The following is a 72,089-nucleotide window of genomic DNA, read 5'->3' as shown; positions in this document are numbered from 1 at the left end:
CTGAGTTATAAGCCAAATATTAGAAAAAACAACATTATTTCCATATTTTTCTAATTTTTGTCAATGTTGCGTCAATAATTTTTGTTGGCAAACCTCAGATTCGGATTCAGCACCCCAAAATACTTAAGAAATGAAAAAAATCAAAACTACCCCAAAACTTTCTCACTATGAGTAAATTTAAATACAAATTTACTGGATTAAACATCTTATACAAACATTTACTGACTTTAGTTTAAATGAAATATTTACTATTTTAATTTGGGTTGGCGTAAATATTAAAATGGAAAAAACCGAGAAAGCCTGGACAACTTGATATACTAAAAATAAAACTGAATAAACATTGTGCTGCATTTCTTGAGCAATCATTGAAAGAGCCGATTTGCAAACTATGGAAACATGTGAAAGTCATAGAACACCACCAAGTAGAAGAAATAGAAATAATGTTTTTTTTTTTTTATTTATAATCGTTGCTTTGGACAACCTAATGCGGCTATGAGTGGGAAACATTTGTAGTAAACACTAAAAAACAAGATCAGCTTTTGAAAAATGATAGATATTTACAAGAAATTATGATTATATCGAACTGTTATGTACATCGTGAGTATTTCCATAATCTTTGAGTTGAGTCTTTAAAGTAATCGGAAATGTTGACTTTTATTCGTTTATCACAATTGCTCGAATTCGAGCAACAGGTACACTAGTTTTTCATTATAACAACAAGTAAAATGGATAAAATTTATGCTTTAGTGTTGCGGAATAAAACTCCGCATGCGCCCGCTCCTGTTTTCCAACCCAAAGGTAAGTAAGCGTAGCAAACAAACTTCAACCAGGACGTCATTGAGCCATGCAAACGAGCTCATCTTGAAAATGAACGAGCATTATGACATAAAACCACATTAGGACAGGACGACGTCTGTCGGGCCAGCTAGTTAAGATTAAATGCAAAAATTGAGTAAGCTTAGGCATACACAAAAAAAACTAGAGGGCAAAATTGCAGAAGGATAAAAGTACATTTTTATAAAGTTTAGTAGACACGCTATTTATTCACAGAAATGGATTTTAATTTATACAGTAAAAATGTATAGTACTGCCCACAAGATTAATATTTACAAAAGACTACACAATAGGATAACAAAATGTAATTGGTATAGACATTAGGCAAGTTACATCAAATTGGAGGTTATTGAGGAGGTATCAACAAGGTTGGTGTGCGTGTTTCTCGATCATACTGGTACCTGAAAAATTAATGAAGATTATAAATCAAAGTCAGTCAATTATAACCACTTCTCATTTGATACCACCCTATGTCATTCTACCTAGGTACCTAATACAGTAGAACCTCGATAAGAAGACCCTCCATAACAAGTCACCCTTGATAACAAAGGTTGTTTTCAAATCCAAACTATTTTACCCCTAATCACATATTATTGCAAACCTCGATAAGAAGTCAACCTTGATAAGAAGTCTTACTTTGTGATCCCAATGAACTTGTTATGAAGGTTCTACTGTATTTTGAATTATTTTAAGGGAAGTTTGAAATATACGGTATAGAGAGTTTGATTTATTGATGTCAGATAGACCTGCACAATTACCGTGATGTCAATTTTGGTTAAAATACAACATAAGTGGTTTCACAACATTTCATTGAATCCTATACTCTAATACGAGCAATGTTTGCTTGTATGTATGTATGTATGCTTGCTTGCTTGCTTGCTTGCTTGCACCAAGATCTCAAAAACGGCTCCGACGATTTTCTTCAAATGTTGTAAATAGATTATTTTTGGCCTAAAAACGAGTTTACTACAGTTAGAACTGCCAACAAAAATCTAAATACGTAGAAAAATGAAACTGAAAATCACATTTTTTTAACATTAGTCTTATGGGTTGCTAGGTAACCATGTTGGCTGAATTAAATAACAAGGAAAAAGTAAACAAAAGACTTGTAATTTGTCTATCCACAGTACACTAGCAAAACAAAATACAGTACAAAAGGAAAAACATCAGTTGTTCCTATTGAGCAAAGATTATACTGAAGATTACTAGATTCTATAGTCAAGGGTCATGGTGGAAGGAAAAAACATAGGTGTGCTATTCCCACATATTCTGACGTCACTTGGATTGCAAACAAAAGATCACCTGATTGTAACTGTCAAATTAGTATATGTATTTGTTTTGATTTGGTTGTTATTGTTTTTATTATTATCAAATCAAATCAAAACAAATACATACTAATTTTACAGTTATAATCAGGTGATCTTTTGTTTGCAATCCGAGTGACGTCAGAATATGTGGGAATAGCACACCTATGTTTTTTCCTTCCACCATGGTCAAGGGTAGTAGTGTGGAGTGTGGGATCTGTTTATGACGATTAGATTACGGTATCTGCAATCCTTAAATGCTATGGAAAGGGAGGAAAACAGGTCCACGACATAGGAAGTGGTGAAGGAAGTAGTAAAGGCGAGCAGTCTGGAGTGTGGGAACTGTTTATGACGATTAAATTAAGGTATCTGCAATCCTAAAATGTAATGGTAGGGAGGAAAACAGGTCCATGACGTAGGAAATGGGGAAGGAAGTTGTAAGGCTAGCAGTGCAGAGTGTAGGGACCGTCTGTGGCATTTATGTATCTGCAATTCTAAAATAAAATAGTATAAAGAAGGAGGGCAAACAGGTCTACGACATAGGGAGTGGTGAAGGAAGTAGTAAGGGTGAGCAGTCCGGAGTGTGGGAATTGTTAATAACGATTAGATCAAGTTATCTACAATCCTAAAATGCTATGGGAAGGGAGGGAATCAGGTCCGCGACGTAGGAAGTGGTAAAGGAAGTAGTAAAGGTGAGCAGTCTGGAGTGTGAAAACTGTTTATGACGATAAGATTAAGGAATCTAGAATCCTAAAATGCTATGGGAATGGAGGGAAACAGGTCCGCGACGTAGGAAGTGGTAAAGGAAGTAGTAAAGGCGAGCAGTCTGGAGTGTGAAAACTGTTTATGACGATTAGATTAAGGAATCTGCAATCCTAAAGTGCTATGGGAATGGAGGGAAACAGGTCCGCGACGTAGGAAGTGATGAAGGAAGTAGTAAAGGCGAGAAGTCTGGAGTGTGAAAACTGTTTATGACGATTAGATTAAGGAATCTGCAATCCTAAAATGCTATGGGAATGGAGGGAAACAGGTCCGCGACGTAGGAAGTGGTAAAGGAAGTAGTAAAGGCGAGCAGTCTGGAGTGTGAAAACTATTTATGACGATTAGATTAAGGAATCTGGAATCCTAAAATGCTATGGGAATGGAGGGAAACAGGTCCGCGACGTAGGAAGTGGTGAAGGAAGTAGTAAAGGTGAGCAGTCTGGAGTCTGGGAACTGTTTATGGGAATTACATTAAGGTATCTACAATCCTAAAATGCTACGAGAAGGGTGGAAAACAGGTCCATGACGTTGGAAATTGTGTAGGAAGTAGTAATGCTAGCAGTGCAGAGTGTGGGAACTGTCTGTGGCATTTATGTATCTGCAATTCTAAAATGGTATAGTGAAGGAGGGCAAACAGGTCCACGACGTAGGAAGTGATGAAGGAAGTAGTAAAGGCGAGCAGTCTGGAGTGTGAAAACTGTTTATGACGATTAGATTAAGGAATCTGCAATCCTAAAATGCTATGGGAAGGGAGGGAAACAGGTTCACGACGTAGGAAGTGGTGAAGGAAGTAGTAAAGGTGAGCAGTCCGGAGTGTGGGAACTGTCAATAACGATTTGATCAAGTTATCTACAATCCTAAAATGCTATGGGAAGGGAGGGAATCAGGTCCGCGACGTAAGAAGTGGTGAAGGAAATAGTCAAGTTGAGCAGTCCGGAGTGTGGGAAATGTTTATGACGATTAGATTAAGGTATCTACAATCCTAAAATGCTATGGGAATGGAGGGAAACAGGTCTGCGACGTAGGAAGAGGTGAAGGAAGTAGTAAAGGCAAGCAGCCCGGAGTGTTGGAACTTTTAATGACGATTAGATTAGGGTATCTGCAATCCTAAAATGCCATTGGAAGGGAGAGTAACAGGTCCGCGACGTAGGAAGTGGTGAAGGAAGTAGTAAAGGTGATCAGTCTGGAGTCTCGGAACTGTTTATGGGAATTACATTAAGGTATCTACAATCCTAAAATGCTACGAGAAGGGAGGAAAACATGTCCATGACGTAGGAAATGGTGTAGGAAGTAGTAATGCTAGCAGTGCAGAGTGTGGGAACTGTCTGTGGCATTTATGTATCTGCAATTTTAAAATGGTATAGGGAAGGAGGGCAAACAGGTCCACGACGTAGGGAGTGGTGAAGTAAGTAGTAAAGGTTAGCAGTTTGGAGATTGGGAGTGGATTAATGTATCTGCAATACTTTTCAGAGTAAACTAATAATTTCCCCCGAGCAAAGCTCGGTCCCCAGGTACTTGTCAATAAAACGAGTAAACATGGCTTTCCACTATTTCTTTATGATTCATATTTTAATATTCTGTTTCGATACTACGGTATCTAATTTTAAGTTGAGGAGTAAAAACGACTTGGCTGGGTCAATTAAACATAACATGGCTGATAGGCCCTAACAGATCACATAAGGAAAATAACGCATTAACTGAAAAAGTCATCCAAAATGGATTGTCACTTTGAGAGGTACCCTGAATTGTTGTTGGTAGTAGAAATATGGCCTCAGAGAAATTAGGGCGAAAGTTTGGTTTACAGCGGTTAGGTTAGGTTGGGTCATCATAAATTCTTTATGAATCATCTGGTATCGTTTGATTCATAACGAAACGAGGAAAGTCCTGTAAAGATATTTTTTTTAACCCAACATAACCACCACAGCGCGTTGTAAAATAAGTGGCCTCCGTCCTAATATAGAAGTATTGAAAAACTAAATATACACCTATATATAGATTAATCGATATATCGATTGTTCGATATCGATTAATCTATATTGAATAATCTTAATTACGATTATTTTTTATTGATTTTTAATAGGCGTTTTAAATTATACATCAGCTGTAATTATGATCAGTTAGTTTATCTTAAATTTGTAAATAAACAAATTTAAAAATAAAACAATTTAATAGGATAAAAAATCCAAACAAAAACCAAACTACAAATTATATCCTCATTCTAGATAGCCTACTAAACGTAGGTAGTTAAAATCTTCCAGGATATAATTGTTTCACAGCTTTTGTTTCACAGCTTTAACGAAGAAAAAGAAAGGGTCTTCCTTAGAAATCTACTAGAAATTTACTACTTGTAGTGATCAATCTAGTGCTAGTTTCACAAATGAGAAACTCGTAGTTAGTGATGTTTATGGTGAAAAGTACATTAATGTCAAAATATATACAAATCCAAAGCGAGAATTTTCAAAAAAGGTGTTTTTTAATGCATTTATAGATAGTGAGTGTGGTTTAGATCATTTCTGACATCTAAAATCTACCTGACTTTCACCTCGTATTTTAACATTCATATCTTCGTTACAGACGTCACATAAATTAGTATCAGGTAAGCTACTAATCCTTGATCATGCATCCATTTAAAAAAAATTTCTGGATTACATAAATACTCTGACCAAATTCTCGATAATTCATGGTGAAGTTCTTTAAAAATGACTTATAGGCCTACCAACAAAAACAATGAATTAAACAAAAATGTAAATATTAAAACAAAAACAATGCAATAATCGATGTATAATATTGCAATCGAAATAGTTTAGTAATCGTAATATCAATCGATATTTTCATTCGAATGAGTGTAGGACGTAAAGTAAAGTGCAGCCTTTATATTTGATAATAGAAAAGGCATGTGGGGAATAAGTTCAAGGCCTATCAAACAGAATTTTGAAATGTAGTGAAATGAAAGTGTAGTTGTGTTAGCTTCCGTTTCGGGTACAGTTTCTTAACTGGGCTATGCTAATATTGATTGAAACTAAGTATCGATTCGATTAGTAAACCTTCATGCGATTTTTTCACCATCAGCAAGTTTGGTTGGTTAGGTTAGGTTATGATAGTATTTTATAATAGCCTAGATATATTTAAAAATATTGATTATTAATCAATATTTTCAATTCGATAGCTTCAATCAATATTAGCATAGCCCAGTTAAGAAACTGTACCCTCAGTTTCATTTCAATAAGTTAATCCGTATATATTTTTGTAAATTGTTTGTTGATACTTACTGAACAATATTTATTTAAGTCAGTTGCCAGCCAGCTATCAGAAATAGCCTGTTTCAATTTGTTAATTTTGATATATCAGATCGAAAAATTAAGTTATCGATATGGCCTATATTGAGAAAAAAATCATTGATAATAATTTAGGCTACCTTTAACAGGAAAACACCAAACTACCTTCATTATCATAACCTAACCTAACTGCAGAGTGATGCACAGTGGCAGGTCTCTTTAAAAAAATATGCCTGTATACCAAACTACACCCGTTGTTGGATCTAAGTAGTACTTGTAAAAACTTAGGCCTAACTTTAAATTGCCTTACCAGTTGGCAAAGTAGAGACTTTTGAGAGCTCTTCAATCATTTCTATTTCTTCTTTTTGAATAGGGTTGTTAAATATTCTGTTTGTCAACTTGGGTTTCCTCTTATCCTTAGCCTTAAAATATGGCCTTTGATGACTCAGTTTTTTGTTTGCAGGTTCTTTACTACATTTTCTTTTCATTAATTCTTGGTGGTTTGCTTCCTTCTTGATTTTCCTCATTGTATTTATATGGATCATTGATTTTTTAAAGATTTTCCACAGAGATGACATTTCTTCTGTGGAGTTTACTTGAGCCACTAGTTTTTCAATGTGAGTAAGGAAGTTCTTTTTGTTGAGATCCAAACTATGGTTTTCATTCAAATTATGGTTTTCCCAAAACTCAACACTTATAGCGTCATTTTCATGACTTATGCCACTGCTGCTAAGGTTGAATTCATTTTGAATGTTAAAAAGGTCTTGCCGAGACAATAAATGTAATCTGTCACACTTTCCCTTTACAGAATTTCTAACCCCGTCCAGGATCTCGTCAAAAAGAATTTTACAAGCAATTTTTTCAGCAAGATTCGTTCTCTCTGTTTTGCTTAAAGTCAAGTGGACCAATAAGTCGTCATGTCCAATATGGGTATTTAAGTAGTTTAAGTGGCAGATGCCATCTGACTTCTCAATTAGACACATTTTCGCAGGGCAATAACCATTAATTTTACTTGAGCCTTGAGTTTTTAAGCACCTTTTATGATTTCCTTTTGGGACATAACATCCACTTCGATGACAAACAAATGTGTGGCATTTGCCACCAGTACTTTCAACAGAGCCTTTTTCTTTAACAAATTTTGCCCTCACTCGGGCTTCCTCCTCCTCTTTCCATTTAAAAAAAGCTTCAAAAGAGGTAAAATCAAGTGAATTGGTGCCTAGGACAATGCCATGATTATTTTTATAATGTTTTCTTAAATCCATTTTACTTCCAAGCACATTGCATTGAACAATAGGGCACCTTAAATTACCAGGCCTAGTGGTTGGTCGGTCGTGTTTTAGCCTTTGATGCGCTAACAAGTGGCACTTTTGTTTGTACCGAGAAGGACAAAAGTCGCAGATAAATAGTTTACTTGGTATTTCCAAATTACTATCAGGGCCATGCTTCTTCTTTAAATGGGCAGTTAAGTTGTATTTGTAGCTAAATACTTTACCGCACTGTTCACAGCAGAAACTTAAGTCCAATCGATTCTTTTCATGTCCAGCCATAATAAATAAAGAACTTCTTTTAACCATTACATAGAAACAAAATGAATAATTGCAATGAAATATGAAATAGACAAAATCAAAATAAAATACTAGTTGATGTAATGTAAAATATAAACATTTAGCCTAGGTCTTCGTCTTCAAATCTAATCACAATCAAGCAGAAGGCAGAAGCAGACAAAAATTGGTTCTTCTTCTTAAGTGGCTACTGGCACAGCCACCTCTAATACATATACTAATACTATAATATACTAATACCACTGAGCTAATACTGCCTACATAAGTGTATTGCATCACCTCAATTATTTATAATCGTGAAAAATAGTTATTTGTGCAACTAGTGAGAAAAGTGAGCAATTGACTCACTCGAGAGAAATCCCTACTCACGAGCCGTAGGCGAGTGAGGAATGGTTTCTCGAGTGAGGCAATTGTACTTTGAACTTGAGTTGCACATTATACTTTTCCTACAGTTACCATAAAACAAATAAATTGGTGAAGAAACATAACCTATTTTTACACAGAAGTGAACTTTTAATATAAAATTTAATGTTAAGTGACAAATACAACAGTACAACAGCTGACCAGCTGATTTACAGCCAGTGCTGCCAACGTATATCGCGCGCATACGACGTTGCCTGCATGTTACGCGCTCACTATTTCGTGCCTTCACGTTGAAAATCTGGAGTGAGACAAAGACAAAGTAATTAGAGTGAGACAGTGTTAACATTGTCTCACTCTAATTACTTTGTCTCACTCCAGAGACAGTGTTAACATTGTCTCAATGATGAGCGAATTGGCCACTTTGCTTTCTCAAATCTGTGAGAGAACATGTACATTGTTAGGTAACTTTAGGAAAAATATGTAGGCCTACTAGGCCTATACGCGCAAGCAAATTTATTAAATTTTTGACTGAATACTTTAAAAAATGGAGGGAGCGTGATTTTTATGTTAAATTTAATGAAACGTTATGGAATAAAACACATTTTGAGTAATATCAGGTCGTATAATACACACTTAGAGTATTTTTAGTCACTTTAAAATTATGACTGTTATAAGTCTTAAAATAGCTCCTGTAATACTGGTACTTGGCAATTGCTTGCGAGTAACGAGTACACTTGATAAAAATTCAATTCAATTCATTAATATAATAAGCTCTCTTTAATGCTGCACGACTAGTAAACGGCAGAAGTAAAGCAGAACGGCGGTATTGGTTTACCTTAAACGCCTGCAACGATGCGCTGCAAACCGCGTGACGTGTAGCTAAATGGACTGTAGTGCAAGTGAGCCGTCTTTATTCTGAATTAAAAAATATTCATACGCTTGGCTCATAAGCACTATGATCTGTAGAGTATGTGAACCTTCCTACTGTATTTTTAAATATAAGACACGAGGCTCATGGGCACTATCATTGACTATACACCTTGTATAGGCAATGGCATTATGATCTGTAGAGTAAGTGAACCTTCAATATTATTTACGAGGCTCGTAGACTATGGTCTGTAGAGTAAGTGAGCCATGTATTTCAAGAATTACATATTTGGAGGCTCATAGCATGCATGGTGGAAGGAAAGTGGCTCATATTGTCTATGATTCCTAGTTTAAGTGAACCCTAACCATTATTTTGACGGGAATCGCCATTTTACAAAATAATACATGAGATGATTTACATGCAACAAGATACAAAATACAAAAAAAAACATGATATGGATGCGTAAAAAAGTATGGTGTTGGTGGTGAACAATGTGGGCGAAATTACAACAGTTACAGCATTGTGAAAAATTAACAACAATAACAACTACCTGTGTAAATAATTAACAATAATAACAATCAGTAAATTATCAAAATGACAACATTGTGAATAAGTTAGTAACAATAACATCAAACAGTCTAAAAAATTAACAACAAAACAATCAGAGTGAATAATTAACAACAATCACAATCAGTGTAAATAAGTATATAAATTACAACATTGTAAATAATTAACAGCAATAAGTTTACTAAACATTACAATAATTAAACAAAACCCAGAGAGAGCCAAAAAACAATCCGGTTGAGGGTACTGGCTGACTTCCACCGCCCATCATAGTTACCACCCAAAATTACTGTTATTATATTTGTTTCAAACCAATAAACGTTTCTCTCTTTTTACAAATCTTGTCTTCTATGTTATTATTGAAATTATATTTACTGTTATTGTTGAAATTCATATATTTATTGTTATTGTTAAAACTCATATATTTATTGTTATTGTTGTAACTCATATTGTTTGTCGTTCATTTATATTTTCACTTACTATTCTTGTTTGTTGTTCTTGTTCATTGGTTGTTATTTAAAGTTTTGCTTTGTGTACGTCTATTTTGAGACTGCTCGAATTGTATTTACTTACTGCATGTCATTGTCAAAAATTACTTTTGTATGTATATGTTTAAGTTAGATTAAGTCATCTTATACAACATATTGTAAATTGGTTCTTGACCGTTGGAAGGTAAAATAAATAAATAAGTAATAAAATATGGCAATAGGTAACAACATAATAAACTGAGGCAAGAAGCTATAACACCTATAACGTAAACGTAATACCATACCGTAGTATCATAGATAAAGCATGGTCCTTTAGTAGATTTCCCATCCTGTTATCTATTATTTTAGGGTTAGTTTCTCATTACAGTATTTGTGTCTCACTGTTTGGTTTCATAGCTAGTGGACGTGTTATTGTTTATGATTGAGCGGAGCGAGCGAAGCTCTTATACGTCAACTCTTATGAATTTCGTAATTACGCAAACTCCTCCTAGACGGCTGAATCAATCGTTTTAAAATTTTGCATGGTTATAAAGACCATATTGGTGAGTGTCAACATATATGGCGTTAAAAAAGTCTCTCCAGAAATCCGCCCCACTCTGGTTATCAAAGTTTCAATGTAATCCTTATGGAAGCAGTATTTGACACATAAACAAAGACATATGATCAGCTGTTAACTTTTGAATCTATATAAATAAAATTCGTTAGAGTTTTGTCTGTACATTGCTCAGAATTATATATTTTTAGGTTATTTTTACGTCTTATACATTAAATAAGCAGAAACGAGTCTTATCTCAATTTCTGTCTGTCTGTCTGTCTGTCTTTCCCTCTGTCTGTAACACTCAAGATGGCATTTTACGCTATCTTCTCCTGGAAAACGAGAGTACCTATCAAGATCCAAGTCATTTTAATGTATTCACTGGATTGGAGAGATTGTCTTTAGCCATTAAAAGATGGCCTCACTACTTTGTAAATAATATTACGAACGTTCAAAAATGTAGTTTTGTGCGATTTATGTCAAGTTTTCGTCCAATTTTTATTGCATAACTGTTCGGATCAAGATTATTTTTCCTAGCTGTCACTGATATGTTTACAAATGTTGTTTACAAATACCGCAACCTTTTTCAATCACGTTTGAATGCAAATCCCAACCAAGTGAGATTAAAACGTTTTTCTTACATAAAGGATTTAATTAATTGAAAGTGCAATAATATAGTGTAATAGTGTAACCGTGTAAATGAAATTAAATTTAATTAAATAACTAGGCATCATCCAGTTCAGGAACCAGAGATTCTTTGTGTATAAATTGTTCTTGAGTTTTGATAACCAGAAAGAAGACCTTGAATCAGTGTTGTATACGGCTGGGAAACTTAAATTTTATAATTATCGTCGCCAATAGCTTAGAAACATGGTTTCCACTCATTGACACGACGCTTCCATGGCGGTTGTGTAAAGTGTAAAGTAAAAAATCACAACTACAGTGGGTGATTAACAGAGGTTTACGGATGATGCTAAACCCACTTTTCTAATGTGTTATTTTCGGTTCCTACCATTGACTATATATATAGTCAATAGTACCTACTCACCGTGTGATGCAATCGCTGGACCATACAGCCAATAGGCCCATAGCCCATCTCTTGGGTACGTACGCCTACCCAATTATTCATAACAACCTTTTCGACGACGATCCTTGATACCGGTACTTTTCCCTAGGATACACGGCCAACCTACTTATGAAATAAAATTACAAACGTCCAAAAACCCAACGTTGTGTGATTTTTGTCACATTTCCTTCTTATGTTAATAGATAGCCTTTACCAATCATTGTTTAGAGAATAGGTACGTAATCTATTAAATAACAAAAAGTTGTTTGTATGAGGTTGTTTTTTTTTTCAAACTGACACCGATAAGCTTACATTAAAAGTGGTTTACAAATAAAGCAATTAATGGGAAATAACTTTGATTGCCGTTTTAAAACGTTTTACGAGAAAATCCAAAACCAAGAGATCAATAACCTCGGGACTTGATTAACTCATATAATTGGTCGGCTGTACTATAGTTCTCAACTGTGAACGTTGGTTTTTGGTACCGGTTCTATTCCTTAGAACCGTTGGTACTGTTGGTAGCAGCAAGAATCATTTTTAAGTAGGTACCAAAAACACATCACTGTACTTTACAAATTAGTTATCGTTGGCGTTGCACCTTATTTATTATTACAGGCATATTCAATTTAATTGATTTCTTAACTGTACAATTTTTGCTTTTTCTTTCTTGATTCCAAAATGTTAGTTTATGCTAAGAAAACGATAACGCATTTTAGTAAAACATTTATTCAGCAAACCATCATGAATTGTTTAAACGCATTACGTTGTTTATGTATCAATAGTTCGTGGCCTATTTTGGTAATATTTACTATAAATTACCAATCGTCTATAGTACTTCATTTCATATAGTAAGCCGTCATTACGGGTCATCATCGGTCCAAGCAAATATACATTGTTATGATGAAATTTGATGACATTAACAAATATTTCAGATACTAATTTTACAAGTACTTTGTTATGCTTAAAGCGTAGCAAATTCCCTAACTAAGTTCTGTATTTTTGTGTGTATGTCTGTTTGGTAACGCATTAATGTCCTTATTTCTCAGTGTTTCACGGAAAGGACAAAAGTACCGTTATAATGAAAATGTCAACCCGAATAAAGTGTTAAATTGGGAGGTTGAGGTAGTACCTTAAATACTTTTAACCATTAATTGTGGAAGGTAACTTTCAATTATAGGCCTACATTAGGGCTATGCCTCATAGATCTATAAAAAAGCATTTTTTAGTTTAATCATTGGATTTAACATATGGACCAACACGACCCAGGTTACATTTATTTTCGAAGCATTTGTTTTGGCTTGAAACTGTCAGATACTGTATTTGCGAAGGTTTATATATAATAGTTTTGCCATCATATCTGAAAATATGCAAACCAAATTCTGTTCTTAATAAGAAGGTTTCAATAACCTACAATTAAGGTAAGTGTCCTACAATTTATTTTTTTCATTTCTTCATTGTTTTGTTTGTCAATATCATCCATGTTTGTAACGTCAATAACTTACACTTACTTGATCTAGTCAAAACTGTTGAAACTTTTACTGTTAGTGTTAAGTGGGCTTTATACCTCCGTGGCTACTCATCTGTACAACTTCTGTGTTTAGCCAACAGTCCCCGTAGTTCCATATTTCACCAGTGGTGCGCTGAACGAGCCGCCCCCAAAACCGGTTTTGGACATTGCTACCAACCCTAAGGGGAATGTATGGATTCGTGTGGGAGTTGAACATCACAAACTGCTGCCCTTCCGCCACCTCGCTGCTCTGGTCTTCTATAGCTCACAGACTTTCACTTTACTAAATACTAATGTAAGGTCGGATGTCGTTCCGAACTCACACTTGCCCTTGTTAGGCTGGGCCACAGACAAGGGAAACAAACTTTTATTTTAGTGAATGGCTGGGCGCACACTGATCCAGCATTTCACCTGAACCAAAATGTTGCACAACGATTTGCTTGAAGCGTTTTTTTATTTGCTTCTCCAGTCTGCGGGAGGTACAAGCATGATTCAGCATTTGGTTTCAAGCAAAAATAAGAAAAAATAAAACATAATTTTACTAACTATAGTTCTATAGTTTTAACATGTGTGAACATGTGTAACAATGAAGTCAACGTAGCTATTAATCCAGTAACCTAACGCATTTTACCTTGCATGAAATGGGGTAGTAGGTTTATTTTTGTATGTTGTTTGTAATAGTACCGAGATGCTAAATCCAAATTTTCGACCTCGGTGACCTTCCGGATCACCTCCAAAAAGCTTAAAAATCGGCGGAATTTCTCACTATTTTTACGTTCGCCCGACCGATTTTTAGCGAATTTCCCTATAGAGAAGTAAGCTATTACCGTAGGTGGCATGGTAAGACCTGGAGCCGGGACCGATTTACTTTTTCATTTTGATGTCCCCAGAGTCCAAAAACACCATTCGTTAAAATTTATATATATATATATATATAGGCTATATATATATGTGTGTGTCCGTGAACGCGATAACTTGAGTAATTTTTGTCCGATTTTGATGAAATTTGGTTTAAAGGTGTAAAGCAGGATAAACTGTGTGCAAATCTCTTTATGCTTTTGTTATTGTTACATTATTTGTTATTTGTTGTATATTTATTATTAGAGTAGTTACTGTTGATCAATATTTTGCGGCCAATTAGATACAACATGTAACATACCATATATTCGCTGTAAAATGGTGTAACCGTTGAGAGGAAATAAATAAATAAATAAATAACTGACTACAATTAATAAGATCCCCGTGCGTAGAACGGGCACACAGCTAGTGCAGTAGATAAAGAAATAGCTTAAAAATAATAGGTAGTAAGTATTAAAGGCTAGCAGTGCGGAGTGTGGGGAATGGTTGTGGCAATTAGATTAACGTATCTAAAATACTAAAATGCTATGGAAAGTGATGAAAACAGGCCCATGATGTAGGAAGTGGCTTAGGAAGTAGTAAAGTATGAGCATAGTGTGAGAACCGTCTGTGGCAGTTAGATTAATGTATCTTCAATCCTAAAATGCTATGAGAAGGGAAGGAAACAGGCTCCACGACGTAGGAAGTGGTGAAGGAAGTAGTAAAGGCTGGCAGTGCAGAGTGGGGGAACCGTTTGGGCAGTTAGATAAATGTATCTAACATGTAAATGCTATGAGAAGGGAAGGAAGCAGGTCTATGACGTATGAAATGGTGAAGGAAGTAGCTAAGGGAGTATGTTTTATCTATGGAAGTAGTAAGGCTTGCAGTGCAGAGTGTGGGAACTGTCTTTGACAATTACATTAATGTATCTCCAATCCTAAAATGCTATAGGAAGAGAGGGAAACAGGTCCACGACGTAGGGGGTGGTGAAGGAAGTAGTAAAGGTGAGCAGTGTTGAGTGTGGGAATGGATTAATGTATCTGCAATGCTAAAATGCTATGGGAAGAGACTGTAGACTGCAGGTTAAAATTATTACGAAGCACGAATCGATACATGCAATCGTTTTCAATAGAAATTTACAACTGAGTTGACTACAGCTGATTTTTAATCCAAAGAGGCTAAAAACGATTTTTACTCCCTAAAGAGTAAAAATTCCACTTTAGACCCACAACGCATGCATTAAAACTACTGTTTTTACTGCAGTATGACAAAAACAATATAATATGAACCCTTGATGACTCCGCTCAATTTTATGGATGCCTCTACGAACGCCACCTAGTTAGATAGTTTTATTTGGTTAAACGAGGTTTTAAGTTACTGAAATAACAAGCAACAAATTGTAAGCAAAACAGGACATCTACAGAGACCTACGCAGAACTAACAATAAAATTGGCTCCAGCCACGGCCACCTTCAACTCCAGGCCGCGGCCTGGTAGAATTGACAACGTTGCAAGTGGTGTTGTCTAGCGCTCGAGCACGGCCGCCTTTAACTCCAGGCCGCAGCCTGGTAGAATTGGCAACGTCACAAGCGGTGTTGTTTAGTGACAGACGTCCCATATGATAACATGGCAGACAGGTGACATCAGCTCATTAATTCGCACTTTATTGATTTCAATTTCAATTTATAAATATAAATTTACTAGCTGTACCCGCGGGCTTTGCCCCGCTTAACTTCATAAGTATTCGCATGGCTCAATCACGTCTTGGTTGAAGTTCGTTCGCTACGCTCACTCACCTTCAGGTTGGAAATCGTTCGCTGCGCTCACTTGTTTTCAGGTTAGCTCGTTCGCTACGCTTACTCGCCTCCAGGTTGATGTTCGTTCGCTACGCTCACTCACCATTTGGTTGCAAATTAACTGTTGTCATAAATTTAAAAAAAGTCATCTCTTTTATTGTTCATAATACTTTGATAAAGATTTTTATGTTTTAATATTTAACATTGGAGAATTTAAACGTTGTTGAGTGCACAGGTGTGCTGCGATTGGGGTTTAATACATTTGGACTTATTAAAAAGTAAAATAGTTTTCTGTGCTGCACTCTGTAGAAACACTGTGGCACTATTTCAAATCATGACTAATGCTAATACAGAATGTTGTGATTATTCAAACCTACAAAACAGTTGGTGAAAGTAAACATCTGCTTATAAATTATATTCATTTGTAAACATTGTGGATCAAAAAGTCTGACATTGGCCCACTTAAAACCCTCTAGGGCAGAGCCATTTTGACGGATCTGCACCAAACTTCACTCGAACCATCCTTGAAAGATGCTTAACAATGCCTGAAAGTTTTATTACAATCTGTCTAGCGGTTTCGGAGTCCATAACGTATATACACACATACACACACACATACATACATACATAGTTCCTCTTTTATAGATATAGATTAAAATATTGAAAATAAAACATACAGAATTGAAAACAGGAAGAATATGAATCAAAAATATATATCTGTAAATTTTTAAGCGGAGTCAATATTGTCATAGTCCAGTAACCAAGATTTCGTAAATATACAATTTTTTTTTTTTTTAACAAGTATTTATTTACAATCTATTCAATACTAGAATAATAAGTAAATTTTATAACCATCTTAACATGGGTTAGTTACACTCCATCAAGTGCACTAACATAAAAAAACTTTTAAAAAGTTTATCTAAAAACGATTTGGAAGGTCTATTGGATTAACTCTTTTGAGCCTATATGTAGCTTCACTATTGTCGAGGAGGTTGACTGCCAGGAAATTTGGATGGGTTTCTAATTTTCTTTGGTATTTTCACTTCGTTTCTTTATTTCTTCTTTAACATAGGGTAATTTTGTATCTTGATGAATTACTTTATTTGTGACAAACCAAGGTGCTTGTAAAATTTTTCTCAATGTTTTCGATTGAAACCTTTGAACTATTTCTATGTTTGAGTTGGAAGTGGTTCCCCAGAGTTGGATACCGTAGGTCCAAATAGGTTTCAATATAATTTTGTATAAAAGTAATTTATTTTCAACAGATAATTTTGAATTTCGACCAATGAGCCAATTTAGTTTGTTTGTTTTTAAATTTAAATGAAGTCGTTTGTTCCAAATGTGTGAATGCCATGTAAGCCGTCTGTCGAGATGCATACCAAGGTACTTAACTTCGTTGGATTGTGGAAGCATGACATTATTCAATGTTACTGGGGGACAAGTTCTTGTAGACATAGTAAATGTAACTTGAACGGATTTTGTTTCATTTACTTTAATTTTCCAATTCTGTAGCCACTGAGACAAATCGTCTAATGCAGCCTGAAGGTTTGATGATGCCAGAATAGGATCCTGATTTGATGATAAAAAAGCAGTGTCGTCTGCAAATGTTGCAACCGTAATACCCTGAGTACTTGGAAGGTCATAAGTGAACAAAATATACAAAATAGGTCCAAGAACACTGCCTTGTGGTACACCTGATTCAATTTCATGCACATCTGTAACTATATCTTGATATTTAATTTGAAAAAAGCGTTTGGACAAATACGATTTCAACACTCCATAGTATGTATGGGGCAGCAAAGTTTTAATTTTGAACAATAATCCTGTGTGCCAGACTTTATCAAACGCCTGGGCTACGTCCAAAAAAGCAGATGAACAAAAACGTTTATTTTCAAGATCTTCCTTGATTACATTCACTATTCTATGCACTTGCTCAATGGTGGAATGCCTTCGGCGGAACCCAAACTGATGGGAAGGCAACAATTCTTTTTCATCAATTATAATTTGGAGTCTTTTTAAGAAAAGTTTTTCAAAAACTTTAGAAACCACAGGAAGAAGAGATATAGGCCGATACGAGGATGCTTGATTTAAAAGTTTACCAGGTTTCGGAATAACAACAATTTGTGAAACCTTCCACTGTATTGGGAAGTATTCAAGGCGTAAAACTGCATTGAAAAGTACTGTAAGGAAAACTATTCCTTTTCTAGGAAGCTCTTTCAACACTTTACCTGTTATCAGATCATAACCGGGGGCTTTTTTACCGTTTAAATAGTCTTTTATCACTTTAGCTACTTCAGATGGTGTGAACAATTTTATTGGTAAATCAAGTTGATTTGGAGAATCGAGGAATTCCAAAATTTCTTGCTCAACATTTGAATTAATATTATATGGCTTGAACACTTCCTTGAAGTATGAAGCAAATACATCTGCTTTCTCGATGTTGTTTTTGGCCCAAGAACCGTCTTCTTTTAGAATAGGTGGAATGCAAATTTGAGGACGTTTTAAGTTTTTTGTAACTTTCCAAAGGGAGTAGTCACTAGCTTCAGATGGAGAAAGGTTTGATGTGAAATCTTGAAATCTGTCATTGTTTAATTTGAACAGTAACCTTTTCAGTTGTTGAGTGGCCCTGTTTAGATTTCTTTTATCCGTCTGGTCTCTAGAGTTTTGCCATATTCTACGGAGTCGGCGTTTTTCGGCAATTTTCCTATTAATTTCAATTGGATAGCGTATTCCTGATTTTAAATTATGTTTATTCTGGTCTGGAGTTGCTCTCCAAGCGGAGTCTTGAACTGTTTTGTTGAAATGTTCAACAGCAAGATTCAAATCTTCTTCGCTCTTCAAACACACAGAAATCTTTAAATTTTGATCCATTAATTCACGAAAATAATTCCAATCTGTATTTTTGTTGCATAAATGTGGTGGAATAGGTTTGAATATAACATTTGAAGCGATCGTTAAAATTACAGGTGAGTGGTCTGAGGAAAGGTCCAGAGATTGCTCGATTGTCACAAAATCTCGGGATACACCTTTTGTAACAAAAAAATCAAGAAGATCTGGTATTTTTTGACGATCAGAGGGCCAATATCGGCCAAGATCGGTTCGCCTGTCGATAGAGTATCAAGGTTCCGTTCTTGGATTGACTGCAATAGTTGTCGACCCCTAGGAGTTGCCAGACGGGAGCCCCATGTAGGATGTTTGGCATTGTAGTCTCCTCCTGACAAAAATTTACAGCCTAAAGTGCAGAAGAAATCATTAAACTGTTGGCGTGTAATGTTGTGTCTAGGTGGGCAGTAAATAGAACTTATAGTAAATATACAAATACCATTAGCTGCTTCCAAACAAAACAGCTGTTACAACACCACTTGCAACGTTGCCACTTCGAAGGCCGCGGCCTGGAGTTAAAGGCATCCGTGGCTAGAGCCAGACATCCCATAAGATAACATGGCAGACAGGTGACACCAGCTCATTAATTCACGTATTATTAATTTAAATTTAAATTTATGAACATAAAGTTATTTAAATAAAGAAAGTAAAACATATATAATTTAAAACCAAAACAATATTTAAATTGAAAATCTATTTTGTACATTTAAAGTGAATTCAATATTTTTATAGCCCAGTAACCAAGCTTTCGTATTTAAAAATATATACACAAATGCCATTAGCTGCACAAAAAAACATCAGTTACAACCCTACTTGCGATGTTGCCACTTCGAAGGCCGCGACCTGGAGTTCAAGGGCCTTTTTTTCTTCAATTGATCCATAAGGATGGAAAATCTAATAAGGGACTATGTTCTATCTATGGTAGTACTCCTGGTAGGACCTGGACCCAGGACCGATTTCCTATTTCGTCTTAAGGCCCCTAGAGGCCAAAAACACCATCCATTCAAATTCATATTTACGTGTACCTAAACAAACTTGTAACCTAACGTTTAGCCTAAACATAAACGTGTAAACCTACATTTATTTTTAACGAGTTCGTGAACCAGCATGATTGGACTACGAGAGGGTTTAGGGGGGTTTTATGGGGTAAAAATTGGGTTTTCCCTTTTTTGACCCAAAAACTCAAAACTCAAAAGCGCTCCCGGTTATTGTCTTTTCACATGGTCGCATTCATAACTTTTGAACTTACTATTGAAAATAATGAAAACAATTTTTTTTTTAACAAGTATTTATTTACAATATATTCTACGACGGCGCTGAAGGGCCACCAACTGATTAAAAAAATATTTTCTTCATATCTGAGAAAAAACTTAGAATTCTAAGATTAAAGTCAGAGCCCGGGAAGTAGGCTTCCTCTCTGAGAAAAAAGTCAGAATTCTGAGTTTAAAGTCAGAAATTACAACTAGATCTAGTGGGCGTTCCCCTCTGAGATTTAAGTCAGATTTTAACTCTTTGCTCTCTGTCTACCCGTCCCTTTAGCGATAGGCTAGACTTGAGTTTGAGTTGAGTATTGACTGAGTGAATGAGTAGAATAAGTTATAGTCTATTCAAACTCAGTCTTTGCAACCATGGACACATATGCCATAATGGCTTTAACTTAACATATGCATCTAAATGCCAAAGATACTTTGGACCTTTGTTCTTGTATTTTCGTCGACGTAAACGTTTGCGGGTCCTGAGGTCAAATCCTACAGGGTCAAGTGCTTTATGAATCGAACTAACTGTGTTTTGTTTTACTACAAAGCCATTTTGGATACATTTCAAATGCATCCATCTGTATCCATGTAGGCCTAACTGGTCTGAGTAGTTAAGCTCATTCCTAATGAAATGTTTCACCTCTTCAATTGAAGACTAATTAATCCTCCTAAACAAACCTAAACCTTTTTAAAATACAGTACGTTTCAACTGTCTAATACTCAACACAGATGTGTTATATTTACAAGCAAAGTAAAGCTATATTTCTGCCTGAGCCAAGCCTAATCTAAAATAATCACCAAAATGGCTTCTCTTTCATTAGTGTCCATTTCGGTGCTCAATTCGCCGTTTTGTTAGGCAGTAGAAGATCGTCCAATTCAAGGAACGCCCACAAGTTAAATTCTGACTTTAATCTCAGAATTCTAACTTTTTTCACAGAGAGGAACGCCCACAAGTTAAATTCTGACTTAAATCTCAGAATTCTAACTTTTTACTTTCTCCCCCTATACCATAGTATATGGAGAAAGTATTGTTTTCGTCAAAATTTTCGAGTTTGAGTTTTGAGTGGATATATTCGTTTTGGGTCCCCCTGGACCCAAAAAAGTGGTTTTCGAAGTGATGTCTGTGTGTGTGTGTGTGTGGGTGTGTGTGCGTGTGTCTGTGTGTGTGTCTGTGTGTCTGTGTGTCTGGATGTGCACAGAGCTAGAGACTACATCTGTGGTCCGATTTCGATGAAATTTGGTATGTAGGTTCTAATCCATGGTATCTCCAGGCGTTTTTTTCATTTTTTTGAAATTTTTATTTTTAATGGGAATTTTCCCATAAAAACCCATAAAAAACCGGAAAAATCGGATTTTCTCAAAAATGGCCCTAACGATTTTTATAAAAATTTAGTATGTTGTAGCCCTTTAAATTCTAAATAAAATGGTCCAAACCCCATATCTGTAAAAATTACGGTTCAAAAGTTATGGTCAAATATGTTATTTTCCCATAAAAACCCCATAAAAACGAAAAATAGGATTTTAGAAAAAATCCTGTTTTGATTTAACATAGTATGTTATAGTCCTTACAGTTTTGATGGTTTTTTTTATTTTTTTAGAAATTTTTTAATGGGGATTTTCCTATAAAACCCCATAAAATAACGGAAAAATAGGATTTTCCTAAAAATGGCCCGAACGATTTTGATAAAAATTTAGTATGTTATAGTCCTTTATATTCTGAACAAAATGGTACAAATCCCATTTCTTTAAAAATACGGTTCAAAAGTTAATGTAAATTATGTCATTTTCCCATAAAACCTCCATAAAATAACAAAAAAATCGGATTTTCCCAAAAATGGCCCAAACGATTTTGATAAAAACTTAGCATGTTATATTCCTTTAAATTCTGAACAAAATTGTACAAATCCCATTTCTGTATATTTACTCTCACAACTTACACATGATAAAGGTTGTTGACAAACTTACGGGAGAAAGTATGTGTCAGATTGCTGATACCGTTTATTTCATAGGGAACGCCCACTTGTTAAATTCTGACTTTAATCTCAGAATTCTGACTTTTTTCTCAGAGAGGAAGCCGACTTCCCGCGCTCTGACTTTAATCTCAGAATTCTAAGTTTTTTCTCAGAGATGAAGTCAAATATTTTTTTATAGTTGGTGGCCCTTCAGCGCCGTCGTAATATTCTATACTAGAACAATAAGTAAATTTATTAACCATTTTAACATGGGTTAGTTTCACTCCATCAAGTGCACTAACATACAAAAACTTTTTAAAAGTTTAACTAAAAACGATTTGGAAGGTCTATTGGATTAACTCTTTTGTTTTTGAGCCTATATGTAGCTTCACTATTGTCGAGGAGGTTAACTGCCAGGAAATTTGGATGGATTTCTAATTGAAAACAATTTGGACAAAGATATAGTCATTAGTCATTAATTTATAACTCAACACAAGAACTATGCTTAATTTAGGAGGAATATCCCTTCACAATTAATCAATTTAAAACATTTACTCTTAAAAATGTAAAAGACATTTAATATAGTACCATTACTATTGACGTTAAAGTTGATCTAGTTTTTTGGTACATGAGTCGAGTCTCGAGTGATGTAATCAACGTCGTCAGCTAGTAATTTATTTGAGGTTAGGTCCACAGAGTGCCTGAGTGTGTGACGATTCTCGCCTCGTTTTATTGGAAATCTCTCCAAAAATTGTCTTTACTGTTAGTGACATTGTTATGAATCTCTGAGATATTTGAACGAACCTATTCCAGTACACAAAAATGGTAACCGTTGATAATTATAATCAAAATTTGTTTTAAGGTTTAGGCATAGGCCTACTGCGTTTAAGAAATTATCGTCCGGTAGAGCATTTTATAGCCTACCGATGAATCCATGTTGTTTGGAACTTTATACATCAAGTTTATCTTTTTTTGTTTTGGATTCGTCCGTTTTTTTTAAGAAACATTAGTAAACGTTGATGACTAATATATTGTTTACTGTATATTGTGTAAAGTAAAATAATCTTGTTTTAAGGTTAGGAAAAAGGTTAGGCCTACCCACACTTTGTTAGGTCTATGTAAAAAGTGCACAGTTATAACAGTTAGGTATGGAACGATTGGGGTAAAGTTTCTTAACTGGGCTATGCTAATATTGATTAAAACTATCGATTCGATTAGTAAACCTTCATGCGATTTTTTCACCATCAGCAAGTTTGGTTGGTTAGGTTAGGTTATGATAGTTTTATTTTATAATAAAACTATTTAAAAATATTGATTATTAATCAATATTTTCAATTCGATAGTTTCAATCAATATTAGCATAGCCCAGTTAAGAAACTGTACCCAAAGATTGTTATAAGCTATTGACTCATAGATTCGAGGATTTCCTTCCTTAAGTTAGTATAAAAACTAGGAACTCAGTTTAGTTAACAATGATCGCAAAACAGTTGAAGTTACTTAGGCCTACCTGATTCAGTATTGTTACCGGTAAGTTATCCTTTTGCTTTCTGAACGGACTACACATTCCTATGCTGAAACATCATCTTCATGTCACACAAAACTTAAGGGTTAAACCACTATTGGACGTTTAAAAACTTATCTTGAAAGATGATGTGTCAGCCTTAAAATATGTCACTTGTTTCCAGGACAAATGGACCACAAAGCAAAACCAAGTAGGCGATCTCAACCTTTTTACAATTTTGTGCCAATGTGGTTTGTAAAAAACAACACAAAATTGAGTAAAAATGTTAGTACAGTAAAAGCTTTTTCCGCTTGTGAATGATCGTGGGAGTGATTATAAGTGTAAACGATTGTAGGGCTCTTTTGAGCTAGGGTTGCCATATCCCCGGAGATTGTCGGATTTTGACGTTTTAAAATTTAGCTCCAGGGGATTTCTCAGGGGAATAAGCTATTACCCCATGTAAAGACCTAGACCCGGGGACCAATTTACTTTTTCGTTTTAGGTCTCCAGAGGCCAAAAACACTATCCGTTCAAGTTCATATATATTTATATATATGGGATATATATAGGGTGTCTCAGACCACCCGGTTGGCTTCTATAGATCATTATGAAAGCAAATGGAAACTTAATTGCAACTGGAACCCCCTATTTTGACCCCAAGGAATTCAGGTAAATTATTTTCAAATCCAAATAAGCACCCCAAAGGGCAGATTTTGGGGGGTTAGGGTGGTTTTAGGGAAATTTTCAAATGTAAAGGGGGGTCGTGTTATAGGTACCTACCTCATTTTAAAGGTCCTTGAGTCCTGAGTACCTTTAGTGGTAAAAGTTTTAAATTTTTTCATCCCTATTTTCAGGGTGTTCAAGAATGTACAAAAAATAGACCTTTCGACCTTTGAACTACTTTTCACTGCAAAGAGGTGGAATTTCGTAGGGGTTCAAATTTTGATAAAACTATAATTGCTAAATGAGCTTTCAAAAAACTCTGGTTTCAACCCTTTTCCTATATTTTTACTTATGTTACACATTTTCAAACTTGTTGAATTTTCAAAAGCTGTTATCTCAAAAATTTCAAATGGCAATTTGGGTTTAGTTAGGTTGGGTTATCATAAATATGTTTGTAGGACTTTCCTCGTTTCGTTATAATCAAATGATAGGCCTACCGGGTGAGTAATATTTTCGCCCGCCCCAGATACAGGTGATGCGCGCGCTCCGGTCAACGACCTGACCTTGGCCTACTTGAAGGCGATTTGGCGTGCGAAAGTATGACTCATATCTGGTATCGTTTGATTCATAACGAAATGAGAAAAGTCCTGCAAACATATTTATGATATAACCTAACCTAACATAACCGCCGCAGCACGCTGTATAAGGGTGGCCTCCGAATAATAACGACCAAATCCAGTTGTTATGGGTACAGTTCGGCCAAAGTTTCTGTGCGCGCGACCAAATCCGGTCGGGTCTAGGCGAGGGGGTTGGTGGGGGTACTTTTGTGAAAACATTTTGTGTCTTGCTACTCACTCGAACCCTACCCCCAGCACTGCCAATAACCGGTACCCGTATGTTTTAGTTCGGCTTGTACCAGGCACGGCCCTAGGGACTTTGCCGCCTTGGCGAGATCGGCGACTGCCGCCCCGGGGGGAAAATTTTAGAAAAAAACTTCTCTAAACACTATTTTTAAGCGTTTAGGAAGTGAAATCTGGTGTTAATACTTAATACAATTTTATGCAATTTTGTAACACTTTAACACTGAATATTTTGATTAATATGTTAACGGGACTTGGCCTATTAAAAAAAAATTATTTCAAAGGCGAGTAATAAAATCACTTAACTTCGTTGTTCCATTGCCACACCAGCTAAACCCATCAAATCTTTCTTTTCGGGGCGAAAAACCCGATCAGTTTACTTTGTTTCGACATAAAATAACACTCATGAGACACCACGTAATACGAAAATCATAAAAACACACTGGCACAATAATTAACACCAGACAGCAGATCAAGCGTTGTGTGGGTGACGGGGTAGAGGAGGAGGGTGTCGATGGGCGGTTGAACGCGGAACGTCCTGTGACTCACGTCTGTTTGGCGCGCAAATATCCAACCCCACCACTGCTACCGGCATGTAGTTTATCTGTTACCATTTATTCATCGACAATGAAAGTATACGTACAAACAAACACGCTTAGTACAGTACTATAGGCATGACATTTGATTAACTATTTTATTGCTCACGTTAAAACGATTAATTTCAGGTAGGTGTAAAAGGTGAAGTGGTGGTGGTAGGGGGAGGCTAAGGCTTTTGACCTTCCGTGACTTGTGTCTGTACTCTGTTTTGCGCGAAAAAACCATACTACTTTCACTGGCATTGCAGTTTATTTACGATTTATTGATATTGAAAGTATACTTTTGAAAAACAAGCTTAATACAATAATAGATATAAAATTAAAAAGGTTCACTATTTCATTGCATACGTCAAAACATTATTTTTTAAATGTTATTACAATTTTTTTACCCATTATAGGTTGAAGGGGGATATATCCCCCTGATCCCCCCCCCCCCCCCCACCGTATCTATGTCACTGTCCCGCCTAATTGTTTACTCCTGGGCTCCACCCTTTTCTTGAGCGATCACCGAATTATGGTGTCTCCCTTAACTCTGACTTAATTATGTACTAAGGGTTCTAAGTGTAAATTGAACATTTTAAAATTATTTTCATTTCAAGGTGGTTTATGTTTACAGTTGCAGATATCAATTATTTTTTGGTTTTTGTTTAAAATCTGACCTAAGAGTCGGCAGGACTTTCGGCCATCTTGGATTTCCCCCAAAATGGCAATGTTAAAAAATTAATTGTTGAAGCAAATTACGACATTGTTTATTAAGATAAAAAGTTGCAAAATATCTCATTTTTGCAACTCCTCTCTCTCGGAGGGAAGGGAAGCCCATGCTACCAAAATAATCAATAATAAAGTAAACACAACATCGTGGGAGGGGGCAGAGAGAGAGAGAGAGGAATACGTCGAGGTCAATCCCAACCGCTGCAATGTTACTTTGACGCTGTCACTCGTCCTGGGTAACGTCGTAACGTGGTGGCGACGGTTGTTCGATACTCAAGCCGAGTGGTTGGTTTTTATATTTGGGCTTAAATTATAATTTTAAATTGATGTTTGAATTGCCGTTTATCTTCAGGCTTGTTCTTTGCGTCAAATGTAATATAGATAATTGTACTCTTCACATTCACTTAATGAATTTATTATTTTATTTGTATTAAAAATTTACTGTTCCCTAAAATTTGTTTGTTGCCCTGGCTTTGCCGCCCCAGTTCCACCACCCGGGCTTCCCCGCCACGGCCACCCCGGCTCCGCCGCCCTGGGCGACCGCCCGGTCCGCCCACCCGTCCGCGAGCACAGAACTGTATTAGTAGGCCTATTGAAATTCGGGCCAGGGACGTATTTGTTTATGTTTATTTATCCAGACAGTTTCTGTTCAATATTCTTGCTACAATGTAAATATTCAAATATGGTACGTGAAAGCATAAAATTTGCATCATGCTTGTCACATCTCACTACAAATAACAAAACACGTAAACAAAACGCTCACTGTTTGTATATATATGTACAGCTCTAAACGATGGCTGTAAGTAAAATTGGGCATTTTCATGTTTTAACCCATTGGGGGAAGGAATTTATGCACTGCATGCAGCACCCTCTGTCGGTAATTAATTTTACCGAATTTGTAGACTTTTACCATTGACTATTGGATACAGAAGCTTTTACTCTAATTGCTATTGAAAGAAATCCTTTGGTAATAAATGAATAATTTTTTCACCATTTTGTTCACAGTAAAATTGTCTACAGAAAAGTGACGGTAATTGGATAGTCAAAGTGTAAAACTAAAAAAATCAAAAATTACAAAGATTTTAGGCTAAAAATAAAAATTTTAAAAACAAATTTTTGAAAGTAAACTTGATTTTAAAAATTCCAAGAATAATCCAGACACCAAATGACACTACTATTATAATGTTCAATTGTTTCCCTACGTATAAAAATCAAAAGTTGTGTACTTTTATAAGTAAGTACCTGGGGACTGAGCTTTTGCGATGCCAGCTTTTACTACTTCCTTCACCATTTCCTACGTCATGGACCTGTTTCCTTCCTTTCTCATAGCATTTAAGTATTACAGATACATTAATCTAACTGCCACAAACGGTTCCCACACTCTGCGATGCTAAACTTTACTACTTCCTACGCCACTTCCTACGTTGTGGACCTGTTTTCATCTCTTCCATAGCATTTTAGTATTTTAAATACATTAATCTAATTGCCACAAACATTTCCCACCCTCCGCACTGCTAGCATTTACTACTTCTTTCACCATTTCCTATGTCGTGGACATGTTTCCATCCTTTCTCATAGCATTTCAGTATTTCAATTCGATACATAAATCAGACTGTTACAAACTGTTGGAAAAACAATTGTTTGTTTACCTTACCGCAGCAGATTTTTGGTGATATGGTTTCCATGGCAACACAACATTGTTTGCTATTCGCAAAAATAAATGAGTAAATACGCAAATCAAGAAGAAAGATATAATAAACATTATAAAAGTAAGAAGGAACAAAAAGGGGGAAAATAATAATAATTAAATTGAACTCTGTGTTTGAATGGTGAGTTAATGTTGTTCTAAGGTTTATTGCGGACATTTTCCATCACGATGGTAAAAAACAACACACAACGACAACAACAAACAAGCAACAACAACAATTTTTTGACTGCTACCCTCTGTAGTCCTACCCTCTGTAGTATTCCAACTTAAGTTAAGTTTTTTCACCTGAGGACGGGATCAGATTCCAGATCCCGAAACGTTGTGTATTGTTAAATAAAAAGTAAATAATACAATACGTTTATTTTCAGACGACCAACTTAGATAGAAAGGGAACCTTCAAGGTTGAATATTTACAAAAAATTGAAAAAGATGTTCAAGAACGCTGGCAAAGAGAAAAGATATACGAAGAAGAGGCTCCCTCTGAACCAAGAAAATCGCCTGATGAAAAGTTCTTTACGACTTTTCCATTTCCCTACATGAATGGTAGACTTCATTTAGGACACACATTCTCTTTATCAAAATGTGAGGTTAGTAAAACTTAAATAAATTATGGACCAATTAATTTTGTAAATGTAAGAAATATTTCAGTTTGTTTGGTAAAAAATAAGTTATTTGTAGTTCTTATAAATAAATTAAAAAATGTTTATTGTGTATTCTCAGTTTTTGTCTTCAGTTGTTTAGCTCTTTTTTTACTCAGTTTGCAGTTCGCTATAATCGGCTCAAGGGCAAGAGAGTTCTGTTCCCCTTTGGTTTCCATTGCACTGGAATGCCTATAAAAGCCTGTGCTGACAAACTGAAGCGGGAAATGGAGACATTTGGGTTTCCACCTAACTTTCCTTCTGATGAGCCTCAAACCCCTACAGAAACTACCAATGATCTGGTAATCAAGGACAAGAGCAAAGGAAAGAAGGTAGGTTTAACACTAACATTCATTATTATTTGACGTTCCTTTAGTATGAAACGAATTCTAATAATTTTAATAATTATTTATTCAGGGTATTTCTTAAATTCCAGGTGCATAGATTTAACCATATTACTTAAAATTGTCTTAGTGTTTCTAATACTGGTACAGTCCAAATGAATTTCAATCTTTATAGATTAGTGATCTATTCATTATTTTTTTGCATTACCAGCTAATTGTGCAGTAAGTTTTCTTAAAAAAATTATAAATTACATTAACTTCGTTATGCAAAAAATTAAGGCAGATGCCTGTGTTCCCCATCATACAATTTCTTTTTTAGCTTACTCACTTCTTCTTATATTGAAAAAAAGTTTAAATATTGATGGAATTCTAGACAATATAAGTATTTAGCCACTTTGTATTCAATTTTATTGTTATAATTAGTTGTTTTTTTTAAGTACGGTATATGAAAGATTGACATCATTTGCATTTATAAGTTACTTTTGAAATGGATACAATAAACAGCACATTTAACTTATATTTTAGTATAGTTTTCCATCCGCCATTTTAAATTTTACAATTGGGCCTGGTAAAGAAACTTATCAAAAATTATGAAAAATTGTCTAGTTTTAGACATTTTGTAGCTTTTTTAGCGAATTTCCCTATAGGGAAGTATTTAGCGAATTTCCCTATAGGGAAGTAGCTATTACCGTAGGTGGCACGGTAAGACCTAGACCCGGGACCGATTTACTTTTTCATTTTGATGTCCCCAGAGGCCAAAAACACCATTCGTTCAAATTTTTATATATGTATGAATGTTGTCATATATACGTCCGTAAACGCGATAACTTGAGTAATTTTTGTCCGATTTTGATGAAATTTGGTTTAAAGGTGTAAAGCGGGATAAACTTGAATGAGTTCGCGAACCAGCACGATCGGCCCATGGGAACGGGGCTTTACGGGGGGTTTTATGGGGTAAAAATTGGTTTTTCTCACTTTTGACCCTCAAAACACAAAATTTCCCGATTTCTCTGTAGACCTTTTTAAAGAGCTCAAAAAAACAAATAATTTTGTATATAAAAGTATTTTTGTTCGATTATTAGTAACGGAGAAAATCAAAAAAAATTTAAATTTAAAATTCCCATGTTATTTTTATGGAGAATATGGTCAAATGTTGTAGTTTGTTTGTTTATGGATATATTTTGATCAAACTTCAAAAATTTATTTATTTTGTACTAAGCTATCAATATTTTACTCAAAAACACACTTTATTAGTTTCCTTGTAGCAGCAAACCTAGGTACTCGTTAAACCTAATGTTATTAAAATATATTTAACTGAAAATCAATTCAGACAAATGGAAATTTGCTTAGTCGGCAGGTTTGCTGCGGCGGGGGTATTGTACACATTGTTAAAGGTTGACGTTGAAATTTTGGTTCCTGTTGCTGGGGCAAGGGGCTTGGAATATGAAACTGTTTTATCCAAAGGATTCAAAGATTTGGGTTATTATAACAGGCTTATCTGAATGGGAAAGGGTTCACTTTGGAACAAGAAATACAAAGACTTTACTCTATACAAACACACAAATTAGAATATCTCAATGTCACTTACAATGTTTTACCAAAAATAGATTTGAGTTTGGGAATAAAGATGTTTTCCAGGAAAATGCTATCAGTGGCTGTGAAATAACAATGTAGTGATGAAGCTAGTCCGTTGTTGATGTGTTTTTTTTTTATTACAGAGCAAGGCAGTAGCGAAGGCAGGCACAGCCAAGTATCAGTGGCAGATCATGCAGAGCCTTGGACTGAAGGATGATGAGATTAAACAGTTTGCCAATGCCTCTCACTGGCTGGATCACTTCCCTCCCCTGGCTGTCAACGATCTACTCAGCATTGGCCTACATGTCAGTGTGTATAGCAACATACTTTATTTGTTATTCCATTGCTAATCATATTTGGAAAGGTCTTGACATTTCAGGAAGTTTTTGGGAAAAATATATTGCTTATCATTGGACGAGATTACATTTAATACCGGATTTTCTTGGAACGGTATTTGATCTAACTGTCAACGATTTCACCGCAAGTGCCAGTGAGACTGATGAACGATTGCCGGACATAATCAAGGTGCTCAAGAGTCAAGATTAAGATAATCAAAATTGTGACTATTGCTAGAGACGATAACAGGAGATATCGTCACTACTGCAGTGGAATATTATTTCCCTGCAATTGCATGAGATGTTCAACAATTTTACGATTATGATAATGCACCTGCAATCGCAGGAGAAAATAATGGTAGAGATTACAGACATGTTGACATGGAACATCAACATGTGCGTTCCCTTTCTATAAACTACAATTTTTATATAAATTCAGAAAATTGATTTTCTTTGCTATTAATGCTAATTGCAACAATTTTAAAAACAAATCCTTGTTGCACTGGAGGAAAAATCCTATTCCGTTCCCATCCTAAAAATCAGGAAATAAATAAAAATCTCATCTCTTCCCGAGCTACAAGTAAAGGACAATATGAGCTGTACTATCTAATGAATAGTAAAAACATCACATTTTTTGTATAAAATGTGTCAAGAATCTCCTCTTAAATGTGATAGAAACTGTGCAATATGAAGTATTATTGACTGTTATTTCTAGTGCATAAAATGGTATCTGATAAGAAACATTGTTGTAGGCCATTAACACTGATAACATCTACTATCTGTGATTTATGTTTTCTTTTATTTATTGTTTGCTGCATTCTGACATTATTCAGAAAAAATACATAGGCCTAGATTTAATAACGAGAACATCCAAGAATTAACCTGTATTTAACAAATATTCCTTTGTCATAATTTAGCCAATCTACAACGTAAAAACACTTGAAAGCACTATATAGCTCCTACAATTCAATCTGAAAATCCTTTGCTAACACTGAACTTGTAAACCAATTTTTGTTTATGTCCAATAACAAAATCTGTTATTTTAAGCGAGTTTGTACCAATTTTAAAGATCTTCATATTAAAGAAAATGTTACATTATTTACTTCTTTTACACTAAATATGTTGTACCTTTGAATTGAAGTTTAGTTGGGTTGAAGTCATTTATAAAATGAAACAAACTATGGAGACAAAACTTTGGGGAAATCCTAGTTTACATAGAGAGTTGTCTCATTTCAAATTATGTTTAAAGTATATTTGTTTTCATTCATCAGTTTTCAGTTGTTTATTGTTTGTGTATACTGTAGTGGTATTTTAACATTTCTCTAGAGGATTGTTGCAAACCAGATCCTATTAACGTCAATATTGTATTAGATTACATTATCAATTCATTTATAGCACAATTTAAAAACTGACAATTTTGCTGGTGACCAAGAATTAATTTTTTTTTTACGAAAATAGAATTATTAACATTTTTTTCCAAATAACAGATCAAGGTAGTTTTGTTATTCTAATATTGTAATCTTGAAACAGGGAAATGCAGTCAGTTTTAATTAAGTTTTTGATAGAAAATTGTTGCTCAAATTACAATTACAGTAGGCCTACACTTTTATAGTTTCTTAGTCTACAAATATATATTTTTCAATTACAAAAATAACAATATATGCAAATTAGTGTTTAAAATACTTCTGAGGTAAGTTGAATTTAGTTCCATCTTTGTCCAGGTGGATTGGAGACGTACGTTCATCACTACAGATGCCAACCCTTTCTTTGACAGCTTCGTCCGATGGCAGTTTCTGAGACTGAGGGAAAAAGCCAAGGTAGGGCTTATTTCAAATGTGATTGTAGTTAAACAGTTTTGTCCCTCTTAAATTGTTTTCAAGTTAGATTGTTTAATTTCTTTAAACAATTGAAAGTTTCTAAACTGTCAGGATCATTCTTTGGCCACAGGGTCCGACCATTGTCTGAACCAAAATAAGTTTAATCCTTCAGAAGTTAATGCGATTTAATTTGTGTGAAAAATAAGCACACTACAGTATCAAACTACAAAATAAGTAAATCAATTAATAACTTCTATTCTAGCTTTACCAAAAAGTGCTAGACAAACAGGTTGTGACTTTGTTTCTAAGTGTCCACGGACAAAGCAGTGTGTAATGGTGTTAGCCATAGGCATGTGGCGGTCCAAACTATCTGAAGTCTAAATCAGACATACTCTTTTGTCCAACTTATTGTTGTAGATAAAGTATGGCAAGCGGTATACAGTGTTCTCACCCAGAGATAATCAACCTTGCATGGACCACGACCGAGCCACTGGAGAAGGGGTTGGACCTCAGGAGTACACTCTCATCAAAATGAGAATGCTCAAACCCTACCCAGAAAAACTGAGGTAAGCAGTTATTACAACAACTAAATTACAATAAAACAAGTCAAACTAAAAATAATTTCAAATTTTTCATCTTTATGTAATTTTGATTCACATCTTGAAAATAAGAGGTTAATTTACCTTATTTCCGTCTTATTATGACTTTGGGCCATGTCAACCGAGCACTGCCATAATGCCATAATGAAAATAGTAATTGGTGACAGTAGTAGTCAAATACTTAATTTTAATGTTTTATGTAAGTTTGTGTGTGAGTATTTAATGTTTTGACGATCCAATATGAGTAAAGATTGATGTGCCAATGAATCTGAAGAACAAATCGTCATCCACCCTTAGAGGAGGTATGAGTCACTCTCACAAGACTCAATTAGGGTGCATTTATGTTGTTTATTTTTATTATTGAATAGTTGTAATCTAAAATAAATAACAATTCAAAATAAGGTTTAAAATTAATGCATTTTTCAAGATTTTATTTATTTGGCCTTTACCACCTCAATAGGCTTTTGGTCTCATCAACAATGATTCTCCTCTTATACAGAGTAGTCTTCACTGTAGTCTCAAGTCTATCTTTGTCCTTTTAAATTAGGCTTTTCAGGTTAGTGTTTCTTAGGTAGACACTTGTGATAAGGCCTATTAGAAGATCTTTCCTCCACACATGTTCTGTTAAGCCCAATCCTCAATCTGAGGCTCTAAAACATTGCCACAATGTCTGGGTTTGAATATACTTACCAAAACTTATTTCTTCCTAAATCTCCATTTATCATCATAGAATGTGCCAAATATTTTTCTCATCACACTATATTCTCAAACACAACCAACACTTCCTCAGAGTCTTTGGAATAATAAATATTTATATTGATTTTGTAGAAAACCAAGAACAGTTTTCCTTGATATTGTGGCTAACGTTGTCTACTAACCTAAGAAAATTAATTGACAACTTGGCAGTTTGGTTTTCATTTGCAATAACATTGTTATTTGCACAGCGCCGTGGACAATCAGCCAGTGTTTCTTGTGGCTGCCACACTAAGGCCGGAGACCATGTACGGACAGACCAACTGCTGGGTACACCCGGACATCCGCTATGCAGTGTTCCAGACCACAGACAAGGAGGTGTTTGTGTGTACTGAGCGTTCAGCACGCAACATGGCCTATCAGGGGTTCACACCCGATGACGGAGTGCTGGAGGTTATGTTCTACGTCACTGGACAGGTAATATCCTTTACTGTATTAAATAAACAAGGTTTGATTAATGCTTCTGAACAAAGCAAAAAAGTGAAGTGTAGGGAACATGTGGTGATAAATATATGTTTGCAATGGGGTTTGTCAAACACGTTTTATGTTACCTCAAAGCTTAATGATAAAGATTATTCCACATTTACAGGAGATTTTTAAGTCTGTATCCAATCCAAAGTCAGGAAGTATTGAACATCCTCAATTCCTCGACACCACCGGTTTCCAAGAATTGTAATTAGCCATACTCTCCTCAGTAAACAGTTTGTTTTGTGTTACGTAGGACATCATGGGCTGTGGTCTGAAGGCTCCGTACACCCCCCACCCCATCATCTACACTCTCCCCATGTTGAGCATCAAGGAGGACAAAGGCACGGGAGTAGTGACCAGTGTGCCTTCAGACAGTCCAGACGATTACGCAGCCCTGATGGACCTCAAGAAGAAGGCACCTCTCCGTCAAAAGTTTGGCATCACTGATGAAATGGTCCTCCCTTACGATCCTGTGAGTAGAAAACCTTGAGTTTGTTGGTAAGAAAGATAGATTTTTTATCTAAAGCAATTGAAACACTTTAATCCTCTGGATCACATTTATACCCAAAAAGGTTTCAAATACATTATGTACATAAAGTTTCATAGCTAAGCAGCTCAAGAGTCATAAACACACATGAACTCAAATATATGGCAGTACGTAAATACATAAACAAAACTGTATAAAAAACTGGAATTTTGTGTCAATTTGTGTGGCAACTCTTCATACCACCACAAATAAAGAGAATTGTTATAAATAACTTGATATTCAACTTGATAATAAACCTTCAGGTTCAACACCAATGGTCGCCTCTGAAGATAAAAACAGAATCACTCGACAGTTCAACAGGTATTTTTAACTTCTTTAAAAATATAATTTATGAAAAATGTTGCTATAGGTAACACACAATTCATACAGTGATGATATAAATTAAGCTTACTCTCTCAGTTGCACATTAGATTGCAGTTTATTTTGTTACACTAATAAAATATGTTTGGGAATGAAAATGTTGAAGTAGTTTAGGCCTTCTTTTCCTAACAAAACTGACAAGACAGTAGTCTAATGACAATACTCTTGATTTGTCTTTTCTTCATGGAATACAACTACTTTGTTTGTACTTTGACAACAAATAAATCTAGAGACTCAAAAAATATAGCCTACCTAGAGTTTACCAATAGAAAAGTCCATAGTTTAACTTTGCATGATTCATTGTAATCTTGTGTCTTGTTATAAAGACGTTTTTTAAATAAAGAAATTAAAGTGACTATAACAAAATAAATATGTTACACAGATACTACAGGCCTTAATTAAATATAATTATAGAACAATGTGCTATAATTTGCAATTTTTCAGATCCCAATAATCGACGTCCCAGATTTTGGAACTCTGAGTGCTGTTACTGTCTACGACAAACTGAAGATTCAAAGTCAAAACGACAAAGAAAAGCTGCAAGAAGCCAAGGAACTTGTCTACCTCAAGAGTTTCTATGATGGGGTAAATAATAAAAAAAGGCCTTGTTGCTCAAGTAGATGATGCTCAATTATAGTTTCAGTTTAGTTAACTTGTCTGAGTTATTTTAGATGTGTGGCTTTTTGCGTTTCTACAAGCACAACCGTTGATTTGAGGGGATATTATGGTCACTTTTCATTTGAATTTAAAGGATATTGTTTTAATTAAAAATTATATGATTATTCAGTGGCGAAATACTATAAATTCAATTATTCAAAGTTTCAATCAATGGTAATTCTTAATCTATGAAGCTGTAAAAAAGGCATTAAATCATCACTTATACTTTTATGTGCAATTTTAAATTGTAAACAGGCTGTTTTGTTTAGGTGTTGACTGTTGGAAAATACAGTGGAAAGAAAGTACAAGATGTAAAGAAAGATATACAAAAAGAGCTGGTAGATGCTAGTGAAGCATTGATCTACTATGAACCAGAGAAACAGATTATGTCAAGGTTAGTAGTTTGGATCACCTACTCTCGCATTAGCACTGAATTGAAGATGTGAACAGACGCACACTGTCTCGTTGACCGGGTGTGTTAAAAAAGCCAAATTTCACTTAAAACCCTATCCCTATTGGAACTACATGAAATCGGTAGATAGTATAAATTAGTGATGGGTTGATTCCATAAATATTTAATTCATTGAATATCTCTTGCAATTACGGCAAAACTCTGAATACCCCCCGCGGTAACGGAACACCATCGTCTTCTGCGATCGTCGCAAAATTCTGATTTCCTGCTGTCGTGTGTGTAGACATTGTCATTGTCTCTCGCGGTCACGGCAAAACCCTGAATGACCGCCGCTGTAAGAGAACATCAGTATCAACTTCCACGACACCCAATAAATACAATTAAGTTAAAAAGTAATGGTGATTTTGACAGCTGTGCTCTCTTAGTTTGATGTTTTTCCCTGCAATCAAGCTCATTCAGTTATGAGCCACTTTTAATACTAGTACTCCTTTTTACCTGTAAAAACATATAATCTCAAAAAATATTTCAGTGACGTTTTGTTATTCATTATTGAATTTTAGCCTCCTGATGGCATTTAAATGCTATAAATTGGTGTAAATAACTGCATTTATGCGATCCTGTTTGTTTTCCTGTTTGTTTCGGGCTCCCTAGACATAACTATCACCCGATCACGTTGTGTCCCGTAGGCCTACCGTTTCAGTATTTTTTAGCCCTAAATGTTCCTATTTATGTCATTGCACGTGTTCGTGTTTTGTTTATTTATTTATTATAAATTGACAACCTTAGAATGAAGCGAGAAGACATCTTAACAGCCTGAAGATGACTCCTATGTGAGTTGAAACTGGTAGCAACTCAGTTACAAACAGGATCGCATAAATGCATGTATTTACACCAATTTATAGTTTTGATATTATTCATTCTTGATGTAGGTCGGGGGACGAGTGTGTAGTAGCCCTATGTAACCAGTGGTACCTGGACTACGGTGAACCCTCGTGGAAGGCCAAGGCGGAGAAGTGTCTGGAGAACATGAACACTTACCATGAAGAAGTGCGTAAGAACTTCCGAGCCTGTCTCAACTGGCTGCATGAGTACGCCTGCTCTAGGACCTATGGGCTTGGTGGGTGAAATATTTCTTACATGAAAGGAGATTAGAATGATAATTTTGTGCATATCACTACTGTGAAACCTGGAATTACTCTAATCAATATATTTTGTGTATATATATATATATATATATATATATATATATATATAAGATTTTAATTTATCTGATAAACCCCCTACAGAGGAAGCCTACACAGGAACGTCAAACAAAATCTATACAGAAATGTAGGTAACTGCTTTGAATGGTCTTAAATTTCTCAGGTTCTAGGAAAAAATAGGCCTAATCTAAATGGGAAGTACAGTTCAGGTTGTTCAAGCGAGACCAATTTTAGGCCAGCATTCCCAGTTCTGTCACTGGACTATCAAATCATGATTCATTATCAATAGGTGAGGTTATGAGTTAAGGATGAGTGTAGAATGGAGTGAGTTGCCTTTTGTTGTGTTGATCCTGACTAAGACCAGCTGTTTCATTAGTCAGGTAAATTTACTAAAATCCCAACGATCAAGGACAGTTAGGTCCAGTTTCAAACCATCAACAAAGCAACTACTCATTGGACTTTTTGGATCAAATACAGTAAAACATAATATTTTAACAAGAAACAAGACCAGGGTTTGTAATGTTCCCTTACAAACATCTATATATAAAGCCAAAAGTACCCAAGAACTTTTGAGAAAACTACAAGTCACACCCCCATAAACCATATACTTAAAATGTTCGTCATGACGAGAAACCTTGCGCAAAATTATGAATTTTTCCATAAATTGCCCTTTAAGGTCATAATTGCTTTCCAAAGGGAACTTTCCATATACTTAATGTTAAAAATACCTCAGCTGTTCTTATTTGTATGTTATTCTTTCAATTTATTACCTTATTAAAATCTGGTGTGATTATTTGTTTGTATAGTGGGGTCGTATAGCTGCATATAGTGGCAGAATATTTCAGTTCTGGCAGAGAGGCTGCAATTTTAGGTGGTTATAGTATACAAGTTTCTGAACCTAAAACCGCCCAGACCCCAATTTTTAAGGACCTCGGTCGTCCGTAATGACGTCATCAAAATGGCGGCCGTAAGAGGATGCTGGGTCCCCATGAATTGGCTATAACGACCGAATGTCTGAACCGATTTTCATGAAATTTGGCACACAAGTGCTTGAATACATTATGTCGGCCTGGGTTGAAAATGGTCAAGTTTCATCAAGTCATTTCAAAATGGCAGCCATTCAAAACTAAAAAATTATGAGGAAAATAATTGTGAATTGTTTTATACAGGGTGAGTTTTAAATGAGTTCCCCCCTACTTTTGTATACATTTCTTAAGATATCAACTTTGAACCATGTCAGATCATTGTAGAGTAGCAAGTACTTCATTTTGACTGGGTTTACATTTTTGGCCGCCATCTTGGATCCGCCATTTTGGATACAAAGTTATTTTTTTAAATGTAAAGATAGGGTTGTGACCCACCGTTTCAAACAAAACCTTTACGCTGAATACGATGCTGCAATTCGTAAAAAAAAATGTTGATCCATTCTAAAGTTATGAGAACTTTTTATAACTTTATTTTTAGTCCATTATAACATTGTGCATTTACAAACTAAGGCCATAATCTCAAAATAGTGCTAGATAAAGATAAGTGGACACCACCATTCATTGTTGACCTATTTTCACTCGGTTATGACAGATGTATTTATTTCAGCCGCCATCTTGGATCCGCCATTTTGAAATGTGATAAATTATTTTAAATATGAAGGTGGTGTTGTGACCCATCATTTTGAACTACTTTTTTATGTTGAATTCAATGCCGCAATCCGTTTTTCATTGTCATGTTTGGTTTTTGAAATATTGACATTTTAAATCAAAATAATTGTTATAAATTTTATCAAGAAAGCTTGATAACAAAAAACGGATAAAATAAAAACTAGTCGAAATGAAGTAATCGCTACTCTACAATTATCTGACGTGGTTCGGAGTTGATATCTTAAGAAATGTATAAAAAAGTAGGGGGGGAACTCATTTAAAACTCACCCTGTATAAAACAATTCACAATTATTTTCCTCATAATTTTTTTAGTTTTGAATGGCTGCCATTTTGAAATGACTTGATGAAACTTGACCATTTTCAACCCAGGCCACATAATGTATTCAAGCACTTGTGTGCCAAATTTCATGAAAATCGGTTCAGGCATTCGGTCATTATAGCCAATTCATGGGGACCCAGCATCCTCTTACGGCCGCCATTTTGATGACGTCATTACGGATGACCGAGGTCCTTAAAAATTGGGGTCTGGGTGGTATTTAGGTTCAGAAACTTGTATACTATAACCACCTGTGTCTAAGGAACATGTCGGCCTTAGTCACTAACAAGACTACAAGATCGCGCCACTCATCCTACACTCATCCTTCACTCATATTTGGGTTAAAATACGCACATAGTGGCGTCCCCATCTTAAATAATTGATAATTGATTGAATAATTGATAAAATTGCAGCCTCTCTGCCAGAACTGAAATATTTTCCTGCTACCCAACCTGACTAGTAATGCTGTATTCTGTTTTGTTTATTTCAGCTTAACTTTTATCAATAGTTTTTTCATAATACTTATGAAGTCAAACGGGTTGAAGCCCGTGGGTAAAAGCTAGTTTTCATAATGCCTAGTCCTAGCATCCTCCTGATTGTAGAGGATTGTACAAAAAATACACTAATTTATTACTTTACCCTATTAATAAAATAAAATAAAATAACCCCTATTAATAAAATACTAGTGTACATGTTGCTCGAATTCGAGCAATTGCAGTTATTTAAAAACGAATAACAGTCATATTTACAATGAATTTAAGAGTCAACTCAAAGATTACTGATGTGTAACTCAGACCATGTTTATCTTCGTTATTGATAAACCTAAAGCATTCCGGCCGGTTTTCTCCTTCTCAAAATCCCTCGCTGTACGTGCAACACAGGTCATTGATAGAGAGCCAATTGAGAACGAAAAGTCGTTTTGGGTTAGTGCTAAGGGCGCATTTGTAACCTAATAGTTGAGATTGCCCAGGGTCAGGTGCTGACTGTGATGAGTTAAGCCTATTACGCGCCAGCGTTCTGTAGCTGCGGTCGTTATCACGATTACGCCTCATGTCTATGTTTCGTTGTCGTCACGTCGGAGGCATTTAAAAGAAAAAACAACAAATAAACAAATCATAGCAACACAAAACAACGATAAATGCACAAATTTAAGTTACAATCATACTAACACGACCCATCATAGCGACACAAAACAATGACAAATACACAAATCTAAGATACAACCATACTAACACGATCCGTCTTAAGGGGTTATGTTTACACAAACTCAAATAGTAAATAAATGTACTCAATGCGTTTCATATGGTTTCATTGAATTGAAAAATAAATAACATTTAAATTATACAGCTGATCAAAATTTAAACAATTATGTTCTTCATAAGGATAACATGGGAACTTTCAAAGCCACTGGGGCAGAGCCCAAGGGACTTTTTCAAAAATGTAAGGCCAGTTTGCAAATCTACGTGACACGCTCTTTCCAATAAGACGTCAATAGATAAAATCGGTTAAGAAATAGCGGAGGAGTTCAACCGACAAAGTTTCGTGTAGCGTATTAATTATATAGATGTATATAACATGAATAAAGATAGCTCTTACTCATTATGACACAATCTTAAATCTGCAATTCTTCTCTTTTGGCGCAGAGTGCAAAGTATACTGCATGCACAAACTTGTCTTTCGCCGCTTCTTTTTCATGTTCTATTTTTAGCGAGTACTCAAATCTTTTCTCCTACTAACACTCGTAGACTTGTGTTACATATGTTATTGTTAATCTCATGTTTTGTAGGCACCAAGCTGCCCTGGGACGAGCAGTGGCTGATAGAGTCCTTATCAGACTCCACCATCTACAATGCCTACTACACTGTGGCTCATCTCCTACAGGGAGGGACCTTCAAGGGAGAGAAAGGAAACCAGCTCAAAATCAAGTATGTTGTCATTTCATTGATCAAACTTTGGTAACAATAGTGTACAGTCAGTTTGGAGCCAACATGGTTTTAGTCATTAGAACACGAAGCATTCTATGCTGTTGTGGGTTTCTACTAGAAGTTGGTATCAAAACAACAAAAATTAAACATATTTATCATTAAGTATTAAAAAGATATACTAAAATTGCTAAAACTAGAACACATAAAGTTGGTAGTTGTTTCCCAATAGGACATGTAGAACTCCCAACTTCTTAAATTACAGGTCAAGGATAGTTGTATAGAGTCTTTTCCAGCAATTTAATAGGTACATCATACCTTTGACTTCTTTATTGAAGTGTAACAACAATCTTAATACATTTTTCTTAGTAGTTCTTCTTTGTAACACCATTAATTTGGTTAGAATTTCAGGTTCTTTGTCCAAAGAGTTACTCTTAGGCTCTGAACATAATGTTGATACTCCTTAATGTTTTACAGTAACTAGGCCTTTACAGAATTCTGAAAGGGAAATTAGGACTTCAAAAGTTGGGGAACAGATTTTAGACTTTGTTAGTTTCACTGCATTTGACTCTGGTATTTAAAGCATGGTTTCTGAGTGGTTATATTGCTCGCCTTATATTTTGAAGGTGGCTGGTTCAATAAGAAGAAAAGTCAGTAGCCTTTTGAACCTTTTGAGCTTTCCTTAAACATTGGACTTATAGGAAAAACTTCAGACTAAAGACACAGCCGATCTTAGTCTGTAACAAGCCTCACCCCGTTCTGCTCCCTGCATTCATACTTTGCGCTAACGTATGTACTCAAAGTACTTCCCTGCCTTAATAATGAGTTTCAGAAATATACCATCAGTAAGATTATCAGAGATTTTTCTCAGAGGAGTGGTGCATTTGACTCAACATTCAGGTTCTTGTGAGTCTTCTAGATGATCACCCTCAATCAAACCAAGTGTTTGGCAATACTAATGAAGTGTAATGTTGCCCAGGGCGGAGCAGTTGACTCCTGCAGTGTGGGACTATGTGTTCCTTCCAGAGGCTCCCTTCCCATCAGACACCACTATCAAGCGGCCGAGTCTGGAGTTGATGAAGCGGGAGTTCCAATACTGGTACCCGGTGGACCTTCGTTGCTCCGGCAAGGATCTCATACAGGCAAGTGAAGACATAAAATAATCTCTAGAGTGAAATTACGAGTACTCTATTCTTTCCAATCGTGGTTTTTAATAAGGATTAACATTTCATTTAACTGGAGAAAATATTGGTCAACGATTTGGATGGATTGCTGTAACTCATTTGAAACGTCGCCAGTATTTTATCTGTGCGACAGACTCATCTCCCACAATACTAAGATTTGTCAGCCTTTTTTGACCTGGAATCCTACTTTCTAATTCAACTCACCAAATCCACCTAGATACTATAAAATCATCACCTTAAACAAGAAACAGTTTTCCAAATTCACGTTTGAAATATTTTTTAAACTATCTTGATTGCTGATTATTTCTTTGAATTTGCAATATCTAATTATTATTATTTTAGAACCACCTGACATTCTTCATCTACATCCACTGCGCCATCTGGGAGAACCACGAGGAGTTCTGGCCCAGAGGAATCAGAGCCAACGGACATCTTCTGCTCAACTCAGCAAAGGTCCTCCTCTACCTTCCCACTTGCAATCCTCAAATTCAATATCAATTTGGATTCAGACACTATTTTGGAGTATATTTGAGTAGCTTAGTACCTTGGAGTACAGGGGTTTATTACATCATGAAAAACTGTCACACATAATAATTATTTTGTCTTATTTTAGGACTTAATCTCAGAGGGTATACTGAAGAGAAATGTTAGGTAAAATACGAGGGTCGTCTCAAAAGTAAGTTACACATCTATACTTATTTAATACGCAAGCAGATATTTTGTGACAATTACTCCTCCGAAACTACTGAACCGATTGTCATGTTTTTGGTGTCATTGGAAAGAGCGTAACGTGAAGTTGTGCAGGAAACTTTCTTTTTAAGGAAATAATTAGAGAGTGAGGCCCTGAGGCCCTTTAAAGTTTCACATTTCTCCATAAGGATAACATGGGAGATGATTTTTATTTACAGAAACATATGTTTGTTACTTGAAAATAGTCAAAGTCTACTACATAATAATTTATTGCTGTGTGTTATGACTGTTAATGTATACTACATTTCAATCAAGGATTGTGTACCTTAAAGTTTACCCATAATGGATCTTAATAGGCCCTACTTTATTTTAATGTTGGGAATAGTAAAATTTAGTTGAGAATAAGTTACCATGATTTAGAAAACTTTACTATAATAGTTTATGTATTTAAACTCACAAATCTTTGACATTATTAAATCGTTTTATGTAAATAAAACAGCTGATTGACAAATCAAACAAATCATCTACTTCATGTGAATAATGTTGTTACACAAACATAGTTTTTTTTTACCAATAACTTGAGTCTTTTTTACTTCTGGGTGTATTTTGAGTTTGCAGTTATGAAAGCACCGAGGCAAGTAACTTTTATCTAATTTTCTTTATAAACTAACAGTATTAATGAATTAGTACATGAACTTGACAAGTTAGGTAATTAACTGTCAGTATGGCAAGGGGAAGAAGAGTGGGTCCTCGAAAACAGACAAAGGCGGAGACATCCATCAGAAAATCCAACTGAGTTTTTAAATATAGAGGTCAGTGTATTGCCAAGACTCAGATTAGACTAATAAAAGGGGGCAGTGGTTTTATTGATGTGGAATATTAATACATCAAAAGGGCCTCATTAATGGCACAAGGCTTCATGTGATCAGAATGGTTAACAGCTTAATAGAATGTAAAGTCTTAACCGGGACAAGTAAGTGGGGACATATGTTGATTTCGAGGATAAAAATGTGCCCGTCTGAAACAAACTTAAGTTACCTTTTAAAATGGAAAGATGCTAATTTATGTTATCTTTGGCATTTGCAGCACAAACCCTTTATTTAAAGATCAGCACTGTTCTTACCCAGATCAATTTCAGTCATGAGCAACTATATTGTATGTTGTTTTAAGTAAGGCTACATCTTTTAATAGGATACGCATATTCATTACGGAAAATTCTGACCAGGGTAATCTTCCTGAAGGTAACTTTAAGACTAAAATCGTAGTATTCGTGGAAGTGCTTTTGTGATAAAAATATTGTTTTTTAGTGTTTATTTTTAAAAGTATATTCTTCAAACAGCATTGTAAGACCCTCAAAATATGCTTCATAGGCCTTTTGGTTTGATATGATAAAATGTTTTGTTAAATGTGTTTTAAAATCTTTAACAAATAACTAGGAACACACTTGAACTTGAACACTTATTAATATACTAAATATAATACACATACAGCTAGAAAATGACTGGACTGCTTCCCTTCTAAGGCTTTATTATTACTGTATTAAATTTTCGACGTCGAGTCAATATTAATAACAGGATGAATTTGTTTTCTAAATTCATATGTTATTTTGCGGGGCATTGAGCCGCACAGGTTCACTAGTTTGTTTTAAATCACAGCGTCGAGCGCTAGAAAGCTGGGAGTCGCGGGGAATTTTCATCTGGATGTAGTGGCAACACTGTAAAGGTCGCGGCCGCCTACGGCACTCGCCCCTCCAGTATCGCTCCGGCCATCATGGAGACACCACTTGTTCCCACCGCCAATTGTGAAATCCGTGCAGTAATTAGATTTTTGACTGCAAAGAATAAAAATGCGATCGAAATTCATCGAGAATTGTGAAGTGTTTATGGTGAAAATGTGATGTCTAGTCCAATGGTTTCCCGCTGGCGTCAATCGTTTATTGATGGACGAAAATCGTTACACGATGAACGACGAAGTGGCCGCCCGTCCACTTCCCGCGCTTTGACAGTTGTTGAAGATGTCCGCAAGGTCATTGACACCGATGGGATGTTTTTGGCCATCCACCTTACTCTCCTGACTTGGCTCCAAGTGATTTTCATCTCTTCCCGGAGTTGAAGCGGCATTTAGGCGGGAAGCGCTTCGAAAACGAAGACGAACTGAAACGGGAGGTGGAACAAGGGCTAACCAAAATGGCGGCAGAGTGGTATGATGCTGGACTAAAAAAACTGTTGCCACGTTATAAAAAATGCCTTGAAAAAGATGGCGACTACGTAGAAAAATAGTCTATGTATGTATCTTTTAAAATATACCCTTTTCAAACCAAATTTGGCTTTTTTATTTATTTTGGAAATAGGTGTAACTTACTTTTGAGACGACCCTCGTACTTTGTTACTTAGAAAGTATCAATGAAAATTGGCTATTTGGTCCAAATAAACCAAATAAAACCAGCAACCTTTAGATTTGATGCCAAGCTTTATATCCAATATGCAACTGAGACGATATACTGTTCTTTTCAATTTTTGTTCAGTAAAATAATAGAAATACAATAAATGTAGATATACTGTTACTGCAGATTTCATAAATCTTCATGATTGTTTTATACAGATGTCCAAATCGGAAGGTAACTTCCTAACACTGACAGATGCCGTTAACAAGTTCAGTGCAGACGGGATGCGACTGTGTCTGGCAGACTCCGGAGACTCTGTTGAAGACGCAAACTTTGTCGAGAGCACTGCAGATGCAGGTGAGAAAACCTAACCTAACCTATTATAAACAGAAAAAACAACTGTTATTAACACTTACAACATTTACATTTAAATTTTATTTTGAGAAAATCTTTAAATTGTGTTTTTTTTTATTCACTAATACTTTGGTTTATAGGACTTAAACACTTACAATTTGATCTAAGAGAAGTCAACGATAAAGTAGGTTACATAGCTTGTTGTGTTGACCCTCTGCTATGTAACAATCTGTGGGTTGATGACAATAAGACATCTAACCTGGTTTATCATTGTAGATGCATCAATCCTGGTGACAAAATATTGAATAAACAAATAGGTGTGTTATTTGATTATAAAAAAATACATTGAATACAAATTATTTGTAAAATTATTCAAGTCTATAAAAAATGTGACTTACCACTTAGAACTTACCCTTACAAGGTTTTAATACCCAAGAAAGTGTTTGGCCTCGTTAACCAACTGCCTTCAATTCCTCCGATCCTCTGTGTTCATCACTGGCTCTGTGAACTCTGTTTAAAAGGTTCTTTTTTTTGTGCTGATGAGTTTACTTGACATTATATATGTGTTATCTAAGGGCTGAAACATCGTGACAACCTTTTTTACCAACAGTGATGAGAAATGTCCTCACAAAGCAATCTCATGTATTCGGTTAGCCTCTCTTGTATTTTGATCCCACCTTTTCTTTGGGAATCCAGAGGGTCTTCTTCCATCTAAAGTTTCATTCCATATTTGTTTTTACCACAGCTTCATCACTCCTCTTAATGTCAGGTATTCTCAGGTGTCTGTTTTTTGCTTCATCAAACAAATAAAAGGATAATTTTCAGTTTCATACTATCATAGTGGTGTAGTTTTTATGTGCAATGGTGCTCTTAATGTTAACAATAAAGCCGTTGACTATGAATAGAACCCTGTGTCTAAAAGTCAATGATACAATTAACCCACCTTGTAGTAGCAATATGAAAACATAAGATGTTAACTGTCCTCCTAAACATTGTAACTGTTTTGTATTTTTCTACTAATTTACGATCTGACGACTTAACCTAAAACAATCAAATTAAACATGCAAGCCAGCAACAAACATTACTATCAATTCCTCACCACAAAAACAGAAAGATAAGTTGTAGGCCATCTACATTTACATCTACATTTTAAAATATTCAAATTGCCATATTAATTCTTGCAGGTATCCTTAGACTGTACAACTTCATTGAGTGGGTTAAAGAAGTGATGCACACAGAAAACACATACCGCACTGGACAGGCTACTTCATTCAACGATCTTGTATTCCTCAGGTAAGTTTGTTTACAATTACAACCTGTCAGTAAATTTGATCTGAATTCTCACCAATTCATTTGATTCTGTAGACAATATCACTGTTCATTAAACAATTAGAAACTATAAGAAACATCACGGCTTGGAATTCATCTTATGGAACGAAAAAATAAACTAAAATAACCCACTTAACTCTTCTTTGATACATTAAATTTTAAGACGGAAAATAATAATATTGTAGGTCATGTTACTACTCTAAATATTTCTTGTAACTAAGGTGAATTATGTAATCTATAATATTAAAACGAAAGTGTGTTTTTTTATTTCACGATTCTGAATCAACCACTCGACGGATTTTCACGATTTTTGTGTTGAAAGAAAGATAATTTTGAAAACTAGGGAATGTCGAAGCCATAATTTTAGTTTAGGGTCCCAGTTTTTTAGAAATTAAGTTTTAATTTTTAAAAAGTCTAGCAGCCGACGCTAAGATTCTAAACTAGCTTTTGGCATTAAATAATTTGCTTAACATAACAGCTGTAAACATTCAGCTTTTGTGTCACAAATTCAGCATTTGGATAAAAATGTAAAGACATACTTAGGGTTGACTTATTTATACTATGTGTAATGCTAATCATTGATACGTTCAATTCTTCTGTAGGAGGATGAGAGATTAATGAAATATACATAGTAAAATACTAGGATGTTCAAATTATTTTTAAAGCAATCTTTGTAATCTTCGATTTATTTTATAGCAATATAATTTGTTTTAACTAACAGCTGGTTACATATAAACTATGGAACTATGAGGTTATTTTATTTTTGTCATTGATTATAGGAAATAAGTAAGATTAGTAGAGATAATTAGACCACAGTTTTAACCAAAATTAATTAAACCACAGTACAAATCGAGGCTCTGTACACGAGACTTAATAAAAAAGGATAAAAGCAAATTATTTTACTGCTCCACTTTTCAAGGAAAGATTAGACAAATAACAATGTTTACATGTTTTAATTCTTCATGGTAGCTTTTTGTTTACAATTAATGTTTGTCTGCTTTAACTTTGTTTGGATTAGGCCCGGAAATATTGATGTCATTCAAAGAAGATCAAGAATAATCAGGAATCACGATTTTAAATTACCACCACAACCTCAGCCGGGTTTTATACAAAGAAACAGATGGATGACATAGATTGAACACAACACCAACATTGACCTAGGATACTGCAATTAGACAAACCATCCTTTTTATGAAATCGTGTTCAGTTGTGGTTACGTTTGGGGGTGCCTATATCAGCGCCCCCAAACGTGAAAATATCACTTTTATTTCGACTAAGAATATATTGTAGTTTAAATTAACTAATATGGGAAATTACGATGTACATTTATTCAATGAGGGTGGGTAATTATCAAGGATAGAACTGATAATGGTATGGATAATAAACATTGACAATTACGTCATTAGCTTTACTAGCGTGTTTACTTTTTATATTCCTGCTACATGTGACCGGTTTTTTTTTTCAAATGAATGTTATTTAAACCAAACAGCTGTTTCAAAACAAACTGTTATTGTTTTTACTTTTCTTTGTTTACGCTTATTTATTTAGCAATTAAATGCAGTGAAATTAATATAAAGGATAGGTGTGACGATTAGTTTTGATGTTAGGACACCAAAGTTAAATTATGTGTACTGTGAATTTTATTGGATACTATCGTTTTGTTTTAGGTCTTTTCTATTCAGACCTACTGGAAATTGTGTATAGTAGTTGTAGTGTGGTGATAATAATTATGGAAGAGGCATGTATGCTATGGAAGGTGGTATCGTTGACTAGGTCTATACACTTCTCAATTGACTATTTCTCTCTCTACTGTAGGCTACTTATAATCAGTGTGCGTCTGTGCGAATCGGCTGCAAATCTCACTTCAACGCGTTTAACATCGTAAAAATTGCAGAATTGCTGTTTTATTGTAAAATTATCGGATTTAAAATGCATATCGTATAGGCCTATGATGGAATAAAAACATATTTGATCACTAAACATGTGTTTACAACATGATTTTTCACATTAAAACTGCAAGAAACTTTGCCTTTGTTTGTGTAAACTAGCTGATCTGAATTGTACACGGTTTTAACTGACTACTGAATTCCCGTACGTAGGACGGGCTAACACCTCGTTAGGTATTAATATGATAGTATAAGATAGAAACAAGTAAAAATTCTATTCACTAATTCACCTACTCACCTCAAATTTGCTATGAAAATTAATAGAAAATAAAATTAAGTTAATTTATATCATCACATTTCTAAATTTTCTTCCATTAAAAAAAATTCAAAGAGATAGTAGAGCCATAGGTTTGACTCACTGACCAGGTCACCGTCTGCCTGAGCAGCTCCAAGCGTGCACAATATGGCAAATGTGCAGCATCTAATGTGTCAAGAGGTTTTCAGCCTTGCCAACAATTCACCCCCATTATCATTTTATATCTTGCTTCTTCTATGGTTGTCCCCAGACTGGGGATGTCCTTCAATATTTGGCCCTTTCATTCATACTTTGCATTTACCCTAAAGTGGGTTCAGTTGGTATTGATAAGTAAGCAACTGGATAAGGCTATTACATATCACACCAAACAGTACAATCCTTCCCTAGGTTATATGGACAGATCTTGTCCTGCCTGAGGTGTGTGGATAGTGAAATTTCATTTTGGATCAGATTCAGGTTGATTAGTTAAGGCTCGATTCGGATTGGATATTGGGAGGTTCCGATTCAGATATTTTATGATCGGTATAGTTTGGTCACTATTGGATGCTAGCATAAATATATTGTCTCAATGTTATCAACATTGAAACAAGGTTAGTTCAATATTGCCCCATTACTAATCAACTTGGTAACAATATTGTTAAAACGTTTTCTTGATATAAAAATAAATTTTCTTGATTATGTTGTCTTAATATTTGTCAACATTGTTTCAATTTTCAATGTTATTTGGGGAAATTAGGCCAATATTAAGAAAATGTAATAACTTTTTACAGATTCTTCAAGCTCTTAAAAGCCTGGAAGTAATTCTCTCTTTTAGCGGTTATGATGATTAATCTGTGGACTTTGACTGGAAGTCAGTTGAATGTTTTATATGCCAACACTAAATAACTGTCCTTACTCCACTCAAGTAAGACCACGGATTGTTTAAGATTTGTACAGCATATTGCATTGTAATGGTGTAGATTATTGTGGTCATCTTGTCAACTGATCTCCAGATCAAATATATTGACCTTATTTAACTGGTCAAGAAGTGGAATGCTTATGTCAGTCAGCACAACAATTTATAATCCAACAACACATTCAGCCTACTTGCACAATATTTTCAAACACTTTCCCTTGACATTATAACCTGTTTCATAATCTTATCAAATATCTACAAAGAAAGTGATTTGTTTACAAGTTGCGGTTGTGTTTTAGTGAGATGAACCAGAAAATCAAGGAAACGGATGAGAACTACAACAAGATGTTGTTCAAGGAGGCACTGAGGACTGGCTTCTTTGAAATGCAGCTTGTGAGAGACAAGTACCGAGAGCTCTGTCAGGTCAGCGGTGGTATGCATCGTCAACTTATCATCAGGTAACAGCACATTATACAGGATTGAATCGCTAGAATGTGAGTTTAGCCGACAAGGAATTTAAGAACCCTCACTGTTTACGGTTTAATTGTCCTCGACTATTATGTTTGTCAAGAACAAAATTTCAATCCACCAAACAAAGAAAACAATTGTAACTATAATACATGTTATATAAATAGGCCTAACTGTGTAATAGAAATCATAAATTAGAGCTCTTAAAGAAAAAGACTGTCAATGCAGGACGTGATTTTATCTTAAAATTTATTCCTTTTAAAATTAAAACAGAACTAAAACCCAGTATTAAAAATACCTTTTAAGGCCTATTTAATGGACTTGTCCTTCTTGTCCTTATACTCTTTAGATGAATTGAAAATGGCTTTATCTTAGTTTTAAGTATTAGTTTTAATTTATTTGACGCTATTAATGTACAACCATGACTTTTTGGCTTTGTTGCATATGGCCATCTTCAGATCATGCGACTTTACATCTCTGAATATGGCTATATGCAACAGGGCTGAAATGCCATCATACAATGTTGGTGATTTTACACAGTGGTGTCTAGTCCAAAAGACGGAGAAACACTTGTAATATGTCTTGCAAGTAAGAGTTTCAATCATGAGGGAGCAATATTCTAATTCTTACCTCCCAGTGAAACATGTGAGTAGAAAGAAGAATTTTAATGGACTAAAAGTTAACACTTTGCCAATCTATATCATTTATGTCAAACTTTCTCTTATGAGTTTTCTACTGTGTAATATAAAATTTAAGATGTTTTTGAATAAAACTAAATCCACCTGTAAGTCTGATCTCTTAAACATGTTACAGGTTTATTGAGTTACAAGCCTTGTTGTTGTCACCGATCTGTCCACATGTGGCTGAGCACGTCTACTCTCTCATTGGAAAGGTATTTTGCTACAATCAAGAGATAATCATGTCTCTTACTTCTGCTTTTGCTTGTATAAATGATAAAAATATTTAAGCCTTGATCCATTGAATTCTGTTCCAATGAAGGCAAAGGTTAGGTTTTTACTGATCTAAAATAAGTTGTAAATTTTTAAAAGCACATCTATCTAGGCCTAGAAGATATTATTTATTATAGCTACCTATATAAAAAAATATGGTTGAAGAAGAAACTTGTGCATTAAGTTTCACCTATATAGACCATAAAGTTTAGTTTGTGGTACTTCTTTTGGCATTTTAGACTTAATGTTCAAATCAACTAAAACATCGTATTAAATAGTTTTATTGATGCAAGAAGGACACAAAGGGCCAAGGTTTTAAGAATGTTTGTTGGTAACGCAAGCCTACCTGAATGGGATGGATTCCATTTGGGCAAATGAAAACCAAATATTTACCCTACTACCATACATAGTAAATAAAACCTTTCAAGAATTGACAAGTAGCGTACTTGAATTTGACAATGTTTTATATGAAGGAATGTTTCAAAAACCAAGATGGAACCTTCCTTGGTTAAATATCCTGTTGTGGGTGACAGTAAATCATTTAAATAATTTTGTACATATTGTTAATTTTTATCCCCATTTAGGTGAGCCTTCTATTCCATCAAGTAAATTTTAAATGGTTAGGATACACAGGTATGTTATTTACTCTACAAGCTACTGCTGCACATAGACAAAGTTTTTTATGTTTCCATTCGATGTTCCAGACCAACAGTATAGTGCGGGCAGATTGGCCGGTCGCAGGTCCGGTAGATGAAACGCTGGTTCGCTCCAGTGCCTATCTCATGGAAGCGGCTCACTCATTCCGTCTGCAGTACAAGAACCATCTGACTTCAGGCAAGAAGGGCAAGAAGCCTCCTCCGCCTGACCAGATCGGAGACAAGCCCACCCACGCCACTGTCTGGGTGGCCAAGACTTATCCGCCCTGGCAGTCCACCGTGCTTACCACCATGAAGGAGATGCACACGGTTAGTCATTAGACACACACTTGCAAATAACCTCATAAATCAATCCTCCCATGACTATATTTATACTAAATTTTCTCCTTACTTGCATGTCATTAAGTGCTTAAAATTATTTTAAGAATTAAATGCCATTTATGCTCAACAAGGCCAAAAAAGACAACCATTATACTCGTCCTCAAAACAACCTGTAGTTGTAGATATTAAAAAAAGACAACTTTACCACCTCACATCCGAGGCTCATCGATGTTACCAAGTCTGTGACTCGTAACAACAGACCTCCACAAGTATTCACTTGTAGAAGAGGCCTCTTTAAAAAAAACTCCACATTCTTGAACCAAGAGATCAGTTACCAATATCAAGAATAACTTTCTCTAAATCATTGTTTCCTGAACTATACAGGAAACCCATCCATCAATGCCCATAACTACAGACACATGTCAAGGGCCAATGATTCCTTCTAGTCCCTCACAGTGCATTATCTTTCAATGGACTTAATGACTAGGATTGCTTTCATAGCAGTGAAAGCTAGTTGAGATCACTTTTCATGGTTTTTAATAAAACAATAAACTAAAACAACATTTGTAGATATAATAAGTTACATCTTATTTCAATAATTTAACTTAAATAAATAAATATAGGATGGAGAGGACACAGCTAACTCACCATTAGCTGTACAGGTGAGTTAGCTGTGTCCTCTCCATCCTATATTTATTTATTTAATCCAAGCTAAATGCTTTTTCCTAAAAAATAATTTAACTTAGCAATTTGTCTCAGATCACAATTATTAGGGGTGTGCGAAGCAGCAAAAGATTTTCAATTCGATTCAAAAGATTTTCAATTTGAATCGATGCAACTCGATTCGAAACAATACGGCAATTTTCTATCCATTCTTGTCAACGGAGTGAAATACCTACCTTGGCCAGATTGGCAATTCAGGCAGAAATAATCCTGCATGGATGCATATGATTAGAAGATGTAATTTGTTAAAGACTGGTCTGTTTTGAGAGAATTACACAGATAGTTTTTACCATACCTTATAAGGTCTGTTGTTTAAAATTTTGTAAAATTAACATACATATTGAAAAGCATTGTTTTTAAGCAAGTATTCTACATTCAACTATCTCAAAACATTGCCAGAAGTAGTTGTTCTTGCGTTTCGGGCATTTATTGCTCGTCTTCCTTTTCTACAAAATTAAGCATATTTTATGCATTCTGAAACTGTCCACAATAAGAACTTTCAAAACCCTGAATTAGGTATTTTCTTGTACTGTAAAACAAAAACATAAAAAATTACTTTAGGCTTATCAAGTGTGTTGGCAACATGATACTATCATCAAAAAGATGTTTGGTAAACCTCGTGTTCTGTTGATAATTGCCAACTTTTCCGTAAACATGAATTTAATAATATGCTTTATTCGTTAAAAACCGCTTATTAAAATTGTTTTTTTTTTAACTCTCATTAACATAAGATCAATATTACTCTATATTTTTGCTATGAAACACACGTGGTTATATTTAGTCAACATCGGCACACTCAAAAGTTTCCACGTGAAACTATCATTAAGTAGCTTAACACATTCACTACCAGGGACACGAGACCACTCATACAGCTGGAGTGTGATGCCTAGTAGGCAACATATTAATGATCAGTTTTGGTGAATCAGTAACTGGTTTTTGACTAGGGGTCTGCGGTGCACCGAAAAAGTCGGTACGGTACGGTACAAGCTTAATTACCGTCATCGGTTCGGTACAGCATTTTACACGGTACAAATTCGGTTCGGTACAGCCTATTATAATAATAAATTACTTTCAATTTACTATCGTAGTCAACGGCAGTTGGTTCCGAGCACATAAAAGTCTTATCAGATGTTTGTTTACGATCTTCATAATTTATTACTAGCTTGATGATGCAATAAAAAACCCATTAGCAGTCCCAAATCCATTAACATTTTATCACGACAATAATTGTTGTATTGAAGTACTTCCAAGAACTGTTGAGTTTTATCACTTTTATTTCTTTACGACTTTCCCCAATTCTGTTTTATCATAAAAATAATAGTTTTATGATGACTGTTAAATGTTATCTCTAACTTAATCAGTATTTTCGTGAATATTGAATTTGCCGCTGGCCATTGCCTACTGCCATAAAACTGTTTATGGCTACATATTAAACTTGTAACAAATCTACAATCTTATTTTATAAATTAAATATTTGTTATGGATATTTTATCTTTTTATTGACGACCATGGATATATACAAACTTTTGTCGTAATTTTAATTTCAACATCAAAATACAATATTGCACAATCGTGATATTTTAGGCCATTGACCTTTATTATGCATCCGGTATTGCTGTTTCAGAAGAGAAGCACGTTGATAAATTATAAATTGATATTCCCGTAGTTAAAAAGAATTATTATTTTATAAACCTATAAAACAAAATCATAAAATCTTACATAAAGATAACAATAACGGAAATTGTAAAAAGGGTATAAAGATAACAACGGCATTCTTTCTCTTTGTTCTTCTATTTCTTGGGTTTCCCTTCATCACGCATTCAACAAGTTGCCATGGTTACTAATCACCCATATCGTTATCAGCTTTTGTGACATAGCGCACAGCAGGGGGTAAAACTTGACGAAAATCGGTAAATTTTTAACTATTATTTAATTACCAATGAATGTACGGTACTACTTTATTGGTACTTGGTATTGTATTAATAATCGGTCCAAATGGCAGATTTTTGTCAAATTTTACACCAAATTTATTGAAATTTCAAGGTGAATATTAATAAAACAATTATTACCAAATATTTGTATTCATTTAAAAGATTGATTTGTGGTATTGGGTTCCCCACTGAGTGCAGCCGAGTGGCACTAATGAGGGTCGGACCTTCTTGGGGGTGAACAATAGACGGCTTATCAGACCCTCCCCTCCCCCGTGGTCTGGAGAAAGCATGTAAACAAACTATTGCACAAGCGTGCGTGACTTGACATTGAGCTGCTTCAACTATAATTTTGTCAAATGAACTGTGATGTTTCAAAATCAAAAACAATAATTTGGGACCATACTGCTTAACAATAATGGACTGCAATTATTGTTGAACATACAATCCATTTTTAACAAACTAAGATTATACGATTCAAATACAATTATAAAAATTATCTTGGTATTTTACTTGGGGTAATGAAGTTATGTAGGCTAGTGTAATTCTCGGTTCATCAAGGTTCTACTGAATTATGTTTGGCAGTGAATAATTGTAGAATGCAATTTATAAATTCAGGGATACACACCTTTTACACAGTTATAAAGTCTAATTGCCCAACATCAAATCTTACTCTGTGATAATCCAAATTTTAGTTTCAGAAAAAAACTTTGCAAGAATTTTATCCATCTTATAACTTAACTAGTTTTGAAGCTGATAAAAAAAATGGTCTTTGCCATTACTTCATCATAACCTCCAGTTTTTCATTGTCATCTGCTGTGAACAGCTGGCAAAACTACACTGTCTTCTACTGAATGCTTTTATATGTTTTTAAAATAAAAAAAAACAACTAGACATTGTGTTGGTTGGAAATAATTTATCAGTTTTGTGAAATTATCTTGTCAATAAATGTTTCAAACATGTTTATTCATAAAAACTCTCATCCTATTTTTAAACTACTTTATCATGCTATTCAAAGTATCTCAGAGTAAAATAGGTAAAGCCTTTATCTCAACTGTGATTTTTCTTGACACAATCCTCGTAGTAGTAAAAGGTTTTGTTTTAATAATATGTGGTACAGTAATTGTTGTTAGAAAACCATGAATGTAGGATACTATCCATTTTCATAGTAATGTCTATGTATTAAAGTTAAAAATAATGGTTTGGATACAGTTCTGAGAAGAAAACCGCAAAAATACGGGTAGCCGCGTACCGTACCGATTTTGTACCGAGAACTGAGGTACAAAATATTGTACCGTACCGAACCGTACCGACCTTAAATTTTCTGTACCGCAGACCCCTATTTTTGACAGACCTAGAGTTTTTGTTCTTGCGAGTTTTTTTCACACTTGTTCATACTATAACTAGATGTTATAATTTTGTAATGTAGTGGTAAACAGTAATCTGGCAATGGAGGAAACCATTTTGTAAACGTATCTTTAACTTTTTTAAATTTTTTAAAATTATAAAATGCTAAAATCATATCTCCTTTTTGTTTAGACCAACAACGGAAGTTTCCCTGACAACAAGGTGATCTCAGTGGCACTGTCGGCCAAGCCTGAGCTGAAGAAGTACATGAAGCGAGTGATGCCGTTTGTACAAGCGACGAGAGAGAAGGTCACCAACAGCGGCATCAAGGCTCTCAACCTGACACTCGACTTTGACGAGATACACGTCCTCACCATCAACAAGAACTACTTGGAGTACACACTTGATGTGAGCAGAACATAAAATACACCTCAGTACCAGACTTCTATGTGCACCCTCAGGCAGTTTTGTTCAAGTCATGTTAACACAGCTACAAATAACATATAACTGACAAATACATTGAATGTTCCCCACATGGAAAATGTTTTGTGTGTGGCAAACAAATTACATTCAATCATCTAATGTTCTAAAACATAGGCTTAAACCTACCCACTTCACCACAGAACACACTATTGAATAAACATAATAATAAATATCTACTGTGAAAAAATAGGTAAAATAAATATTAGTAGTAGTATACAACGCTAACTTAAGGAAATTTGGAAAATTTAAGAATCAAAATGACTTAACCCTTGAACTGCTGATCGGTCATTTAATGGCCTATCAGGGTTCTTTGTGTACTGTCATTGGTCACTTGGTCACTAAATGACCAATCCAGTATTTACATATACAGGGTGATTGATATAAGTGTGCCAGCCGTTTTATTCAAAAACTATAAGAGATATCAAAAAAAGTTAAATGGTAAGTGCCTTGAATTTTTTATTTAAAAAATTATAGTCAAGTCAAAAAAATTATTTTAGCCGCCATTTTTCCAATATGGCCGCCAACTTTGATTTTTCTTACGGAATACCCTGTATTTTATGATGTATTCTGGTAGAAAAAGTAATTTTAAGATGATTATTCTTGTAATTTTTTTCATAAACCTAACCGTTTTAAAGATAATAATGGTTAAAGTTTTGAAATTTCTGCATGAGAAAGAGTTTCGAAGCAAGCATGCCAGCTGTTTTGCTCGAAAACCATTCAAAATTTCACAACTTAAACCATTATTATCTTTGAAACGGTTAGGTTTATGAAAAAAATCACAAGAATAAAGTTGTCTTAAAATTACCTTTTCTACCAGAATACATCATAAAATACAGGGTGTTCCATAAGAAAAATCAAAGTTGGCGGCCATATTGGAAAAATGGCGGCTAAAATAATTTTTGACTTGACTATAATTTTTTTAATAAAAAATCCAAGGCACTTACCATTTAACATTTTTTGATATCTCTTATAGTTTTCGAATAAAACGGCTGGCACACTTATATCAATCACCCTGTATTCAAGTCATACTCAATGAATTGACTTATATTAAGAATGAATTTAAAGTTATAGGCTAGATGTTGGCAATCATGTTAACTAATATATTTTTGTTGGGTTAGTAGTTAAATTATTCTCCATTTCCTTTTCTGCTAACTTGAAAATTCAAGGTCAGCTGAGTCATTTTATAAACAAACAAAAAAACATTACAATTTTAAGGGAAAGAGTTCTAATGACAAATGTATATAATGAAATGTAGTTATCATACAATAGTTGTAATACACATTTAAAAAAGTATTCCATAGCCATGCAAATTCCCCCAAAACCATGAAAACTAAATCACCACCACTGGTGATTGAGGCAATATCTTGACATTCCCAGCCTGCCTTGGTCGCAAAGACATCATGACCACTTCCTCTAATTGCAGCAATATGCCCCCATGGGCATGGGCGTCCCACTGACTTTTCCATAGGAGGGGCCTCCAGTAAAAAGGGTGGTCCTAGGGGTACTCACAGAAACTGATTAAAATATATATCAAAATGTTTAATTTTACGCTTTTTGAAACCTAAATTTTCTTTGTCAATTTATATTTGTTGCCATGTTCTTAAAGCGGCCTACACACTACACGTGCATTGCACGCCGTGCCATTTTTTATATTGGCACGACGTGCTTTGCACGGCACATTTTGCCCACACACTTGATCTCCAGTGTAGCCTGCAACGTGCTAAATTACATCGTCTGTTCGTACAAATGAAATGCAGAACACACACGTGTTTTTCAAAGACATTATTGATTAATCATTAAAAATAGACACAAGGCAGCAGCACTAAGCCGCCTTAAGTGCCTAGGTTAGTCCAGACCTTGCACCTCGCTGCCGTACAGATATACGCCGGCAGGGCACTTGGTTCACAATACTGTGGTGGAGGATGTATATTATATATACATATGATAGTATATTATATATACATATGATATATTATATAGAGATCTATGACTGCGTCTCGGGTCACGCATCACATACAGCGCGCGATCCATTATGTTATAATCTCGATGGTCGTGCAAATGATCAATTATCAATTATCAATAATTATAAATTATCAATTATCAATAATTATCAATTATCAATTATCAATAATTATCAATAATTATCAATTATTTAAAATGGGGACGCCACTATGTGCGTATTTAATCTGTGTTGCAAATGGCCAAGACAAAATGCCGTTGATTCACTAATAAGAAAGTACTATTATAGGGCCAAATCCTGTCAAAAGTGGTTGAACTACCAGCACGTGGCACGGGGATCGCCTACACACTAGCACGTTGGAACGGCGTGCTTTGGCACGGCACGCCGAAAATCAAACTCGTTTTGATTTCCACCGTGCCATGCCAATGCACGCCGTGCTTGCACGGTGTTCACCACACACTTGCACGTTTTGTCAGTTTTTGGCACGGCGTGCAATGCACGTGTAGTGTGTAGGCCGCTTAAAATTTGAATACCTACTACTGTGGCTTCTGGCATAGTGTGAATTGTTTAACTTATGTTTTAACTCAACAATCTGAAAAGGTTATTTTGGGCAGAAATGGGCTTACTGAAGGAGAATTACTTTATCTTATACTATTTATAACCAACAACTCAAAAAAGTAAGTGTTTCAATGGAAGACAATTACTTAGAGCCAGGATCAGGTTTGACAACAAAGGTACGTGATTCATCAATTATTTTTACCATATGTACAACAACTTTTATTTTCTGTGTTCAACCATTCAATCAATCAAGAAATTTATTTACACAATAATTAATTACCAATACATAGGTTGTTATCCGGCATTGCTGAAGACAGTGAAGGTTGGGTAATGATCACGTATAAAAATATGTAAACGTATAAAAATTACCTATAACTAATAATTTACCAAAGAATTAATGACAGTTTTGACTGTGAAATGAATTTATTCTATTAGTTATAAGTAATATGCCCAACATTACCACTATACAAGTTAAATAATGCCTTTGATGTTTGTTGTAGTTGGAGGAGATAGAGATCGCATCTTCAACCAGTGAAGGAGCGCCAGACAATGTGAAGGAGGATTGTTGTCCTGGAGCGCCGTTCATCACATTCCGAGCGCCGCCACCGAGCGTGCCGCTCGCGCTTGTCAACCCTCAGCCTCTGAGTGGTCACCTGACACACTGGCTGGCCGTCAGACACGGCGACACTGCGGCCAAGCTAGCCACGGCACTGGCCCGCCAGGACAAGAATATCAAGGGTGAGTATGGATTCTGGGAAAATAAAATCTAGTTTGTTAGCTGATGCGTATGTTGTTATGGTAGCCTAATGCTAGCCTACGTTGTGAAAATAATGTATCTGTCACTACCCAATTGGCTCAGGTGTTATACAAAATTGTTAATGGTAGTGCCTTTTGAATTTGACAGATAAATCTTGATTCTCCATCCACCTTTTACCTATTATTATTCTTTGCATTTTGGATTAAGCTAGGCCTAAGTTATTAAAATATAAAAATTGGCAAATCTTAAGGATTACTTTACAATACAAGTTTATTAATAATGAACCAAGAAATATGGTATTACAATAAATGAGGTTTGATAATTCTAATTAACAAATATAGGGTCTCCCATCTTTGGTTTAACTTAGCTCAGTAGAACAGAACAATGGGTGATTCAGGTTTAGACCATGTTCAGTCAGGGGCGTCGTCGTTGCGGTGGGGGGGGGGGGGGGGGTAAGGGGGCTCCCAGAATCTGGGAAAGAGAAAAGTTGGGAATTTCCTTGCCACGAGTTGGGACAGTTGGGAAGTCAGATACAAGAAAAATATATTTTTAAACTAATCAATTAGCGGTATAGTTTGTGATCCTGTCCTGTGTTGATGATTCTGAATGATTCGTCTGCGAGACTGCGAGTTTGAATTTTGAAAGTGCAAGCGATGTAGCTCTTCAGTTCAATTATGTTGTTTGTTTGTGTTTACAAGAAATTCAAAAATATTTTTCACTTCAGTAACATAAAATATATTTTATATCTTTTTTTGTAGTATTTGGAGCAGGCTAACTGACAGGAGTACTTGCTAATAAGTAGATTAAAATAACATTAAAGATAGGTTTTGTGTATCGGTATTACCTTTAAAACTCTTATTTTTTAATAACCTAAATGAAATATTTATTCTCTGAATATATTTAAAAAATCTACAAAAGTTATTTATCATTCTTAATTAAAGATTTACAAAAATGAATCAACTAATCACTCTGAAACAGATCTACGTGTACAAAACATAACCTAAAGTTTGATTATTTACTTTCACGTCTAAGTTTGATTTTTGTCTAAGTTCTAGTTTGATGAAGATGAAGGTTAACATTTTTATTGTATGTGTAAGTTTGTTATCAACCAAGTTGAACGTTTTTATTTGATATGAGTCTTATTTTAGGTTTTTTTCTTTTTTCTTTTCTAGACTAGAATAATGTTATTCACATCACTGATATTAATATTTGATCATAACAAACTTGTTTAGGCCTAGTTGTAAGTTTTATGAAAGTTAAAATGTTGATCTTAATATCAAGTTCTAAAAGTATTTTAATTTCATTATTTTGTAATAAAATATTTTTTCTATACTAATTTGTTGTACTAAGCTTATTTTATATACCTAAAATTGTACACTGCTACGTCTGCTACCACGATGGTTTGTAAAGTTTTTTGGATTTGAAACAATACTTATTCAAGTTTTTTTAAGTCATAAAATTTCATTATGATTATGGTACAGTTGAACCTCTATAAGACGAATTTCAAGGGGTACGGGAAAAATTCGTACTATAGAGGTATTCTTAATAAAGAGGGTCGATTTATCGAGGTTTAATGCTGCTGTTATTCTTCTTATAGAGGTTTCTCCTCGCTCCAAGGTTTCTCCAAACAATGACTGAGGAAGGGGGAGGGATGGGTGGGGGTTTCATGTTGATACAAGCTTGTGTTTGTTTTGAAAACTACGTACTATGGAGGTTAAGCTTATGATAAATTCGTCTTATAGAGGTTACGTTCGTCTTGTAGAGGTTTTGTCCTAAGAATATTCGTTGTATAGAGGTTAATCAGTTCTAGACCATGTCACAAACAAATTCGTCTAATGGAGGTTTTTAACTTAATTACTACGTTGTATAGAGGTGTTTTTAGCATTGACCAATATGAAAGTGTCAAGGGGATTAAAAAAATTCGTCTTATCGAGGAATTCGTTTTATCGAGGTTCGTACAAACGAGGTTCAACTGTAGAAGTTTTAGAAGTTTATTTGAATTGAGAAATTTTGTATATATGTAAAACTAGCTATGTTTTGTTAATGCAAGTTAATAAACTGTATTGAGTGTGACTATAGTACAGGGTGACACAAAGGAACCGGACGTTTTTTTAAACAGCTGTTCCATTGTTGTTGCACGTGGTAGGAAGATTGAAGTTATGTCATTTCCTTCAGTGAGGCTTGCCATTTTTGTTGAAATGGGTCAGTGGACCCTAGACCATCGCGTTTTTGCATAAAATACTTTAGTCCGAAATGGTGAATCCGTCGTCAAATCCAGCGGGAATTTAGTCGACATTTTAATATTGAACGCCATGGAACGGTTCCAAGCCGAAATACGCTATTAAGATGGGTTTCAGGGTTCCGAACAACTGGAAATATAACAAGAAAGCAACCACCAGGCCTTGTTAAAACTTCGAGAACACCCGAAAACATCGCCAGAGTGAGAGCAGTATTGAATGAATGTTTCCTAACAAGGTGATTTCTCGCTTTGGTCACATGCCATGGCCACCAAGATCATCTGGCTTGTCCACTAGTGATTATATATCCTTTGGGGGTTTCTTAAGGAGCGTGTTCATGCTCAGAAAACCACGCACTCTAGAGGATTTGAAGTTTGCAATCACAGAAGATATCAATGGCATTGAACCTCCTGACCCGAGTTTCAGAGGATTTTCAGACCAGAATGAACATTTTTAGATAAGTACATGGCTGCCGTATGCATGACGTCATTTTCAAAAAATGACGGTTTTGTAACAAATGGCAAATGTTTACCTCACTATGTACAGTATTAAAACCAGTTTATTCCTTTTAACTACTGTGTACTACTTATTTAAAAAACGTCCGGTTCCTTTGTGTCACCCTGTATAATAATATGTAGATTTTTAAAAATAGTACAGAAATTGATTTCTTAAAAAAATGGGAAATCTATGTTAAGCAGTTGGGAAATTTGAGGCTTCTACCCCCCCGGAATTTAACCAAGCAACGCCACTGTGTTCAGTAATGCCAATATGAAAAAATTAAATAATGCTTTAATCTTTAATAATTTTGATTATTATAATTTGCTTTTCTTGGCATACTGTAAGGTCTAATACAAATTTATCTTTCAAGCAGGAATATGATTACATTTGCCAGAATTATGTTTTTAGGAAAAAGCATTTAGCTTGGATTAAATAAATAAATATAGGATGGAGAGGACACAGCTAACTCACCTGATGAAAGGTTGCAGATGAGTCAAAGAACACATAAAATCACACACATAATTTACTTAATATTTACTTAATATTTCGTGAAAACTGTTGTTTTGTAACTACCATCTAGGCCTACTTCTGAAGAAGCCTCTGAAAGAGGCGAAATATTAAGTAAATTATGTGTGTGATTTTATGTGTTCTTTGACTCATCTGCAACCTTTCATCAGGTGAGTTAGCTGTGTCCTCTCCATCCTATATTTATTTATTTGCCAGAATTAGTAATTTTTGTATTTTCAGGATCAACACTGAACTACTTAAGGTAGTTAAAGATCCAATACTTCCATGCTGACAACATGTAGCTGATTCCATCAGTACTACTATCATTTCTACTTCTTCACTATGTTGCATTGTAAAGGTATTAAGCAGCTAACAGTTTGTTTGGTTGTCAGACGCCAGCACAGTGGAGCTATGGAGGTGGGCAGATCCTGACCTGGGGCCTCGTAAGATCCCCAACTGTGCCAGTCCTCTGGAGGGGAGAGTTCAGTTGCCGAGGGACACCGTCCTGCTTGTTGACTTTGATACCAAGTCTGTTCTGGCCCAAGAGAACGGCAAGTCAGTTAGGCTGGGAGAGTCTGTCACGTACACTATCACCACGAGTTGATAACACCTGTGAAATAATCTGACGGTTGTGGACTTGTTTTGTAATTTGTTTATCAAATTGTTCCTTCGGTTTTCCTCTTGCAGTTTCACGTTTTTTATGTTTTTCAGATCTATTGAGGGTCAAGTGAAAATGAATTTCAAAACTGTTAAGTTATGGATGATTGATTTTCATTCCAATAATTTAAATTGCAGGTTGACAAAATTGATATTTGGTTATTTGACATAGCCTTTGATATCTTAACCAACTAATCTAAGAGTTGTGTTTAAAGATTTTTGTTAGGATAGAGAAGTCTCACCTGAGTGGAAAGTCCACTCTGGCACAAGAAACACAACTAACCTTGGCACAAGAAACACAACTAACATTGGCACAAGAAACACAAATAAATTTAAACTATACACAGAAATTAGATAATATCACTGTCGCTGGCAGCATTTTTAACCGAGGAAGGTTTGAGTCGTCTTCCCTAGTCGTCAGAGAAATGTTAGTAGTAGTAAAATATTCAAATTTTTGTGTGTAGGCTAATTGTTTTTTTTTTTTTTGTGTTTTTTGTGTCAGACTTGGCTCTTTCCATTTTGGATAAGCCTACTATCCTAAGGAAATTGTAAAACCCAGTCCATTATGTTGTATGTTACATTTTTAATGTAAGAGCTGATTTAGACTTATTTGAGTCTAGTTCACATTTTTCTAAACCTTTTATTTCATTCTGGCTGAAGTTGTGCCTAATGTGAAACTGCATTTAAAAATAATTGATGCCATTGAGCAGTGTCTAACAGGGTTTATTTGTATGTCTCTTAGTTCTGTGTTATTTTTAGTTTTGTCATATCCTAGTTACTTTGGTTGAGGGAAAATGCTTTCAGTTTGAGGTTTACGTTTATCTTCTTTAAACATATTTCTTCATCTGAAGACGGGTTTTCCCATTTGTCAGTATTCCCTATGACTAATGTAACTGTGATATTTATTATTTTAATACGAATGTGTCAAACACAGAGCTGAAACTTTAGGATAAAGTAGGCAGACTTTTATCTGATTATTTTCTACTTTGTCATATAGAAAGTTTCTGTAAGTGAGTATAAGTCGCATACAATAGTAATCTATTATCGATGTTGCCTTTTAATGAGAGATCAGCTTATACAAGAATTTTAGAGTTTTATAACAATGTAATTTATCAAAACATAAGTTGAATCTAAGACTAAAATTGTATTCCAAAGAAGTAGTTTTTAGTAACTATATGATTATTTTCTAGCGTTCAAGATCAGTTACTACTAATGATATAGTAACAAGATTGATCATAGGTGACAAAAATTATTCAAATTAATGCACAAATTAAATCCTGTTCTTTCTATTACAGTAAAAAATATATCTACTACATCATAAAACCAAGCCTATATTTGCATTTTATACTTAACAGTTGTACAATATTTAAAATAACATTACTTGCATTAAACAAACAATTTTCACCTTATTAGAATGTCTTGTCCTTTTTTAATTTATTTATTTAGCCTAGGAATTGTTTTTCTTTGCAATTTTTGTTTGTTTCTTTTCTGGTCTGAGGGTAGTTGTCTCAGTACTATTGACAGTTGTTCATAGCTATTTATTGTTACATAATCAAAATAAATACTTCAGAAGTATCTATTTCTATTTCTTCACTTTCCTCAGGATACAATCTTTTTACTTTGACATATAGTTAATTTTAACAGGTGAAATTTGACTTAAAAATAATACTGACTACTCAAAGGTATAAAAAGAGTGTTTTTCTTATTATATTCAGCTGTATTTGTAAAAACTGATGTTCTAAATATGTACATTTCCAACGAAAATATACGAACGAAATTCATTGCCGAGCGTCCCCGATCGGTTACGGACATTGAAGGTCTACTCTTTGTCTTTAATCTATGATTAGATCAAATGTGGTATTTATATGGTAGCCGACAAACTGTACTGAGACCAAAATAGGATAGATGAATAAAAAGAGCCTCAGTTTACAAATTGGATATTAGTTTATTTTAAATAAAATTGAAATCCATAATTAAGTATTATTTTAAATACGCATCAGGCTTCATTACATCCTGGAATAAATTTGAAACGCTTTCATGTCAATCAATTTGTTATACCTTATCCTGGCTTCTAGGGGGGCAGCTGCCCCCCTTCCCCTCTCTGGGTACCCCATGGTCCTGGACAGTTCTCAAAACAATGGAGAGCCTGTCCAGATCCGCAAATTATTACGGTGCCAAAACTAACCGAGAGCGTTCCTCAGGTTTCAACCCCTGAACCACAATGTCAATGAGCTCAAGCTCACCGATTCCCAGACGCAAGACACTTTCCACTATACGAATGTCACAAAAATACTGACTAAGAGCTTCATCAAAGTTTTGAGGGCGAAACAACTTCTCAACTTTCAATCTCTTTCTGACCCTGAGGGTGACAAAGAGTTCAAGCACCTCACTGTGGAAGGTGTCAAAATCACACTCCGTGTTAAACAATCTAACAACCTCTCACTAAGAGGCCTCAAGCAAATTGGAACCAGTAATTCCATCACTACCGGGCCCGTCACACCCGAAAACTCCCTTAGGTACAGCCCCTTCTCCAAAAACCCCAGCAAAGGTACCACCTCCAACCCATTAACCGGACAATACCCACTTAAAACAGACGCAGAGATGCAAACAACCCTTGAGTTTGCGCCCCTATCTCCCCCCGACACAACATTTCCAAACCCATCTTGCTTCCAATCAGTATCAAACTCAACACATTCAAGAAACATTACGTAATCACAACTTGACTCCTAAGGGTTCTGGACGTGAATGCCTACGCACCTGATGAGGCCTAAAAAAAGAACCTGCCCATTCATACCGCCTATACCGCAACATACACATATACACATACGTACACAGAAACATATACTAAACAACACCTAACACTTGTGTGATGGGGTGAACACACACAAACATTTTTCTCTTCTTTTTTTGAGAGAGTGACCATGCTTTTGAAACTCTTGCTCCCGGAGGATGCAAGTCATTAACTAGATTCCACACAGTTCCTCGGCTAAAGGGCGAACTAACTCTGAATAAAAAAAAATAATCAGTGTGCACTCCCCCTACCACAACAACAAGAACAATTTTCCCAAAATTGCCAGGCTAGTACTCTCTGAGAACTCAATCCATCCACGGTCCTTCAAAACACTACGGAACGTGGACAGTGACCGGATCCCTCCTAGTAAGTCTCCTAGTTGTGAAACTGTGAAGTCCACAACAAGGAGCCAAGACCTTAACCATCTGAACCACGCTCTGCTACCATCTGAACCACGCCCTCGCACCTGCACCCAGGAAAACAAATTGGAAGTGTGATCCCATGTGCAGGGACAAGGATTGGCTCACAAATCTGCCAAACAACAAGAAAAACCATGGTCCAAGAACAACGCGCCATTTGAGAGAATATAATTCTGTGCTTAAAGTTATTTGGTGAGAGGTTGGGAGAGATTGCATAGAGTAAGACGCAACATTACATAGTAGGCCTAAATTTATATAATGGTATAGTTATCAAAAGAACAATAAGTAATTGAACACAAAAGAGACATTACACTGTACATTTATTGAATGGCGAAGCCATCAAAAGAACAAGGGAACTTAAAACTGACCAACCTATCATTTTTATATTTCAAACTTGGCACACCAATGTTTCTTTCTACTTGGTCATAGTTGACGATGCACCTATCCGCCGGTTCTGGCCACTTGAACAAACATGTGGTGTTGATGTTGCGAGCAAACTTTATATCCAAATCTTCTGAAACAATTTGCTCAACAACTCCCAAGTAATATTTAACTTCTCGTTCACCAGGGAACTTCACCAGCAACCAATCCCCGACAGCCAGGTCCTTGAAAACTCCATCACTACCAAGCGGCTGAGGTTCATCTGGGTCGGAAAAGTTCAAATCATCAGAAAAGTCTGAACTGAAAAATCGTCTTCATCGTTTGAACTGGACGACTCTACTCTAGTCTCTTTTTAGTGACCTTCTTCTTTACCGGTTCTTCCGCACTGGTTGAAGGTTTTGGGTTTTGAGTCTGGATGGCGCTGGCAGAGATACTCGATCCAGGAGAAACATTCAATTTTATCTACCTCATTGGCTTGGTTTGCCCTGGGCTGTGACGCAAGTCAGATAAAAATTGAATGACAGCTTCGCCGACAAGCTTCCTTGGTTGCTTGGAAGGCGATTCCATCACTTGGTTTTCCATTCGCTTTGCAAACTTGTCAAGAACATGTTTTGGATAGAGCGGATAAATGCCACATGCCCGATGTTGTGAGAACAGTTTATTTAATACCACATGTTAATTTATATTAATTATAATCATATATGTATTTGTTATTCCATGTTTGTAAAAAGGTAAATAAAGTTAGTTGAGTTTGAGTTATGACATAAAACAGTGCATCCACTTAATTCTTAGTAAAATAGTACACCCGGAATCCAGCTTGCAGATTTTTGGCTTGATTGGCACTGACGGTCTCCCAAAGCTTTGCGAGCAGAGAAGGGAACTGGTTCTCACTTTCCAATCGCAAAGTATCTGACGCCAAGCTCCTTTTAGAGGCCTAAAAAAGGCGACGTCTAGCGTTAAGTGTGTCGCATTAGGTGGCAAGCACACAAAGCGTGTGTTGTGTTGTTTACACATCTTCAAAACATCACCGGAAAAATGGGTTGAAAGATTGTCCCCGATCACTACCCTTTTACCCTCCAAGGATTTTACCCATAGTAGTGCTACTGTCTTAAACCAATCGGCGAATGTCTCTTCATTAATCCACTCTGATTTTGACCGATTGTAACGGGCTCCGGGTGGGCCACCAGCCACCCAAGCATCATACACTATACAGCCTCTCAGCCTTGTAACACACAGAAGGTGGCAATAGATGTCCACTCGCCGTGCCAACAAACATCATAGAAATGCAGCTCATTGAGCTGTTGAGGATTCTTTCAGGGTACTTTGTCCCCCTTTTAAATATGCACTTGGTAGATACCGGGTCATCACTAAGGTTTGTTTCGTCGTAATTTAGGATGTTGGTCGCAGGAGTTGTTCTTTGAGCTTTCTTTTAGGTTCTCGAAATACTGTGAGACCTCTTCATGGCCAATTTTGGCTCGCCTATGTGTTGTGTTGCGGCTCATTCGCAGGTGGAGGTCAGGATTTCTGTAAAAAATCCATCTCTGTAAAAAAACTCCTCTCCAGGAAGGTTGTTCTTCAAAATTGAGGCTAATAGCCTTTAGTATACAATAATCAATGCTAATAGATTTCATTGATAAAGAGCATTTATTTTCATTAATAGTCAGGTTATACTTACTAGCAGCGTTCATTGACCGGTTTAGGTGCCTGTCATGCTCCTCTTATGTTTTACCACATATGTCAGAATAAGCAAAGATGTCATTAAGATTTTCTGCCCTTATTATGCCATCAATAACTCTCTGGAACTATTTGTCACCCCAAAGGGAATTCTGGTAAATTGATAGAGCTGACCACGAGCTTTAAAGGCTGTAAAAGGATTATCTTCATCCCTTGATCGATATTTGATGGTAACCGATTTTTAAATCTATGGCACCAAACTTTTCATAGTTAGCAGTTTTGTTGGCAATATATTCAAGAGTTTGGATCGAATAAGCATCTAGACTTGTAAATCTGTTTATAGTGTTAGAGTAGTGTATTACCATACACTGCTTGTGGTTTCTATTACCCTACGCTGCTTGTGGTTTTCGGAGCTGGTAACAAAAGCTTGAGCTCTCCATGGAGATACTCGTCTTGGTTCTATTACCCCTTCATGCAAGAAAGGGTGACAATCATGTGAAAGGAAGCTTGTGGTACATTTGCAGCTGCTACAGATACTATAGCAAATGGTGATTCGGGTCCGCCATGAATACTATAAAAATACCGGTATGAATAATAAACATAAACAAATGACGTTGTTGGTCCGGGTCCGCCTAATGTAAGTTCTAATTTAGAATGACAACTGAGTAAATCGTGACCTATTATCAAATCACAAAAGAGGTTAGGTAAAATGCACAAAATCACATTATTGTATAAGTTACCAAGAATCTTCAAACTAACTTTGTATTCACCTTTAGTTTTAGAAGTTAATTCAGATGCTGCCATTGATACTTGACTGATAGGTTTTCATTTTCAGTTTATTTACTAAGTCACTACTCAGGAAACTAATGGTAAGTTACTACCAGTGTCAATTAGAGCTGGAGCTGCTTTACCATTTACATTAACTGGGACAAATGCTTTTGAAAGACCTAGAGCTAACTTGAAGAATAACTTATGTGTCTTATGCCTGATGAAGTTGTATGCTCAATTTTTGAGTTTCATGATAGTTATTTATATATTTGAGATAAAGACTTTCATATCTTAACAAGGTGACCTTTATTACCACAACCTTTACAGTAAGAATTGCTTGCAGGATAGTCATTTCTTAGGTGTCTATTGGATCCATAGAAGAAACAGTGATACCATCAATTTTTGGTATTTTTTCCAGATGCAGTTGTCGAAACTTTCGTTTGGGTTTTGCCTACGTTTCTGTAAGCATTTTAGTAGAAGGTTCTCTTTAGATTGGATTGGAATCATTGTGTCCAGTGTTGGTCTTATGGCCAACATAACAGGTTCTGGGTGAACTGAACTGTGATGAAAAGGGACATTTATTGCTTGGGCCTTATTACATTTGGACCATGAGCTAACACCAGACAGTACTCGTGACAGGGATTCTCATCGGCAGTGGATATCCTATGCGCTGATCCTGTGGTACAAGTTTGTCCACACAGCGTCTTTCATTTTTTTTCTTCACTTTCCACATCGTTTATAATGGCTAGGCCATAGTATCTTTGTAGATTATCTATTTGAGGGGGCTAGAATCAAAAGTCACAAAATCCCAATAGTCGATTTTTCAGGAAACCACAAAAACTAGTTCATATATATCCAGCACATTTAAATAAACTCAAAGTAGCTGTCTTATTAAAAAAAACTCATTTAAATAAACTCTTTATATGTAAATCTATAGAATATGTTCTTAAAAAGCTATATTCGTGATAAAAAGCAGCTAACTTAGTTATGTCTTAGTTAGATTTAAGTTTAAATGTTGGATTATGTTAGTTTTGACTCTGACACTTGGATTAAGTAACTTTTGATTCTAACACTTACGGATTATGTGAGTTTTGATCTTAATTTGAGGGTTGATACCTACTACTACTGTTGATTACCTGTAGGAACATTTAAAATAGCCTAAAATTACCACTCTTAATTTGAAGCAGAGACTTTATTGTAATTACCGACTGAGGTAATAAAAAGGGCTTTATCTAATGACTGTATCAGGGATTGATCAAAAATTACTCTTTGTAAAAAAACTTTATTACAACACTTTAAAAATAAGTAGGCCTACTTTGGTAACAAAATATTACTTTGGTAACATCGTTACTTAACATATTACTTTGGTAAAATACTATTAATACTACTATTAATAATATTAATTTGGTAGGCTAAAATGTTAAAATTGAAAAAAAAACTACTCTTTGAAAGGTTATTAGTTTAGAGATTGTTCTTGAG

At 35.3% G+C, this 72,089-nt stretch overlaps 2 protein-coding genes across 2 annotated transcripts; one reads left to right on the top strand and one right to left on the bottom strand.

Annotated features, from left to right (window-relative positions):
• Positions 1–1,123: 1,123 nt before the first annotated feature.
• LOC128982035 (uncharacterized) lies at positions 1,124–7,856 on the bottom strand. Its single transcript, XM_054401074.1, has 2 exons — positions 6,486–7,856; positions 1,124–1,235 (listed from the first exon to the last, which is right to left on the bottom strand). The coding sequence occupies exons 1-2, from the start codon at positions 7,747–7,749 to the stop codon at positions 1,195–1,197; spliced, it is 1,305 nt and encodes a 434-aa protein (XP_054257049.1). The 5' UTR covers positions 7,750–7,856; the 3' UTR covers positions 1,124–1,194.
• Positions 7,857–22,544: 14,688 nt separating this feature from the next.
• On the top strand, positions 22,545–66,152 carry LOC128982028 (leucine--tRNA ligase, cytoplasmic-like). The gene is made up of 22 exons (XM_054401066.1): positions 22,545–22,676; positions 28,259–28,477; positions 28,648–28,860; positions 30,591–30,752; positions 32,504–32,599; positions 33,017–33,165; positions 34,143–34,368; positions 34,673–34,891; positions 35,771–35,911; positions 36,253–36,377; positions 37,325–37,512; positions 41,355–41,493; positions 42,470–42,632; positions 43,017–43,127; positions 45,966–46,104; positions 47,286–47,394; positions 50,827–50,985; positions 51,809–51,887; positions 52,650–52,910; positions 57,113–57,328; positions 60,422–60,659; positions 64,313–66,152. The coding sequence occupies exons 1-22, from the start codon at positions 22,674–22,676 to the stop codon at positions 64,522–64,524; spliced, it is 3,567 nt and encodes a 1,188-aa protein (XP_054257041.1). The 5' UTR covers positions 22,545–22,673; the 3' UTR covers positions 64,525–66,152.
• The last annotated feature ends 5,937 nt before the right edge of the window (positions 66,153–72,089 follow it).

This window comes from Macrosteles quadrilineatus, unplaced genomic scaffold (assembly GCF_028750875.1).
Source record: "Macrosteles quadrilineatus isolate MER2022 unplaced genomic scaffold, UCM_ALF_1.0 Scaffold_83__1_contigs__length_474695, whole genome shotgun sequence".
NCBI classification, from domain to species: domain Eukaryota; kingdom Metazoa; phylum Arthropoda; class Insecta; order Hemiptera; family Cicadellidae; genus Macrosteles; species Macrosteles quadrilineatus.
Note: the sequence above shows the minus strand (reverse complement) of the source record. Positions and strands in the feature narration are given on the sequence as shown.

Bases quoted from the DNA above. Each gene is read 5' to 3' on its own strand.
- LOC128982035 (XM_054401074.1), bottom strand. From the start codon at position 7,749: ATGGTTAAAAGAAGTTCTTTATTTATTATGGCTGGACATGAAAAGAAT. The intron at 1,236-6,485 runs GTAAGGCAATTT...TTAATTTTTCAG, and splicing joins AGTCTCTACTTTGCCAACTG to GTACCAGTATGATCGAGAAA.
- LOC128982028 (XM_054401066.1), top strand. The intron at 36,378-37,324 runs GTTAGTAGTTTG...TTCTTGATGTAG, and splicing joins GAGAAACAGATTATGTCAAG to GTCGGGGGACGAGTGTGTAG. The intron at 60,660-64,312 runs GTGAGTATGGAT...TTTGGTTGTCAG, and splicing joins CCAGGACAAGAATATCAAGG to ACGCCAGCACAGTGGAGCTA.